At 39.7% G+C, this 72,089-nt stretch overlaps 2 protein-coding genes across 3 annotated transcripts; one reads left to right on the forward strand and one right to left on the reverse strand.

Moving 5' to 3' along the window:
* Nucleotides 1–9,356: 9,356 nt before the first annotated feature.
* Nucleotides 9,357–32,715, reverse strand: MPHOSPH10 (M-phase phosphoprotein 10). Its single transcript, XM_063090575.1, has 11 exons — nt 32,582–32,715; nt 30,319–31,000; nt 29,300–29,448; nt 28,632–28,797; nt 26,298–26,439; nt 25,341–25,408; nt 24,304–24,441; nt 21,149–21,259; nt 17,687–17,794; nt 9,910–10,140; nt 9,357–9,518 (listed from the first exon to the last, which is right to left on the reverse strand). The coding sequence occupies exons 1-11, from the start codon at nt 32,668–32,670 to the stop codon at nt 9,369–9,371; spliced, it is 2,034 nt and encodes a 677-aa protein (XP_062946645.1). The 5' UTR covers nt 32,671–32,715; the 3' UTR covers nt 9,357–9,368.
* A 380-nt stretch (nt 32,716–33,095) lies between these two features.
* MCEE (methylmalonyl-CoA epimerase) lies at nt 33,096–50,653 on the forward strand. Of its 2 annotated transcripts, none has more exons than XM_063091716.1 (3): nt 33,096–33,162; nt 37,967–38,304; nt 50,160–50,653. In XM_063091716.1, the coding sequence occupies exons 1-3, from the start codon at nt 33,117–33,119 to the stop codon at nt 50,310–50,312; spliced, it is 537 nt and encodes a 178-aa protein (XP_062947786.1). In that variant the 5' UTR covers nt 33,096–33,116; the 3' UTR covers nt 50,313–50,653. The 2 variants fall into 2 exon arrangements, with proteins under 2 accessions (XP_062947786.1, XP_062947787.1); XM_063091717.1 differs by having other exon boundaries at nt 37,967–38,142.
* Nucleotides 50,654–72,089: the final 21,436 nt, after the last annotated feature.

The raw sequence follows: 72,089 nt of genomic DNA on the forward strand, positions 1-72,089 counted from the left end.
ACAAGCTTCCTCTATTCCACATTCAGTTCTGGGCTAACGAGGATTTCTCCTGCTAGTGCAGCCTCCATAGACATGGAGGGGTCAGGCAGCTCCACACCCACCTCCACAAGAGAAAACAGCGGTTGCTGGCTTTTTCCCTGGCACTCAAGGTAACACAGCACTTTTTCAGTTTAAGGCAGTAAAAGCAGTATGTCATGTTTCCACATTCCATGGTCAATTTTTTCCATCCCTACATCACCCTGACTCAGTGTGCCACTGGAAAAGACAAAATCTCGCATAGGCACAGTTCCCTCATTCAATGCCAGGCTGGAATGGAGATGGGAGGGAGGGGACCCAAGGCAGCCACACAAGGAGCCACTGTTGCCACCAGCTCAAGAGCAGCAGCCTCTGAGCTCCCATCCTGCCTGGCTGTTGCTTTGTTACCCCTCTTCCACTGGGTGATGGAGCCGCAAAAGATTACTAAAAAGCCCATCTCTTCTGAGCAGTGAGAAGCCCTGAAGGGGTTAATCTCCCGGAATCCTCAAGAGAGAGGCATTCCTTCCATTTGGGAAATTAACCACGAATTGGGGGTTTCTTCCTGCATTTGTTCTCCAGACCAGGAAGTTACAGAAAGAGAACATAGGTGGGGTTATAGTTTAACAATATAGGCTGGTATCATTCAGTAAAACAAGCAAGATGACATTCCATACTGCAAATTGCAAGAAGTTAAGTTGATCCACCAACAAACAGCTTGTCCTTAGTAAATATTTTCTTTTCTACATACTTCCTACAGTGATTTCTTTAGCATATTTAAACAGCATTCAAGCAGTTTTCTTAACATATCTAAAGAGCAATCAGTAGGTTAGTCAATAGTCATTCAAGCTGGAATCAAACCAGCAACCTAAAACAGTCAAAGTACACAATTCCATCCCTAAATGGTGATTAGAACTGATTAGATGGCTTTTGCCAAACTTATCTGTGGACTTTCGTCCCCTACTCAAGAGACTTTTTGGCTCATTCATGCATTACCTAAAAATCCTATTCTAAGATCAAAGGAGAATCAAGATTTCTTACCCACTACACCTGGCTGCATAGACGATAGAATCCCTCTACTTCCAAGTCTGCCAAGGTCCACAGGAAACACGGGGACCCGTGACAGAAGGTGGCCTGCTTGGGACTAGTCACACAAGACAATACATGTCCCAACAGCAGACAGAGCAAAATGCCTCCGAGAGCACAGAGTTACTCCCAAGTGCCTGCAGTAAGAGAAGGAAGGGAATGTTTTTTCATCACTCTTTCCACCTGGAGGCCCTGTGCAACAAAGAAAGAAAATCACCATTTCCAAAATAAAAAACACTTTCCTTGAGGCATTTGCTGAGGGCTGAGACGTCTCACTCTCCCTCTCCTTTAACTCCTAGATGCTAATTCCTAAATCCCAACAGAGTCCACTGCCATCCCATCTCCCAAACCAGTGAAGAGAAGACAAAAGCCTCCTGTCTTTATTGTAAAGCTTGTGTCAGCCTCCCTAGCATTTCTTCTAGGGTTGGAAGAACATGGACAAAAGAAGTATGTTAACAGAAGAAATAAATGTTCTAATTACATTTAGATTTTTAAGGCATTTAAAAGATTGCCATATTTTAAAAATTCATTTAAACATGAAAAGAGTTCCAGGTATGTTTCATTACTGAGTACCAGTTCCAGGCGCTTCAAGTGCTGGTGTAAGTTAAGAGCCAGTCAATCCCACCATCGGATTCTGTTGTCAGGACAATAAATTCTCTGAGACAAAAGGCTTTCCAGTTCCTTGACGGCTTCCTATTGCAACAATAACAAGGAAAACTCATTAGATTCACACACAGAGAGAATCAAATGTAATTATATTTAGAAGCCAAAAGGATTGGTAAAGTATATTTGTAACAATCTTTCCACTTTCTAAAATAAGGCCGAGGACCCTGGACTGCCAGGGCAGAGACTCTGAGATGCTCTGTGGAGTGGGAGTGAGTTCCCTGATGTATCCCTACTTGTCACCTGGGTCCTCTGCCTATTGGTGCTGAGCTTATGGAGGCCTGTGAGGACTGCACGACATCCTCTGCAAACCAAGTCAGCCACTGCAGAGTCACACAAGATCAAGCCCCAGGCAGCTGAGCACTGCTCAGGGCTGACGAGCCCCCAAGCTTCTGGGAACCCAGCAGGTCACAGGACCTGCAAGAGGGATTTGGGACAGGCAGGACAGTAATGAGGGGTATCCTCATTCAAACACCCTACTCAACAGGAAGCCCTCTAGATTCATGTAAATACTGCTCAGTCATTCATGTTAATCTTTTGTGCTTCATGGATCTCTTTGAAACATGTAATGGTCTACCCCAGAAAAATGCATAACCCCCCCCACACACACACACAATGTTAGGGTTCAGATTCCCCAAAGCCCATCCACAGATCCTCCTGGGATTCACAGACCCAAAAACCCAGCTTTAGCATATCCTCACTGTAAAATAACATTTTTCAATATGGAAATATCAAACACGACAAAAGTGAACTCTAGCAACTTCACAATGTTTAAATGAGGATATGGCCATATTTATAATTTCTGATTATAAATTACTTCCAGACAACCCATGACAGCTGGGAGGGAAGCATAAGGAGATATGAGACTTCCACCTTAGAAATTTTGGGGGCCCTCCCAAGTCTCCCACCTAGTTCTGAAAGAGACTCAGGCTCAGGCTGCAAAGAACTGGCCGGCTCTCCCCACAGGGCTCTATCGTGACCCTCAGGCCACCCGGGTAGAGACACACCAACTCATGAGCAAGCAAAACAGCTGTTCACCTTCAGCCATCTTCTCTCCACTAACCTGAGAGCCAGCAGGTCGCCTACACTAGACACCCTTCTGTATATCACTGTGTGCTGACCCAATACGCAGGGAACGCTGGGACCCCAGGGGTTTCCCTCACAGGTTTGCTGCAGCCACATCCTACAAGGTGGGCAGGGCCATGTGCTCTAATCTCATACAGGTGAAGTCTCTGCAATATTTCAACATTCCGAGACAGAATCGTTGTATAAATCCATCCAACAGTGAAACACTGCAGAAACAGTGGTAATTGCTCGTGGTATCTAAAACGAAGATATACAACAATAGTTTAATTATCTGGTTATTTGTTGTAAGACAATTGTAAGTAAGAAATGACAAAGCAGACTGAACTCCTAGCTTTCAAAATATATACTCTAAATACTTTCTGTTGTGGACAGTTTCCTATACCACAAACCTACACTCTCCCCATCAGCCACCATGTCTCGGGTCACCCAGTAAAGTGGGATGACAACAACTGGTAATGCTCCAACCAGGTCAGTAGACTCTGGCCCACAGCACACCAGGGCCCACTGCCTGATTTCCTAAATCCTGCAAACTAAGAATGCTTTTTACACTTTTAAGTGGTTAAAATAAACCAAAAGGAGACTACTACTCTGCAGGATGTGAAAATTACATGAAACTCAAATTTCAGTGTCCATAAACAAGGGTTACTGGAGCACAGTCAAGCTCATTCATTTACGTGCTGCCCGTGGATGCATGTGCACTAACAACAAGGACAGAGTGACGTTGCTGCCACAGAGACCATGTGGCCTGCAAAGCCTAAATAAAGACTAATTGTCCCTGGGCCAGAGAAGCTTATCAACCTCTGCTCTCCAATAATCTAATTTCCTGGCTATGATTTTAAGTCAATTATATTTCTTTATAAAAAATATAACCTCAATGTTTTTCTTGAAAGAGGCATTTGATAACACTAATTTTTTTCTCATCACTATGTAATAACAAAGGAAAAGAATTTCTTAACAAATACTAAAGGTGTTTAGCATTCGTCACACAGAAGAGTAAGAGATCATGTGCCACGTACTTGGAACTGTTCAAGTGATGTCGCTCGGGTTGTCTTTTCCAGAGTAACTCCTACTGAGTTTCCATCAGAAGGACACGCCCAGTACGCTTCCCACGTCTGTCCTGCTGCTGGGTCTCCCCGCATTAAATTCAGCTCACCAGGGCTCAGGGAAGCCAGCCCAGCAGACGGCAAACTGAAAGCCGGGCACTGCTCATTTGAAGGACTGCTGTGCAGGAATCCGAGTTCCAAAAAACTCACTCTAAACTTGCAGACATTTCCTTCTATTGCACACAGCACTTGACTCTATGAAAAGAGAGTAAAAAATTCTGTTCCACAGCTAGTTTGACCACAGAGCAAATGTAGTATGTTCTTCATGAAGAAAATTGCCGTAAGCGGTTGGAGTAACTTGGTAAATAAGTTAATTTTGGCAGATATCTAAGAAAAAAATCTCACCTCAAGGAAGGGTGGTTTTTCAGTTTGTTCCAGTCCCTTTTTGCACATTGAGAGAGCTCCTTAGCTTCTTCCCAGTTCCCACTGGCCATCGCAGTGGAAATGTCACTCAGCGAGTGCACGGCCGCTGCATACCTGTGGGAAAATGCTATCCAATTTTCACACATGAATGAGTGTTTCCACAAAAATTACCACATCCCACCTCGAGATCTAATCCTAAACAGTAAAAGTGTGTTTTTGAAAATATGAGGGTTCTTTAAGTTTTAATCTAGCAAGAACATAGCATAACTAACCCAATAGAGTAGCCCAGAAAACTGATACAGGCCATCCGACTAGAAAGACAAACACATTTACACTGTATTACTACATAACGTGTTCCATTATATAAACCTGACAGTGATCGGCTCATCACTCTCAATTTCTAGCACTTGTTCATCATTTATTCATTCAACCACCTGGCAGCAACCATGTAAACATGTAACTGACTTCAGAATTGGAGTAAGATGTAGACTTTGATAGTTTAACAACTTATAGTCAGAGGTAGCCAGAGGGGTACTGCCCAAGCAAAGAGGATTACTTGGAATATTTCAAAAATGACTTCAGGAACACTGGGAGATAGCAATGCTGAAATGTTGACACCACTTAGCTGAAGAAAGACGTCTTCTCATTGCTGCTGCTTCTTTTGTTTTGTTTTGTTTTTTAGAGGCTGGTCTTTACAGGGATCTGAACCCTTGACCTTGATGTTATCACACTGAGCTCTAACCAACTGGACTAATCATCCAGCCCCTCATTGCTTCTGTATACCAAAAACAAAAACATTTGACCAACGGATGCTGGATGCTGTTACACTCTGAGTACATATTCACTGTATTTTGGACTTATATCTACAAGAAAGCATGTAATATCAGTATATACAAACACTGTAAAATAAAAACAAAAGAAATTATCTCCAATTGTAAAAATTTGTTCACAAATTCTTAGGTCTCATTCTTTTCACGGTATGCTACTGGACAATTTGAAGGTCACTAAGAAAAGACAGTGCACAGAGAATAGCCTACAGGCTAGTACAGCCTGGCAGGAGCACTCTCCCCACCCCAGCACGGCAGGTGGTCAGGAGAGGCACCCAGCACCCAGCATCACAGCTTGATCCGAGTCTCACCTCAAAGAGACCATCTAAAACCAACCCTATTGTGCCCCACCTCCTGTCTCTCTTCACCACCTCCAAGCCAGCCCCCATCACCACCTGGACTCATGCGGGCAGTGCCCACCCCTCCCCTCAGGGGTGCCTGGCACTGCTGAACGGGGAAAGCATCCTCTCCCAGCGCCACCCCCTCGCCCCGCCCTCTGCATCCCACCTTCTCTAACCCTGGCTAAGCACAGCCCCCCCACCCCCCGCAGCCTCCCTTCTTGCAGCCCTCCCACCCTGGGAGCAGCCGTCCTTTCTGCCCCCTGCTGCCCCCAAGTCCCAAATCATCCTCCTTCCGCTTTGGAAGCCCCCGTTCCTGGGAAGCCCTGTGTGAAACTACTCCACGATGACTACGCTAGTTGTCGGGCTCTTTTACCTGCTGGTAATCCTGCACCAACTGGGCCAACTGTTGAGCTAAGGCTTGGTCTGGAGCCCACAGACCCCTCAAGCCTGTTCACAGACTGGGTCACAAACCCTTCATACACCAGGCTGGGTCCCCAGACCTGCAGTCTATGAGCTAGGTAACCGGCCAAAAGGTCCTTGGAGCCAAAGTTTGGAAAGCATGGCTGCGCAGGGCGGACGCTGGAGGCCGACGCCTGCCCACCTGCTTCACCAAACTCTTCTCTCTCTCTCTCTCCCTCCGTCCCTCCCTCCCTCCCTCTCTCTCTCCACCCTCCCCACCCTCCCTCCTCCCCGTCCCTCCCCCTCTCTGAAGAACACAGGAATAGCAACAAAACTAAAAAGATACATTGGCGTGCATGAGCACTAACTCGACACACACACACACACACACACACACACACACACACACACACACACTTTGCTTACAAATGATGTGCTAAAACCACACCCAGCTGGACCCGAGGTGAGGGCCCTGACCAAACTATTCTATTTTCCCAACACCCTGCGTTCCTGGGAAGCGCACGTCTCTCCTTGAGGGCATCTGCTGATCTCCCGGCACCAGCCAGTGGCTTCTGTCACCTTCTGAAACCGTCACCGTCACCTCATCCTTGCTCCACCTCCCATCACCCCGGCCCGTGACTTTGACATCTGTGAGGGCAGAGCACTCGCTCAGTTCCCAGAACCCCTCCGATTACCCCCTTCTCCGCTCCTCTTCTGCCAACCACGTGCCCAGGCCACTCAGAACCTTCTCGCCACTGCCCCCGCCCCAGCTCCGGGGCTGCCGAGGCCACTGCTCCAGCTCCGCACACTCCCCACCCCCACCGAGCGCGTCCCCTCCAGCCCCAGGCGGGCGCCTCCTGTAGCCGCAGCCTCTCCCGGGCCCAGCCACCCCAGCACGTGCGCACACGGACGCCTGCTCTCGCTGTCCCCAGGGCCCTGATCTCCTGCAGGCGGTCACAGGACCAGGCTGACCGCTGTCACCTCACCGCAGACCCCAGGCTGAGGACGGGCACGTGCTCTTGCCGCTCAGCGCAAGGAGAGGTCTGTCCCCCCTGTGCGGGACCGCGCCCCCTCCGCTGCCTCCCGCAGCCCCCACCACGCAGCCTGCGCTGCGACTCCTGCCCAGGACAGGGCAGGGTCAGGAGAAGCAGCTCGGGCTCGCCCTTTTCTCCTCCTTCCTCCCTCTGCGCTCGCACCCCAGCGCCGCCGGCTTTCCAAGGGTCTGTCCTGGGGTTGTCCCCTTCTCCTTCACCATCAACCCCTCCTTTCCACGCTCATCAGCGCGTGCACACACACACGTGCACACGCACCAGCACGTCCTGTCTCTGAGAATCCACGAAAGGACACTGCCTCGCCCTCACGTGCACCACAGCAGTGGAGCCACACCTGCCCCAGCTGTGTTACCACCTCCCCTTCCTCCCCACCGGCTTCGGTTCCCCCCACGTGTCCCTCTGCAGCTCTCTTGCCCGGGTCACCAACAGCGCACCTCTCGCTAAACCCAATGGGCACTTTTCTGACCCCACGTTCACTCCACCTCCTCACTACTTCACACAAGTGACTATTCATCCTTGCGACGCTGTCTTCTCTAGGCTTCTAAGTGACACCTGCTCGGATTCTCCTGCTTTCCTGGCTGCTCCCCGTCTCTGCCCATCTCTGAATGCCGCTGCCACCCCGCCTTCCTCCTCTTCTCCCTCGGGACCTCGTTCAGGTCCCTGGCTTCAAACACCACACGCATGCCAGTGGCTCTCAAAATTCTCTCCAGGCTGGACCTGTTCCCTGAGCTCCTGACAGCACGTCCCACGCCACACGACAGCTTCACCTGAGCGCTGATGGCACCCCACACGCCGACTCTGCAGCATCACGCCCCCAACACCGTAGCACTCCACGGCCCCCATCGCACTGGATGGCACCCCCCACCCCAAGGCTGGACACCAGAGCCACCCTGGATCCACTCCTCCCTTCTCCACCTCCACCTAGTGGTGGTCAAGTCTCATCTGTTCCATTTCCAGACCATCTCATGTGGACTGTCCTCTCCACTGCTGCCACCACCAGCCCCAGGCAGCCCTCCTTCCCCTAGACCACCACCAAGGTCAACCTAGCTTCCCTGAGGCTTCTCCTGCTACCCTGTAACCCCTGTCCACAGGATGCTTTTGTAACAACATGGAACAGATCACGCACCTGCCTAAACCTCTTATGTGGCTTCCGTTACTCAGGGAACAGATTCAGCCTGCTCGCCAGAGATCCGAGGCCGAGCACCTCTGGCTGCTGCAGTCCTGGCTAGCTGGCCACTACTGCCCCTGGAGCTTTAGCACAGAGTTCTCCCAAGTTTTTCCAACTCAGCCAGCTCCTTCCTGCCTCAGGCCTGTGCAGACCTCCATGTGGGGATGCAGGCTCCCAGACCCCTATACAGCTACCTCCTCCTCATTCTAAGTCCCACTTCAGATGCCACCTCTCTAGGGACACCCTCCCCAACACTCTGCCTATAAAGTAGAACTGCTCCAGCCCACCCCTCAATTACCAACCACTTTTTACATGCTGTTATTATTCTGTTTATTTTCTGTCTCCCCACTGAAACGTACCTGCAACAAGGTGCCATCTTGAACCAGACAGCAGCCCTCCCCAGACACCAAATTTGCTAGTGCCATGATTGTGGACTTCCCAGCCTCCAGAACTATAAGTAATAAACTCTGTTGTTTAGAATTACCCAATCTCAGATATTTTTTTATAGCAGCACAAACGGACTAAAACAGACTAAAACAACCAGTGCTTAATCCAGCCCCGTGCACCTAGTTCTACCGGCCACAGCCATCTTCTTCATTAATAAACAAGAACACAGAGCACAGGCTCTTCCTGACCACTGGTCCCTGTTGATGAAAACCCAGAGGGCTTTTCCTGTCACTTTGGTTAAGTCTTGTCCTCATCCTCTACCCATTGGGAATAAGGCTTAATGTGTTTCTATCACATCATAATAGATCCTGTTAGACAAAAGGAAATTTTCCCTGCATGAGAAAATTGAAGCAATGAGCACCTGGTGGTCAAAGAAGACTCTGTAGACTGCTGATCTACCTTCCCAGCTATACTGATCTTCTGTCACTTCTAGATCAGACCTGTCCTCTGCATCTCATGATACAGTAAGCCTTTGCTCAGGTGATATGAGATCATTTTCCTAAAAGGAAATACGTAAGGCATATGCTTGCAAATTCAAGAAGGGTGGGGACCTCAGCTGCAGACCACTAGTGGCAAGATGGGTGGCTGGCTCTGCCCTTCTCAGCCTGCCGGCCAGCTCTTGCTCACCAGCTGGTGTGCTTTACAACCAGGAAAGACTGAAGGGCTTCGCAGACACAGCTTAGAGTCTGTAGTCACACACCACGGAATTCTCAAGTACCTGCTACTGATGCAAATAAAAGTTCTTAAAAATTTTATTGTAAAACAGAACAGTGACAAAATGTAAGCTTATATATTAATATTTGGATTATATTCAAAATATATTACAGCTTTAATTTGTGAATAGAAATATCCTGTCTTTTCTTCTTTTTCTTTTCTGTTCTCTTTACATCGTTGATTTGCATTTTTACTTGATCTTGTAATTTAGAAAAGAATGCTTGAGACGACTTTAAGGCCTTGTCTTTACCTTTGCCCTGCAAAAAAAAACAATACATGCTCGTGCTATAAAACGGGCTTGAAAGTGAAAAAAGCCAAAAATAGTACAGTATGATTACAACAATGTATAAAAGTATAAATATGAAAAAGAACTAGCTTTACAAAAACCAAATCAGTTAGCACGCTTCTATGCTGCTACAATGTTTCTGTAATTTAAGGGAGAAGGGGTAGAAGAAAAACTGCTGCCAGAACCCAGGTTACACTGACATCCTCACATGAAAAACTGAGTGCAGCTCAGGCTGCAGTTCTAGATGTTTGGCTGCGTGCCCCTCGACCCTACCGGGGCTGCATCAGCCAACAGCGCCTAAGCCCTGCCATCCACTTTCCCACGGAAGTCCCCTTCAGCAGCCTTTCTTCCCTCGTCCTTACCTTTAGCAAGGACACCTTGCCTGTTTTAGTCAGCTCTTTTAACTTCTCCGAAGCTGCTGCTTTGCTGTGTTTCCCTGCCTGATCTGGGTTGCTCTTTTCCAGCAGTTTTCTCTGCTTCTCCTTCTGTTTTATTTTCATACGCTTTTGATGTTTCTTTTTCCTCCTTTCTCGTTTCTTGTCTGTAGCTGTTTTCTCACCAGCTGTTTTTACATCTCCAGCTTTATTTTTCTCCTGTGAAAAAAGAACCACTGACCTATTAGTTAATCCAGCCCATTGCAATTCAGGACACTGGGACAGAAGAGATCGTGCGGCGCACCAGTGGGCTGAATGTAATGGTGGGGGTGGGCTGCAGAGCCACCCCCTCCCCAACCCCACGTTCCAAAAATCTTTGGAAACTGAGCTTTTCAAAACCTGGAACGCACTCTTTGACAGAACACACTTATGGGGATGGTTCAGTTCCCGTACGAAATCACAAAGGCAGCATGATGGGCTGGGTTCTCAAGCTGACAGCACAGAGATGCAAATCCTCTACAGCATTCAGACTCCAGCCTGGATATCAGGGACACACCTGAAGCAGCCTCATCTCTAAGGTGCTAATGACAGCCACTGGGATGAGGACAGGGATTCTCAGACCTCGAGGAACAGACAGAGGGAAGGGAAGCATCCCTCCAGTAGGATCCATTTTCTCTCTGTTCTCCTCAACTGCCAGCCTATCTTGCCAGGGCTGTCACCTGTACTGAGGTGGCAGGAGAGTGAAAGAAGGGCTGGGGTGGGTGTAGCAAAACAAGTGAGGAAGGAAGAGGGCCCTGCTGCCAAGGCAGCAGGAAGACGAGGAAGACGGCCAGTAACCACTATTACTCTGTAAGGCACAAGCCCCAACGACACAGGCAGGAGCTGCCTGCATTTGTCATATCCACCTTCTTCCAATATCCAAATGCTGTATTCCAGATCCAAACTCCACCACTGAAATGCATCACACGGGTGACATATGGTGGAACATAATGATGTTAAAGGATCACTAGCATATAACCAATTTATTTTATTTTTATTTTATCAATATACAATGTAGTTGATTTTCATGTCCCTTTACCAATTCCTCTTTCTCCCCTCCCTCTCCCATATTCCCCTCCATCAACATCATATCTGTTCACTTGTCTTAACAACTACAAAGAATTGTTGTGATTGCTGTGTTTTCTTCCCCACCCCTACCCCCCACTGGGGCATTGAGGCCACACACCTCCTCCTGGGGCAGAGAACTAGCCATGACCCCAACCACATACGCATATGTAATCTGTTGAAAACATTCGCCTGGACAGGAGAGATAAAGATGGTGCCTGATGGAAGCCACTGGGGAGTGGCCAAGGAAAGACATAGTTTAAAATTATTGGATAAAAGATATTTCCACGCTCGTGCTCACCGCATGATTGCAATAGCAAAGCATTAGAGCAAGATGCATGCTCACATAACCTTTAAGATGATAGGTTGAAGTTAGGAAATCCCCTTGCCATATGCTTATAAAAGCAGGTGCTTGTGTGTAAATAAACAGAACTGCTTGACAGAACCCCTGCCGTGTCTGAGTGTCTCTGTGGGCTGAATAGGCGGGCAGCATACTCACCTTCTTCCCAGGCTCTCCTGGCCACTAGGATGGCAGGAGTAATCCTACCGGTTCCCTCTCTTGCTCATCCCGTGGTGGGGGGATAAAAGGGGCTACTGGGAGGTTCAGGGCCTGCCGCCCCTGAGCCCCTGCACCCCTCCCCACCGTTTGTTTGTACACTTATTTATCTATTTTTAGCTCCCACAAATAAGTGAGAACATGTGGCATTTCTCTTTCTGTGCCTGACATTCCATTTAATATAATTTTGTCTAGGTCCATCCATGTTGCTGTGAACAGTAGTATTTTATTCTTTTTTATACCAGAGTAGTATTCCATTGTGTTGATATACCACACTTACCTTATCCACTCATCAGATGATGGACACCTGGGCAGGTTCCAACTCTTGGCTATTTGTAAACAGTGCTGCAATAAACACTAGAGTACAGGTATCCCTTTCACATGATGATTTCCATTCCTCTGGGTATATTCCCAGCAGTGGAATAGCTGGTTCACATGGCAGATCTATCTGTAACTGTTTGAGGAACCTCCACACCATTTTCCATAAAACCTGCACCATTTTGCAGTCCACCAACATTGTATGAGATTCCTTTTGCTCTTTAACCTCGCCAGCATTTATCACTCTCAGTCTTTTGGATATTAGCCATCCTAACTGGAGTGAGATGGTATCTGAAAGTGCTTTTGATTTGCATTTCCCAAATGCTAAGTGATGTTGAGCATTTTTTCATGTGTCTGTTGGCCATTTGTATATCTTCCTTTGAGAAATGCCTATTCAGCTCCTTTGCCCATTTTTTAGGTGTGTTACTTGTTTTTTAGCTATAAAGGTATTTGAGTTCCTTGTATATTCTGGATATTAATCCTTTGTCACACGTATATTTTGCAAATATTTTCTCCCACAGTTTGCTGTCTTTTCACTCTGTTAATTGTTTCTTTTGCTGTGCAGCTTTTTAGTTTGATATAATCCCATTTATTTATTTATCCCTTGGTTGCCTGTGCTTTTGGGGTTGTATTCATGAAGTCTGTACCCAATCCTACTTCCTGGAGTGTTTCCTGTATGTTTTCTTTAAGAAGTTTTATTGTTTCAGGATGTATAATTCTTTAATCCATTTTGAGTTGATTTTGGTATACAGTGAGAAGTACAGGTCTAGTTTCATTCTCCTACATATGAATATCCAGTTTTCCCAGCAACATTTGATGAAGAGGTATTCTCTTCCCCATTATGTAGACTTGGTGCCTTCGTCAAAGATCAGATGGTGGGCTGACCGCGTGGCGCACTCGGGAGAGTGCAGCGCTGGGAGCACAGCAGCGCTCCCGCCGTGCAGGTTCGGATCCTACATAGGGATGGCCAGTGCGCTTACTGGCTGTGCATGGTGCGGGCGACACCAAGCCAAGGGTTGCGATCCCCTTACCAGTCACAAAAAGGACAAAAAAAAAAAAAAAAAAAAAAATCAGATGGCTGTAGGTGTATGGGTTGATTTCTGGATTCTCTAGTCTACTGCACTGATCCATGTGTGTTTTTATACCAGTACCATGCTGTTTTGGTTATTATAGCTTTGTAGTATACTTCAAAGTTATGTAGTGTTATGCCTCCAGCTTTATTTTTTTCTCTCAGAATTGCTTTGGCTATTTGTGGTCTTTTGTTATTCCATATAAATGTCTGGATAATTTTTTCCATTTCTGAGAAAAATGTCATTGGAATTTTGATGGGGATTGCATTAAGTCTGTAGATCACTTTGGGTCATATGGATGTTTTCACAATGTTAATTCTTCCAATCCAAGAGCGTGGGATAGCTTTCCATCTTCCTGGGTCATCTTTAATTTCACTCAACAGTGGTCTGTAGTTCTCATTGTAGAGATTTTTCACATATTTGGTTAACTTTATTCCTAAGTATTTTATTTTTTTGGTGGCTACTGTAAATGGGATACCTTTCTCGATTTCTTTTTCTGCATGTTCACTGTTGGAGTATAGAAATGCTACTGATTTTTGTGTGTTGATTTTGTATCCTACAACTTTGCAGAAATCATTTATCAACTCCAAGAGGTTTTTTTTGTAGAGGCTTTAGGCTGTTCAATATATAAGATCATATCATCTGCAAACAGGGACATTTTGACTTCATCTTTTCCAATCTGGATTCCCTTTATTTCCTTCTCTTCCCTGATTGCTCTGGCTAGTATTTCCAACACTATGTTGAATAGGAGTGGTGAGAGTGGGCATCCTTGTCTTTTTCCTGTTCTTAAGGGAAACGCCCATTCAGGATGATATTGGCAGTGGGCTTATCATATTATGTTGAGATACTTTCCATCTATATTAACTTGTAAAGAATCTTTAACATGAACGAATGTTGAATTTTGTCAAATGCTTTTTCAGCATCTATAGAGATGACCATATGGTCTTTGTCTCTGATTTTATTGATATGGTGTATCACATTTATTGATTTACATATATTGAACCAACCCTGCATCCCTGGGATGAGTCCCAATTGATCATGATGCATACTTTCATGTATGTGTTGCTGTATTGTTAGTTAGTATTTTACTGAGGATTTCTGCATCTGTGTTCATCAAGGATATTGGCCTGTAGTTTTCTTTTGTTGTTGTATCATTGTCAGGTTTTGGTATCAGGTTGATGTTTGCCTCATAGAATGAGTTTGGGAGAATGGCCTCTGTTTCAATCTTTTAGAAGAGTTTGTAGAGAATTGGTGTCAATTCCTCTTTGAAGGTTTGGTAGAATTCTGCAGTGAACCCATCCAGTCCTGGGCTTTTCTATGTTGGGAGACTTCTGATAACAGCTTTGATCTCTTTTACTGTTTTTGGTCTGTTCAGATTTTCTATATCATCTTGGCTCAGTTTTGGTAGTTTGTGTCTAGAAATTTATCCATTTCCTCCAGATTTTCAAATCTGTTGGCATACAATTATCTATAGTAGTCTCTAATGATTCTTTTTATTTGTTATTGGTTGTAATATCACTTTTTTCATTTCTAATTTTTGTTATTTGGGTCTTCTCTCTTTTTTTAGTTAGCCTTGCTAATGCTTTGTCCATTTTATTTGTCTTTTCAAAACACAAGCTTTTTGTTTCATTGATCTTTTGTATTTTTTTTGGGTTTCTATTTCATTTAGTTCTGTTCTGATCTTAATTATTTCTTTCCATCTGCTAACTTTGGGTTTGGATTGTTCTTGTTTTTATAGTTCTTTAAGGTGAAGTGTTAGGTTGTTTACTTGTCATCTTTCCATTCTTCTGAAGTATGCCTTTAATGCAATAAATTTCCCCATTAGTACTGCTTTTGCAGTATCCCACATGTTTCCGTATGATGTGACATTATTTTCAATAGTTTCAGTATATTTTTTGATTTCCTGTTTAATTTTTTCTTGGACTCATATTTCATTAAGTAGAAAGTTGTTTAATTTCCATGTGTCTGTACAGTTTCCAGAGCTTCATTTGTTATTGATTTCTAATTTTAATCCATTGTGATCTGTAAAAATACATGGAATAACTCCAATTTTTTTCAATTTGTTGAGACTTGATCTGTAACCTAATACAGGTCTATCCTGGAGAATGTTCCAAGTGCTGATGACAAGAATGAATATTCTGAGGTTGTAGGATGGAAAGTTCTGTAAATATCTGCCAAGTCCAATTGGTCTAAATTGTTGTTTAGATTTTGTGTTTCTCTGTTGATTTTTTGCCTAGATGATCTGTCCAATATTAAGAGTGGGGTGTTCAGGTCCCCTGTTGTTATGGTATTAGTGTCTATCTCATTCTGTAGGTCTAATAGTGCTTGTTTTGTAAATCTGGCTGCTCCAACATTGGCTGTGTATATATTTATGATTGTTATGTACTCTTGATGGATAGATCATTTTATCATTATATAGTGGACTTCTTTATCTCTTTTTATGGTTTTTGATTTAAAGTCTATTTTATCTGATACAAGAATAGCTACTCCAGCTCATTTTTCATTTCTATTTGCATGGTATATCTTTTTCCATCCTTTCACTCTTAGTCTATGTGTGTCTTTACACATGAGGTGAGTCTCTTGAAGGCAGCATATTGTTGGGTCCATCTTTTTAACCCAGCCAGTCAGTCTGTGTCTTATGAGTGGGGAATTTAATCCTTTTACATTAAGGGTTGTTATTGAAAGGTGTTGATTTACTCCTAGCATTTCGATTTTTGTTTGGATGTCTTAAATATCTTTTGCTCCTTTTCTTCTGATTTACTGTTTGTCTTCTGTGTTTGCTGGTTTCTTGGGGTGCTAGATAAACTTTTTTTTTCTCTTTATTGTTAGCATTTATATTTTACTAGTGGGTTTTGTTCTTTCTCGAGTATTTATGGCAGTGGTGGTTGTTTTCAGGTACCAAACCCTTGAGAATTTCTTGTAAGGCTGGTTGTGTGGTAGTGAACTCTTCCAGCTTTTGTCTGTCTGAGAAATATACTATTTGTCCTTCATTTCAGAAGGACAGCCTTGCTGAGTACAGTATTCTTGGCTGGCAATTTTTGTCTTAGTATTTTGAATGTATCATCCCCTTCTTTCCTGGCTTTTAGGGTTTCCAATGAAAAATCTGATGTTAGTCTAGTTGGGGCTCCCTTATAGTGACTTGATGTTTCTCTCTTGCAGCTTTTAAGATTCTCTGTCTTTGAGTTTTCCCAGTTTGACTATAAGATGTCTTGGAGAGGACCTTTTTGGGTTGATTATGTTTGGCAATCTTTAAGCCTCCTAAATCTGAAGATCTGTGTCTTTCCCTATACCTGGGAAGATTTCTGCTATTATTTCACTGAATATGTTTTCAATGCCATTTCCTTTTTCCTCCTCTTCTGAATATTTAAGCACTTCAGGTTGTCATCTCTCTTAGATTTTCTTCAATTTTTAAATTCTCTTTTCTTCTTTTTTATCTGCCTGTGTTATTTCAAACAGCCCTTCTTCAAGGTCAGAAATTCTCTCTTCTGCTTCTTCTAGCCTGCTGGTTAAACACTCTGTTGTGTTTTTTATTTCACTGAACGAATCCTTCACCTTCACAAGCTCTGCTACGTTCTTTTTCAGGGCACTGACTTCTTTGTACATTTCTTCTTTCAGGTCCTGTATACTTTTTCTCACTTCCTTCTGTTGTCTGAGTTTTCTTGTATCTCATTTAGTTTCCTTAGAATTGCTGCTGGAAATTCCTTGTCAGTCATTTCAAGATCCTATAAAACTTCCTGTTTTATAGGATCTAGGGCTTGAGAGTTACTATTTTCCATTGGTGGTGTTGTACTTACTTGATATTTCGTATTCCTGGTATCTTTCCTTTGGTGTTTAGTCATTGTGGCAGAGGATTTCATGGTCCACTCGTTCGACCCTAGTGTCTGGCTTGGATCCTGCAGGGACTACCAATTTGGTGCAGCTGCCTCAGGGCCAGTGAGCTAGTGGCTCAGGCCCCTCTGGGCTGCAGGGACTGGCCTGCACTGGGAGTCCTGCCTGTTTTGGTGCAGGTGGCTTGGCGTCCTGTAGGCCTGGAGGCTCTCGGGCCTCTCTGAGCTACGGGGACTAGCCTTGGCTGGGGTTACCATGGCACAGTACCTGCCTGTTCTGGCGCAGCTGGCTCAGGGCCCTGTGGGCTGGGTGACTCTCAGGCCTCTCTGGGTGGTGCAGACTGGCCTGGGCCGGGATTCCTGCAGCACGGTACCTGCCTGTTCCAGCGCAGGTGGCTCAGAGACCAGTGGACCTGATGGCTCTTGGGCCTGTCTGGGTGGCGCAGTCTGGCCTGAGCTGGGATTCCCATGGCACGGCACCTGCCTGTTCCAGCACTGATGACTTGGGGCCCTGTGGGCCCAGCAGCTCTCGGGCCTCTCTGGGCAGCACAGTCTGGCCTGGGCTGGGGTTCCCACAGCATGGCCCAAGCAATTTATTTTAAATCTAACGTTAACTGCTAGAATTCAGATTGGATTACAACAAGAAAATGATACCGAGTATTTAAAAACTGCTTTTATAATGATTCTTAAACCCAAACCTCATAATAATACCTGATTATAGGAGACTCGTGTTTGAATATTCTAACATTATTAGTTTGATTATATCCAGAAACTGCTGAGATACATTAGAATAAAAGCTACAAAGTCAAGAAAAGTGACATGAATTCGAGATCTGGCTATAATAACTAACTTGTGAACAGATATTTAACATTTCAATGCCAGCATCTTACCTTGATTTCCTCTGGAGCCAGGAGTGCTGCATCGCTAACACTCATGGGGGCTACGTCCTCCATGGTGATGGCTGGGAGATTTGACACCACTTTAATCTCTGGTACAGGCTGGAAAAGAGACAACTTATTTAATGGGAAGTCAGAAGTGGCCCCAACATAAAATAAGTGAATCGTGAACCTATTAGAGTATAAAATAAGTGAATTGTGAACCTATTAGAGTATAATATATAAAACACTTTGTGGAGACCATTTAAGTGTTAGGTGTGTTGGTAGCCCAAGTCTGAAGCTGTCTGGAACTACGGCTGAACTGGGGGACACAGAAGCCGCCTATGGATTGTCACGAGACCCGGGTACGTTAGGGTCTTCACTCTCAAAACTCTTCCTACAGCACTTATTTCTACACTTTTGTGTGACACTTCTGCCATATTCAAACACCAGTTCTTTCACCTGTTACTAAACTACTCCCAGCTGCCACATATATGGGTATTCTCAAGCAATCCTCTCTACTGTTTAATACAATTTATTGATTTCTATTAACAATATCTTGCCTTTGGCTATGGAAAAGAAGCTCTGAGAAATATATGGAAAAAGATGCAAGGAATCATGCTCATGGAAACAAGAGTCAAAATACAGACTGCTTGCTAAACAGATTCTCTTATCTTCCAGCTAGTGAAAACACTGTTTTATAAATAAAAATATGAAATGGTATTGAACTGTTTTGAAAAACTAAAAGTATCAAAAAAGTTAAACCTATCAATTATAAAAAAAAGAAAGAATGCAATGCTAACTGAAGGGTCATTTGCTTTTCATATACTTGAAAGAACTATTCAAGAAATTCAGAAGTTAAAAAAAGTTTCACACTGATCATGGCAAATAAAAGGCCAATGGTGATTACTTATCACACACTTAACTAGTGTTCTTCACATCTGCTTCTCACATCTCTATGAGAGAGGGACAGGGAGAGCAGAGGAGAATGGCTTCAAACCCCTCTGTCAGCCAGAGTGGGGTAAAGGCTGAAGCGTGGGAAGGAGGAGGACTGAGCTTCAGGCAGCTGGGCTCTACTGCAAAGCACAATACTGATTCCTCTGCCCACTCACTGTTCTTATCACAGTCCTGTCCATATTCCAGGTAACTACGTAGATATTTGCCCCTTGAAACTTCACAAATAAAAACAAGCCATAAACACAACAGGACCCTAGATCTGAAGCAAGAGAAAAACGTCAGAGTGTGAAAAAAAATTATTTCTTCCACTGGATCACTGTTCAATTGTTTATTAGGAACACTGTGTTCCATTCTACAATTTAAAGAGAAATATGAAGAAAATGGAGACGGTCCAAAAACATCAAAAAATGATGGCTGATGATTGGTAAACAAAGTCTACAGAGATGGCATATGAAATATTGACCTCAATACAAAAAAAGTAACATCGAGGGGAACCTATACTAGCAATTCAACATTTCTGAAGAGGAAAAATGTAAGACATGCTTTCAAGTTGGGGCATGTAGACATAAACATACTCCTTCAAGTCCCAAGATTGCAAGGATCTAAGGACTTCCCTGTGTCAGGCTCCAAGCTAGTGTGAGGACAGGACGGTGAGAAAGCAGACACATCTTGTGCCAGCTTGAAGAAGAGCAGAGAACTGCGAACATGCTGTGGAGATACGAGGGACAGGAGCCCAGGAGTGACAGATGCAGGGGCAGAGGCATGGGGCGGTCTGCTCTTCCTGAGACCGGAGAGATGAGGAGACAGCTATAGTGGACTGAATGTCCCCTCAACTCACTGAAGCGTGACTCTTGTCCCCTAAGTTTTATGTATTAGAAACCTGACCCCCACTGTGACTATTGGGAGGGTGGGAAATCCTATATGGTAACTGAAAGGTGGGCCCTTGAAGAGGTGATTGGATTGTAGGACCATGCAGTAGTGAATGGATGAATATTGATGATTAGGGGCGTGGTTCTGAGGGCTTTATAAGAAGAGCATGAGAGATTAGTCTCTCTCTGCTCTGCCACTTTCTGCCATGTGAGACCTGTGGGTCACTGTGGCCACCATCAAGACCTTCACCAGCTGTGTTCTCCAGACTTCCGACTTCCCAGCCTCCAAAACTGTAATCAATAAATTTTGTTTTTTTAATAAATCACCCAGTTATAGGTAATTTGTTATAAGCAACAGAAACAGACTGATACACCAGCCATGCAAAGAAGGAAGAGTAGCCCATTGGGCCAAGGGAAGAGCAAGCCAAGAAGGTACAAGAAAGGGAGGGACTCAGCCCAATGAAGGAAACAAAAAGCCAGCATGGTCAGAGGCAGCAAGCCAGGGAGACCAGAGGAGTGGGAAGGAGCCAGATCCCACAGGGCCTGGTAAGACCCAGGGAAGGGCCCATGTCTTCACATCAATAAGACTTAAGACTTTTTCACAATAATACATTCTGGCCAAGAGGGATTCAGAATTTCACTTATCTCTTCATCTGTTTATTTTACACAGCCCACACTAGGCATTCTGGGAATCCAAAGATGGTTCTTGCCATCAAAAACTTATTCTCATGTAAATTACACCTTCATTAAAAAAAAAAAAAAAAAACAGAAACAAAAATTCCGAAGACAAATTACTTGAATAGGAAAAATCAACTAACCATAATTGAATCAAAAAAGACCTTGGAGTCTACCTCGTCTGTACAGATGAATGGTGAAGTGATTTGCCTAAATCATGCAGCTAGTTAGCAGAATGAGACTCAGGTTTCTGACTTCTAGACTAGTCCTTCATTCATGACATTCCATTTCAGACTACAACACAGACAACCAAAGGGCAACAGGAGAGCAAGTACCAAATGAACAAGCATGTTTCATGGGTTCACAGAAGGTGGTGAGTAAGAGACGAAGCTCTAAGGTATAGGCAGGTCCTGAGCTAAGTCTGGGTGAGAGTCAGATACACAGAGAGCATTGGAGAGGTCTGGGCCTGGCCAAGGGAGCAACATGCAGTGGGGAGAGCGTGGGCCCAGGGTCAGTTCTGATTCTCCTACCTCCTAAGCCTGTTTCCTCATCTGCAAAGTGGAAGTAGTAGTATTTATCTGCCTTAGTGTTTTGTCAACTGAGAGCTAATATGTACATAAAGGACCATATGGCATGGAGTAGGTACTCAATAAAAGCCAGGTATAGACATGGCATGTCTCCAAATGTGTGTTTCATCACACAATGGAAATGCAGCAGAAGACCGAGGGGGTAGAGTCCCTGTGGCTAAGGCTGAGGGTCTGGAAGGGGCCCATTGGAGATCAGGTTAGACCAAAAGGGGGGAGCCAGAATTACCATGGGACCAGAAGTGAGTTTTCCCCATGAAGGCTCTGTCTGTAATTTATGGGGAATTATTGCAGGTTTGCGCCATGAAACTAAATAAAGAACTAGTCTCACAAAAGCTCAAAGGTAAAGTCTTACCTCCCGTATTTGCACAGTGAACTGTTAACATACTTACTGGTTTAGGGATGAAGTGAAAGTTTGAAAGGGCATCTAATTTTAAGAAGAGGGAATCCATCATCTTCTGAATTTCTACATGCTCTGGATTTTCTTCTTCCGCTGCTTTTTGCTTAGAAAAAAAGTTTAACACTGTCAGACTAAGTAGCAAAATATATATCACAGGACAAAACACTAAAGGCCCATGAGAGTATTCCCAATTTCTTACCACCAAGGCTTTGGCTACAAAATAAAACCAGCCCAAAGGCAAAACTAAAGGTACCACAATGGTGCCAGCACCTGGTAAAGAAGAAATGTGATGTGCATTTGAGGAGCTACAGTAACCATTAGTCTAACATCCATAACTTACAATTTAATATCCTTGGTATTTACTTCTGTCTAGAACTAAGCTATTCCTGCTAAGAATAAAAGGGGTGAGGGGGTGGGGATAACAAGTGTTGATAAGCATGTAGAGAAACTGGAGCCCCATGCATCGTTGGTGGGAAAGTGAAATGGTGCCGCGGTGGTGGCAATGAGTTTGACAGTTCCTCAAAAACCTAAACAGGGCTAGCCGGTTAGCTCAGTTGGTTAGAGCGTGGCGTTGTAACACCAAAGTCAAAGGTTCGGGTCCCTATACCAGCCAGCTACTCCCCCCACCCTTAAAAAAAGGTAAATAGAGAATTACCATATGATGCAGCAATTCTACTATGTATACACCCAAGACAATTAAAAACAGGTATTCAAATAAATACATGTACATAGCACTGTGTGCAACAGCCAAAGGGTGGCACTGCTCAATGCCCACCAATAGACAAATAAACACACTGTGGTGTACGTGAGTGTGTATGTGCAATGGAATAGGATTTAGCAAAAAAAGAAGTGAAGTACTGACACATGCCACGATCTTCAAAACACTATGCTAAGTGAAAGAAGTCAGACACAGAAGATACACATTGTATGATTCCATTTATATGAAATACCCAGAATAGTTAAACCACAGAGGGAGAACATAGATCAGCAGCTGGCAGGGGCTGGGGTAAGGAAGGACCAGGCAGCTATTGCAGTGGGTGGGGGTGAGAACATGTTTTGGAACTAGATATAGGTAGTGGTTGTGTAAAACTGCCCTAAACCTCACATAACATAAAATCTGAATTTCACATAACATAAAATTTGAAAGAAAAAAAAGAAAGCACTGAAGTGTTAATGTAGACTTCACAAAATCATCCAAATATTTATTTGGATTTTAAAGACTTTTTTTTCTTTTATTCTGATAAATCACACTAGAAAAACTGACAACAATTTTAATTCTACTCAGGAGAAAAGGTAATTTTTGTTCTCTTTTTCTCTGGTCCCAAAGGATTATTCTAAAAGGCTAAGAGTTTTTTGTTTGTTTATTCATTTATTAAGTTATTAAGTTATGGGAAAGAAAACCCACCAGAACTAGAAGTGAGTGGCTCTCTGCCTCTGTGCCCCTGATGCCAGAGATGCATCTAGGTCTGTTTCCAGTGCCTCCCATCAGCACCTACCTTCCCACCATGGCCAGGCACCACTCTCTCTCTTTTTTTTTTTTTGCAACTGGCCAGCACGGGGATATGAAATCTTGCCCTTGGTGTTATCAGCACCACATTCTACTGAGTGAGCTAACTGACCAGCCCTATTAATTCTTACTATTTTAACTTTACTCACATTTTTAAAATCCCCAACATGCCCTTTCACCTCATCATAGGTAACAATATCTGTGAAATCAAATATTCGACATACAGGGCCGAGCCCATGGCGCACTCGGGAGAGTGCAGCGCTGGGAGCGGCAGCGATGCTCCCATGCGGGTTCGGATCCTATATAGGAATGGCCGGTGCACTCACTGGCTGAGTACCAGTCACGAAAAAGACAAAAAAATATTCGACATACAGTTGACAAATGAACAACATGGGTTTGAACTGCACGGGTCCACTACTATTTGGATTTTTCTTTCAAAAACACAGTGTTCTTGGGATGTGGAACTTGCGTATATGGAGGGCTGACCTTTTACACACATGGGTTCTGTAAAGCTGACTGCAGGTATTGGCATATGAGAGCGGTCCCGGAACCAATCCCCCACATATATCCAGGGACAACTGTTTAGCATTTTCCTGATCCCCATCACAGACACAACTGCGAGTTAAAGGCTCTCTTGTGTGCTGTCTACCACTATCTCACTTGTTACCACTAGAATGGACAATGAGCTGTGGGAAACAGTGATCATTTTCCCCAGACTCTGCCTCCTCATGGAATGGGTCTTGAATTAGCCTTGCTAATTATTTACTAGAACTCCAAGTCCATACTCAAAAACTGACAGAGAAATAAAACTAACATTTGCACAGGTGGCACAAGTTGTTATATTACATACCCAATTTAATTTTTAACTCTCAGAGATACCAAATACTTTCTGTATTTACTGAATCTCTTCAAAGTAACCAGGAGATGTTCAATAAGCATTGTCTAAAGCTGTACACATCTCCCTCCAGCTACCATCTTGTGTTGCAAAGCAGCCAGGAAGAATCTTAATTCAAGTCTTTCCAATTCTTCAACTTCACAGTGGCATCAGGGCACTGTTTGCTGTTGCTGCCTGAGTAGTATTAAATAAGGAAATCTGGTAGGAATCTTAAATTGCTTTAGCGGAATAAAGATGCCACCTCATCCCTAAGCACATGTTGATCACATTCCCAATAAATCAAATAGGAATAATCCAGTTATTATACAGGAACATACTGTTCTTAGGAATATGACTTTGTCCTGCTGTTTAACCACAGATTTCTTTTAGAATTTAAGTACAAAAAAAATAGACCTAAACTTCAGGATGAAGTCATAGATAATCCTAAAACGTATATCAGTAACTTTAAAATATCAATGAGAAATTATTTTAAAATTGTAGCACTATCATAAAGATTGCTAGAAAGTTAATAACTAGCTGTAAAAGTACCAGGTGACCAATGTCTAATTGCAAAGCAAAACTCCCCCGACCCCTCACATTCAGAGGGGATACTATATCCCCTCTATTCCGAGCATGCTCTGTCTCACACTTAAACAAGGTGACTGAGCGCTCAAGATTTCTGTTTCATGATTTTGCCAGTCACGAAAAGCCTGGTTCTACTTCTATTCCTTTGATAACAATGGCTGTGCCTTACAGGCTTCCTTACCTGGTTGAGTTTGATATATTCCTGTTCATAAATTTCAGCCAGGCTCAATTTACTCTTCTCATGGTCTAAGGTTATACGCTTTTTATATTCATACACATCCTCTTTAGGTTTTTCTTTACGTACTACATCATCCCAAGCCTGAAATATAAAGAGCAGGTGGAACGTAAGTTAACAAAAATCTATAATTTATTTCTAGGCTCACTTGAGAATCTTCCTCTGGAATATTTATTATTCCACAGTAATCATATTGTAGCAAAAAGTAATTTTCAACCTCTGAAATGAGTATTTAAGTAACAAAGAATAAGCACTATGAAAAGCAAAGAGGGCATAACTCAAGTATCTTTTTCTGTTTTTGTTTTAAATAACACTTTCTCATGGTTACCAACTTTAACTCCACATTTCCCCATCACGGTTTGTCTAAAAGTCAAGGCTTGAGTTTATCTTGTTTCATTTCAAATTTCAAGTTCTCTGCATATGGTACCCACCCTTCCAAAGCTTTCTACTTTAGACACAGAAGTGTAGGCAAACATTCTACATGTTATAAAGCCATCTTTTACCATACATGCCATATACCTAAGTTCTACTGTAAGCTTACAAAATCAGATCAATTCTTAAACAAAAATTCTTTGCTAGGTTTTTAACATTTGAAAAGATACACCCTCGATTTGTCATATCAGATAGTGTGCTTAAACCAAGGTGTGATCACAGCAAGTCAGACACCAGTCACCACCCCCACTACTCTCCACCAGCTTCATCCACACCACCCAAAAGGTCAGCAAGACATAAAAGGGAGGACACTGGCAACGGCTATCCCTCTCTCCTCTGGCATGACACCTGTCCTTCCCGGATGCTAGTGGAAAGCAGCACCTCACACAACAGAAGCTGGAGACACCCTTAGTCTAGAGGTAAGACTTGGAAGTGAAGAACATTATTAAGTGAAAATAAAGACAGCATTATTCCTACTCCCAACATACTCTCATATCATTTCTAAAAATTTCAGTAAAATTTATATTAAGTTAAATTTAGTTCTTACTGACCTGATCTCTTATCCTCTGTTTAATGATATCTTCTAGTTGAAGGGTGGTTTCCTCTGTGATCACAGGTGCTAAAGGAAATATAACATGTATTCATTAGGTAGATATTTACTAGATCACTGATTCTCGACCTGCAGTTCTTGGACCTGCAGCATCAGCAACACATGGAAACTTGTTAGAAATGCAAATTCTTGGGCCAACCCCACACCTCCTAAATCAGAAAGTGGGGAAGGGGAACAGGTCTTTTCATTTTAATAGCCTCTGACACTCCCTCAAGTTTGAGAGCCACAATACTAGAACATACATGGTAATAAGTGCAGACACTTTTATCCCATGCACCTGGAGATTCTCCCCTCTTTTCCATTCTCTCTTCCACTGAAATAAAATGGAAACTCACTTTGACTTAATGGATACAAGAAAGAATTCAATGAGATGAGCAGAGTTCCAGGCTGGCATTCACAATTTAATTAGTGGACAGTGACAAGATGGAAGCCTTGTACACAGATCACTACAAGAAATCTGACTATGAACAATACATTAGGTATCATTAACGTATTGATGTTAAATTTCTTGAGTGGACTAACGGCATTGTGGTTATTTATATAGGTGGAATGTCCTAGTTCTTAGAAGATACATGTAAAAGTCCTTTGGAGTGAAGGATCACGATATTGGCAACTTAGTTTCAAATGCTTCAGGGAAAAAAGGGGCACATACACAATCCCACACATTCATTGGGGAGAGAAAGCAAATACGGCAAAATGTTAACAATTGGTAAATCCAGCTGAATGGCATACAGATGTTCATTGTACTGTTTTTTTCAACTTTCCAGTATGTTTGCAGGTTTTTAAAATAAAAAGTGGTGGGAAAAGAAACATCATCCCCCCAAATCTTTCTATGAAATGGAACCTCAGAAAAAGCACAGAAGCAATGAACACTTGCAGACGCCCAGCAGGCACATACCCATCCTGACGGCATGGTCAAAGTGCAGGGTCTCCTCCAGAAGGCTGTTCTCTGGTCGCTTCTGTGCAGTCACTTCCCCTTGAAGCTGCCAGGGCTTTTTGTCCAACAACTCTTTTTCTAAAGATGCGATTTTTTCATTCATCTAAGAAACAGACAAAAGTTATTATACATTTAGGAAATAAAATTAGACTTAAACTTGTGTAAAAGCAAATAATATTTTGATAAATGGAAAAGCAGGAAATGGACTATTTCTCAATATAATTCTTTTTCATTCCTGTCACCTTTTTATTATGCCAATGATTTCCTATTCCTGTTGCCTGAGGTGGGGGGAGCTGCAGATTATCTCTTTTCCCCACTGATTTGAAATGCCGCGTATATAATACACTAAAGTCCCCCCGAAGCATTTGGTTATATATTTCTGGGCTCTATTCTATTCAGATGATGTATCTATTCACAAGCCACTATCAATTTTAATTATTACAGCATTCTAAAGTTAAGTAATTTTTTAATTAGAATATTAGTGTCTGATGAAGCCTGACCCTTCTGACTCCACACCCAAACCCTAATTATCTCTAACTTCTAAAAAATAACAACTATGACTTTAAGTGTATAAAATGCCAGCTTGTTCAGCTACCTTACAGAATTCTCTTATTTTTACTGATAGCATTTCAGTTTATCCATTTGGATTTTCTAATATCCTCTGCAAATATTAATGCTTACATTTTAGCTTCCCTCACCTCATCTTTTTCTTTTGTAGGTGCACTGGCTAACATTTCTAAAAGAACGTTAAATCACACTGTGATTGAAATAGTGGACATTTTGTCTTATTCCTGAAGGGATGTTTCTACAAGTTCACCACTAAGCATGATGGCAGCTTTTGGCTTGATGCACTTGTACTTCCTTCTTTTTGTGGGGGGTGGGAGGGTCTGTCCAGTGCAGGAATCTGAACCCTTGACCTTGTTGTTTAAATGCATTTGTATTTCACTACTAGTAAGAACAAAATCAGGAATGGGTATTTAATTTTAACAAATGTCTTTCTAACTTATATGGAGGTGACATATGGTTTTTCTCCTTAACCTCTTATAACCAAAACTTATATTTGATTTCCTAACTCTGAATCAAAAGAATGAGGCCAACTTGGTTGTGGGGCATTACTTTTTCATTAGGCTACCTTGGATTTTTGTATCACTATTAAAAAAATGAGATATTGTGTGTGTGTGTATTTAAATGCTATTTTTGTCAGGTTTCAGTTTTTTTTTTTTTTTTTTTTTTTTTTAAAAGATGACCGGTAAAGGGGATCTTAACCCTTGACTTGGTGTTGTCAGCACCACGCTCAGCCAGTGAGCGAACCGGCCATCAGTATATGGGATCCGAACCCAGGGCCTTGGTGTTATCAGCATCGCACTCTCCCGAGTGAGCCACAGGCCGGCCCAGGTTTCAGTTTTTATGTTATAACAGCTTCACGAGAAAAAAGGTTGGAAGTTTTACTTTTTCTGTGGGAATTGATTAAATAGCATAAAATCATCTATTTCTTGAAGGTTTGATATAATTCCACAGTAAAACCAAACCTCCTTTCTTTTTTGTTGAGGGGAGGGCAGGAGGAGTGAGGTGGGAGGATACAATTACCTTCTTTTATGGTGCTTTTTTTTCTTTAGACTTTCTCTTCTAGGGGCAATCTGACAATCATGAATTTAACTCAGATTCTCTTATTTATAAATCTTTTCTGTTCTTTTGATATCCTTGGTATCTTTTGTTATCTGCCTTTTTCAATCCAAATAGTATGAAATAATTTTAAGGTGAATAAATAAATGATAGAGCCAAATGACTGGAGCCAGATTACATGTATTAAAATGAAATGACATTTCATTTGTTTGAAATCATGTCATAAGAAAACAATTTTTGTCAACTCTAGAAGATGTGTTTGAGATGAGATTAATTAAAATTCACTCACAAAAATTATTTGCAGAGAACCTTAAAAGGATAGGCAGTATCCTCCAGCTGAAACAGTTACAAGGAGAGGCTCTTAGGACAGCTAATCAGGAAAAATGTGTCAAAGGTATGAAGACACCAAGGACAGAGAAAAGAAACAAAGGTTTTACACATGGGCCCCAAAGTGAAAGCCACAGGATGCTAACTGTAGGCACTAATTTTTGCAAATTAGATACTTTCCATATGGCATCTATATACAGCGTGCTTTAAAGAGTGACAACAAAAAAAAATTTTTTTAAGGATGGTTAATACTTCCAACAAGAAAAACATGGTAGATTAGTTAATATTCTTTGAGTTCCAGTCATGTTAAGCATATAGAAAATTCCTTAAATTCCTAATAATTACCTTTTCCTGCTTTTTTTCAAAAGAGGATTTCACTTCATTAGAAACTCTCTTTATATGTAAAACATCTTTATCTTCAGTTTCCTCATCTACTGAAGCAAAGGTCACTCTTTTCAAGGTTTCCTTATGTTGTTTACTGTCTCTTTCTTCAAGGTCACTATCTTCATCCCTATAATATGGAAATGCTTATGCAAGGAAATATACCACTTTTCACTAAGAAAACAAAAATAAATTTTCCAATAACAAAGTTCTTTTTTATACCTAAAGCAACCAAATATTCAGAACTTCTGAAGTCATTCAGTTATTAAGGAACAACAGAAAAAATTATTTAGGTGAAATGCTATGTAAAAAAATACAATAAAAAGTGTCCAATATATAGAAATTATTCATCAATCTATAAGACAAATTTCTTATCTCACAAAAATAACAGAGGATTTCACTGGCACAAAAACCAAATCAAAGCTCCTTACAATAAAGGTTTGCTTGAGACTGCCAGCAATATTTTTCTTCATTAAATGATCTCTAATGAAGATCTTTAAATTCAGAGACGTTCTGGCTTTCTTGAGACTTATATTAGAGACTCTACTATTTGATCTTAGAGAATCTAATTGAACACTAACACGATTGGGCAATTCTAGCTTACGATGTAAAGAATGGTTTAAAATACTTACGTTTCAGAAATGCTGTCTTCTTCTTCAGCAATTTCTTCCTCTTCTTTGTTTGAACCCAGCTCATCATCATGAACACTTGTTATGTCATTATCACTTTCAACTGGATCAAAGAAATCTTTGTATTTCAAGTTTCTGGAACTTTTACCTGACTAAAATGAAAAGACTTTAAAACTTTTAATTAAGGATAGAAAAATATCTTAAAACATGCATACATGAATTTGTGTATTGTATTTATACATTGCTTTCTAGCTTTAACACTATAAGCCAAAAACAGTTACTAGGGGAAGTAGGCAACCAATAGCACTACCATAAAACAATAAGAACTGGAACATCATAACTGAATAGAAGTAAAGATTCATTTATAACTGATCCGTTAGGGCACAATATTCCACATCTCTAAATCTTCCGACTATAATTACAAGGGTACTTTAAAAAGTTCACGGAAATACAGAATTAACAGATGATATGAATCTTTCCATGAACTTTTTGGAGTACATGCGTATTTCTAATATATCCCTGTCTACATAAAGTATATAAATGCCTTCCTTTCATAATTATTTTTAGCGCTGGGTGAAAATATGTTTGAGGGAAAATTCCGAATATCTCTAACATGTGTGATTATTGTTCTTAAGCTACTTAACAAGAGAAGTGTTTTGTGATAAGGCAATGATGGCTTTGGTTTAATTTTTCCAGTGAATTTTTTAACTGATCTAAATATTTCACTTATACCCTGGTGAATTTTGAGGGGCTTTAAATCTCTCCCACAGAAACAGAACAAAACCTAATTTGAGGAGGAAGAAAGTTTGTTTACTGTCTTCACTTTCTTCAAGGTCATTATCTTCATCCCCATAATATGAAAACACTTATACAAGGAAATACAGCCCTTTTCATTAGGAAAACAAAAACATATTTTCCAGTAATAAAGTTCTTTTGTATATCTAATGCAACCAAATAGTCAGAATTTCTGAAGTCATTCAGTTATTAAGGAATAACTCTCCTCTGCTCTCTCAAAACTTTACCTTAAGTTTTTGACTTCCAAACAGCTCTCCCTCATCTTCATCAGAATCAATATCTTCAAAAAAATCAAAATCTTCCTCTTCATTATCATCTTTTTGTTCCTCTTCTTTTTCTATGGTTTCTAAAAAGGTCTCCATTTCAGATAGTTTGAAGAATTTATCATCTACTATGGACTTTTCTCTTGGTTTCCCAGGCACTTTGTTTTGCACCTTGCTCTGCTGTTCCAACTTGCTGATATCAAAGTCACGGTCAGAATCCTCATCACTGAAGACCGGCATTTTCCTCAGATCAAATTTGCTTGAGTTTTTAGCTCTCTCACTTCCTTTAGGACCATCATCACCCATGTCTGATACTTCCCTCTCCTCCTCCTCCAAATCTTGTTCTAGATCCTCTTGGCCATCAGTCTCCATCTCTGAGCTATCCTCTTCACACTCCTGTTCTTCACTCTCTGGGAGAAGACTGATGTCTTTGTCTTTAATTGTTTCGCTAACTGCATTCTGGAAGTATTGTAAAACTGGTTCATTCTGCAATTCCAGTTGTTGCCAAATCTGTTCATCATCAAAGTTATCTATCATAAGTTTTTGTAAAGGACTCCCATGGATCCTACCATTCTCTAGTATTTTATTAAAGTCATAAAGTATTTTTGTTAAAGAAGTGAAGTTTGATGCCAATCTCTCTTGAATCCTATTGGGGGGATGGAATTACATGAGATTTAGAATTATAGGTAATAATGTCACAGCACCCTGAATTAAAAGAAAAACAAAAAGCCCAACTTTTATGCAAAATCAAATTTGAATGAATCCGCTGTATAGATGTTAGGCAGAAAAACGATTAAAGATCTATTTGCCCAGAGATATATAGCAAGTCAGCCTTAAATTCTTAACTCTGCTACATTTTGTACCACTCTATTCATTCAGTCAGTCAATGGTCAATACTTGCTTTGGCTAGAGTAGTCAAGTAAGATCTCTGAAGATGTGATATGTGAGATGAGACCTACAGATAAGGAGACAGTCTTACAAAGATCTGGAAACACATATTCTGGGCAGAAGAAACAGCAAGAACAAATTCCCTAAGACGGAAGTTAGCCTTAGGAACAGAAAGGCCAGCATGGCTGCAGTGTGGCGAAGGAGGCAGAAAGGGAGGTTGGAGAAGCTTTAGGGAGCCAAATTGTGCTGGGCTCAAAGACAGCCATTTTAAGTGTAATGAGAAGACATCAGAAGGTTTTTGCAGAGGAATGAAATAATGATTTACACTTTGGAAAGATGGCCTATAGAGGAAAAAAGATTGAAGTTAGAGTATTAGAAGGCTGATACAGCATTCCAAGCAAAGGATGATGGAGATTTATGCTGGAGTTAGAGCAGTGAATATGGCGAGTAGTAGCAGATTCAGAATATAGCTTGGAGCTAGAACTGACAGGATTGCTAAGGAATTAGACGTAGGATAGAGAAAAATGAAGACATTAAGAAAGCAGCCTAGTTGTATGTTTGAGCAACTGGAAAGACAGAAGTGCCACCGGTGAAATAGGTAAGTCTCGGGTGGTGGAGCATGGGGAGTTGACTTCAGGGGAGGGCAGAGTTTAACTGGGTAAACAGAAATAACAGTTCTATTTTGCACACAGTGAATTTGAGATGCTGAGTATCAAAATTTTAAAGATTGTTAAAAGTTGTACAGTGCAGACCTCTCAGCAGTGTGCTACTGAAATAAAACTCAGCTGTCGTCGCCGTGAGCCTGGAGCTCAAGGGAGAGGTCGGGGTTTGAAATATAAACCTGAGTCATAATTTCATAGATCATATTTGAAGTTCTTCAACAAAATACCTTCAAAACGCTTGTGTTGGAAAGATGAGACAGTCCTAACTCTCAATAAGTACAGTCGAGGTAGCCAGGTAAGCAACAAGTTCATACTTTCAATGAAGTATTATGATAGGTAAGTACTGGGTGCTTTGGGGGCACATGGGAGGAAATAGCAACCAACGGCGTGTGTGTGTAAAGGAATGGGGCGGCGTAACCTTGAAGGGAGGCCTCTGGGTGTTAATAATTGAGCTTAGTTTGAGTCAACAGCACACAACTGAGAGATCCACACTGTACAGATTTTAACAATTTTTAAGACTTTGATAGTCTAGAGGAGCATAAACTGTGGACAACTTGGAGAAAAGTGATCTACACTTCCCCCTACCTTCACCCAGCTCCGGGATTTGCCGGGGGCCTAAAACCTGCGCCCAAGAGAGACCCGCGCCGCACTTTCTTGCTCTGGCTCTGCGCACTTACGTGAGGAAGCACTCGGGCCGACCGGTAGCCTTACCGACTTCCTTCAAACACCGCTCCAGGGTCCGCCGACGCCAAAACCGCGGGGCCATCGCTGTCTCCAACTGCACATACAGCGCCGCATGCAGAGAACAGAGAAGGGAGCCCGGAAACTGCGCCGTAAAGACTTGCCTCGTGCAACCCAGAGCTACGAGCCGAAGGTTCCGAGGCGCCCAGGTTCCGCACCCACCCCTTGCCGGAGCCAATGGCAGCGCGGGAGGGGGAGGGGCGGGAAATCGAAATCAGCCATGGGCACCCCAAGCGACTTCAAACTTTTTCCGAACTTTCTGTTTTGTATCCCTGGGGGGTCCATAACGCGCCCTGGCTTTAACTTTCTGCTTCAGATGCAGTAGGTGGCTTCAACAACGTCGTATCGTAACAGAAGAAGGATAACTTTCAGCCCCTGCGGGAACGTAGCCACGCCCCCTGGCTAGCTTGCCCCGCCCCTCGGCCGCTCCCGGTCTGCGGCGCGTCGGGATCAAGCGGGTCGCTTCCCAAGATGGCGCGCGTGCTGAGGATGGCGGCGGCGGCTGCGAGCGCCGTAGGTGACTAGCGGGAGCCGTGGGGATCGCCGTGGGGCGGGGCGCGCGGCAAGGGAGGCCAGGGGGCGCAGGAGGCCTTGGGTGGCCAAGGCAATTGGGTCTAATGAGCTCTGCCCCTCCGAGGCGCGTTTCGAGGCCGCTGTCAACACTTTAGGCAGAAGGCACCTGCCAGTAACTCCTCAGTTTAGTTTAGCACGGGGATTTCTTTATTGTCTGGGAGCCTCCCTATCACCATGGGAGCTGCGGGCAGTTGGTGTTGCCCCTTATCAATGCGGGCCAGAAAGGCAAGGGAAGCTGCCCATGGGGACAAGCAAGGCTGGGACAGAAGTAAATGCAGTCAATGGCAGAGGGACGGTGCGTGTTACTTTACCGCGTACCGTAAGAGACGGGGGAGAAACTAGAAAGGAGGGCAAGTCCTGTAAAAAAGTTAAGTTGGACTCCAAGCGTGTCAGTATCCTGCTGGGAATGCTTGAAGGTCAGTGATGTAAAGAAAACAAGAGGAGTGTTTTTTTCCACGTGCCATAATATATTTATCACCTTGTGCATAAACAGGAAAGGTAAAAACAGATTTGGAAGGTTCCTTGTGTTCTCTCCACATTTTTTTTTTCTTTTTTAAGTGGCTGGATAGAATCAGTGATGACAGAAACTCAGTTCCACTTGCTCCTCTTTTGGTCTTTTTCTTCTCTTTTCTTCGTGAGAGGACAAGTACTTCCCTTAATCTGCGATTAGGAAGAAAGAAAGTTAGGAAGTTAGTAAGAAAGTGCCAAGTTAGGAAGAAAGTGCCAAGTGCTAACAGCTAGCACCTTTAAAAAGTGTTCAAGATTCAACCACAATGTATATCGACCAAAAAATAAATAAATAAATAAATAAATAAATAAATAAATAAATTTTTTTTTAAAGTGTTCAAGACAATGAAATTTTATTAATGTTGAATTTCTCTCCAAAACAGTGTTTTTTCTATTCTTTCTCCTAATAATTAGTGTTGTTGAATATCTTATGTATTTGTTGGCCATTTTTTATATCCTTATCCTTTCATTTTGAAGAAGCTGAATTATTGAATTCTTACTGGTATCACTGTATTTTTTTTTCCATTCTATTCCTAGAATATATGCTTTAGGGACCAAATAAAACTATAAAAAGCAATGGTTCATTTCTCAAACCAATTCATATCTCTGGGAACAAGATAAACCTATTTAGCCTCAAAGTCTTAATTTTTATAATGTATACAGATACTGTTACTTTCTAATATGTAAAGGAGATTTTGTTTTCTATTAAAAGTAAAAAGAACCAATCATTCTAGTAAACTGTTTTCTCTTCTCACACTTAGAATCAAATGATAAGGAAGTTTTGGAGAAGGATAGACCATAGTGAGGCTTCCAATAACATGAGTTGCTTGGCCTTCCTTTTCAGTGCCAGAGCTTTCCATATATCCCTGAAGCTAACTAGTGTAGGATATAACACTTCACCTTCACTTGGACACCCTGTAATTTGTTCCTTTGACATTTCTACGTATTCCATTGCTGATAATAGGATGCCTGTCAAGGAACCTCCAGCTGCCCTATCTCTTGTAGAAGTAACCCTGGAACAGAGATTTAAAAAAGACATGAACTCAATATTTGACATAACCTTAAAATTTCAGAGATAAAACAACTTTTTAATGTACATATTATCCTAAAGCCCACAGACCCTATCTACAGGGTTTTTTTTTTTTTTTAATATAAATACATTCTATATTGAACTTACACTGCAAATCGCACATGTAGTAGAGATGCAGAGAAAGAATGGAAGAGCAGCCGCTTGACCAGTGATTTTGTTGGTTGTTAGTATTTTTTAAATTAGTCACCATGTCCTCACGAGATAGTTCCTTGGTTTCCAAAGATGATCCTGCATGCCATTCATCTAGCAAACAATCATTGTATGTCATTAAAAAGGGCTGAATTTATTGTGTACCTACTGTATATGTCTGGCACTGTGTTACATTTTTGCACCAACTATCTACACAACAAACCAGCAAATTAGATTAGTGGGTAGTATGAGGGGACTTCAAAAAGTTTGTGGAAAAATGGAATTAAAAGATAAAAATAAAAAATATGAACTTTATTTCTCAACATAAGCTCCATCGAATTCAAGACACTTTTGTAAGTGATGATACCAGGCACTTAGTCCACCCCCCCCCATGGAAATTTAACCATGTCAGTGCAGTCTTTTGCATTATTAACAGAAGAAAAATGGGTTCTCTTTACAATTCCTTGAAGTTGTTATGAGAAGCAAACAGAAAGGACATTGTTGGGATGGAGGGGGGAGAGGGAGGAGGGAGGGAGGTTTTGGTAATTGGCCACAATAATCAACCACATTGTATATTGACAAAATAAAATAAAATTTGGAAGAAAAAAAAAAAGGAACTAAATCAGGACTGTAAGGTGGATGTCTAATGATTTTCCATTAAAACTCTAGCAAAACTGCCCTTGTTTGATGAGAGGAATGAGCTTGATCATTGTTGTGGTGGGGAAGGACTCTCTGGTGAAGCCTTCCCAGGCAGTTTTCTGCTAAAGCTTTGGCTTGCTTTCTCCAAACACTCTCCTAATAGGCAGATGATGTCATTCTGTGGCTGTCCAGAAAGTTGACAAGCAAAATGCCTTGAGCATCCCAAAAAACCATTGCCGTGACCTTTGCTCTTGACTGGTCCACTTTTGCTTTGACTGGACCACTTCCACCTCTTGGTATCCATGGCTTTGATTGTGCTTTGTCTACAGAATTGTGCTGGTAAAGCCATGTTTCATCTCCTGTTAGAATTTTCTGAAGACATGCTTCAGGATCTTGATTCCACTTGTTTAAAATTTCTGTCTAAAGCTTTGCTCTTGTCTGCAACTGATCTGGGTGTAACAGTTTTGGTAGTTTTGAGCAGAAAGTTTGCTCAACTGTAATTTGTCTGTCAGAATTGTGTAAGCTGAACCAATTGAGATGTCTGTGATGGTGTTTCTGCTGTTAATCATTGGTCCTCTTCAGTTAGGGTACAAACAAGATTAATTTTTTCCTCACAAATTTATGTGAATGGTCTGCTGCTGTGGGCTTCATCTTCAACATTGTTTTGTCCCATCTCAAAATGAGTTATCCATTTGTATCCTGCTGATTTCTTTGGGGCATTGTCCTCATAAACTTTTCACAAAGCAGCAATGATGTCACCATTTTATCACCCAAGCTTCACCATCAATCTGATGTTTGTTCTTGCTTCAATTTTAGTAGAGTTCATGTTTAGTAGAGTTCATGTTTAGTAGAGTTCATTTAGTAGAGTTCATGTTGCTCTGACAGGGGCTCTTTTCAAACTGATGTCTGAACCTTCTTAGTGCCTCAGACTAGATCCTGTTCAGACATGTTATAACAAGTTTGTACAAGTTTGTTTTGGTGCAAAAAAATTTTGAAATCGTGCATTATTTTTTCACAATACACATTTTCCTTGAACTTTTTGAAGACCCCTCATACCAGTATTTTTAAAAAACTGAAATAAAATACAATAGAATAGAAAATATCAGAGCACATCATCTCTCAAGGATTAGGTATTCTTTTTATGGAAAGTAATTTTAATTATATATTTCTGGATGTGTGTACTGGGTTGAAATATGCTTGGATTTGATGATAATGTGATGAGTCCGTAGAACCCAGCCTACTAACATAGTGGTGATGAGAATGTTTGATATTTCAGTAATCAATGGTATAGACTGGGGCATAGCAGAAGACCATCTTAGGCTGAATTTTGCCTTCTACTGATTTATGATGCATCAGGTTTATGTTCTTAATGTAAATAAAATAAAATAGTGTCGCGTTAATTTCATCGTTATAAAAAATTTTAGTAAAGGGTAATTATTTTTTGTTAGCTGAAGCTCTGTGATACTAGGTACTATTTATTTAAAGTGGTTTTCATTAAGAGGTAACTAACCTATTGTTTAAAATGTGTTCTTCATTTTGCTATTTCATACTTTTTTTTATTAAGTGGTGTAGTTTTACAAGATTATATTCAGACCTCATACATGCATAGAATTTTCATTCTGTGGGGAATCTAGTTCTTAAGGCTCAGTGTTTGGGGCAATGGGGAAGCAGAGTAACACGTGAGGAGAACACCTTGCAGCTCTCTTCTGTTACTGAGTGAAAGGGGCTTTCTTCACTTTCAGAAGCAGTTCTACTTCTAAACCTTTGAAGTTATAAAAAGAAACAAAAAAAAATCTGTCCTCAGAGGAAATCCTAATAAGTTAAATACCCTTTGTATCTTTACTTGTTTCCCCCCCCCGATTAGATATTTTCCTTAGTTAATAATCATTGAAATAAAGAACACACTAAAAAGTACTTATGGTTATGCCATTAATGAATTTATTACAAAATATAAGATTAAAAAATGGGTATAGGTAGGGAAGAGAATTGCTTGCTCTTATCATTAAATGTATGTTGTTTAATTATTACATTCAAACTTACCCCTTGTGAAATGCAGAGAAAAGCAAGTAATTCTTAATATGCAGCTATCCTTTGCGTTACCAGTAAATATGTTATTATGAAAAATGTGATGCTTTGTTCTGAATCTAGTTGAAGCTCAGAATTTGCTTTTTAATTCCAGACAGTTATTTAGATGGGCAGAACAGAGGGGGTAATTTTGACATAAGTTTTCCATTTATCTCCTGTGATCTAATGTTATAATTAAAAAGAATAGGTATATAAATAATGAATTTTTATATGTATTATTTGTTTAGTTTTTAAAATTAAATTTAGAAGTGCATTAATTCTCAAAAGGAGGATATCAATGGCTGTTCCATTTTTACAGGGCTTTCTTCCAGACTCCAAACTCCAGTTCCAACAGTAAGGGCTTTTTCCACATCACAGTCCTCGCATCAGGTGGCAGGTCCTGTATGGAACCTGGGCCGACTCAATCATGTAGCCATAGCAGTGCCCGATTTGGAAAAGGCCATGGCATTTTATAAGAATATTCTGGGGGCCCAGGTAAGTAAGGTGGTCCCTCTTCCTGAACATGGAGTATCTGTTGTTTTCGTCAACCTGGGAAATACCAAGATAGAATTGCTTCATCCATTGGGAAATGACAGTCCAGTTGCAGGTTTTCTGCAGAAAAAAAAGGCTGGAGGAATGCATCACATCTGTGTTGAGGTATTTTAATTATTTTAATGCCTCGTGTTTTAATTTTCTCTTTTACAAAATGTCTTTTGCTTTTTAAGACTGTGTATGGTATTTTCATTAGAAACTTTAAGTTCTTTAAGGGGAATGATAATATTAGTCCTGCTCAAAGATGTATCTATAGATATATTCTCTTTCCCTCTAGAAAACTGTCACCAAAGTTGGTCAAAACATAGATTAGAATCTTTGCTATAGGGTTTATTGATTATATGTGCCCTCCCATGTAATTGGAATACAACTACAGTCACTATCACAAGACAATTAGGAGAAGCAAGTGAAAAGACTATAAAGTAAGAATTTCCATACACATATTAAGTATTCTTATAATTATTTTCTGTCTTTAAAATTCTAATAACTTGTTCCTTATTACAAAAGCAATTTTCAATTACTGACTGTAATTTTTAAGATCTTCCCAATTATATCTGCTAACAATTCCTGGAAAAACATGAAGCAGTGTTAGACAAGAACATTCTCATTAGAGAACATTTATCTGTAGATGTTCATGTTCAGATAACCACCTTTTAGAATATCAGCAATCCCAATTATGCTTCAATTTAAATTAATTTGATAGGACAATTCTTTTCATAGAAAGAATGACGTAATACTTAGGCCTCAGTTCTAATCCAGAGGAGAGGTGGGTCAATTCTAGAATGAATTCAAGGATGTATTTAGTTTGTTATTGCAAACATATGTGAGAACCTACAATGTGTACTCTACTGAGTACTTGGGATTCAGCAGTGAATAAGACATGAACCATGTCCACCGTGAGGAGGGGCAGATATTGAAACAATCAAATACAGTGTACTTTGTGATAGGTAGAATTAATATACATGTCTTCTCGGTAGGACAGGTGAGGGAGAGGTTGATTTCTCCGACAGATCAGGCAGCTGGGAAGGCCTCACAGAGCATGCGTTATAATGAATGTGCAGGAATTTCTCAGGTGAACAAGAGGAGAATGGTATTCTAGGCAGAGGGAACAGCATGTGGAAAGGTACAGAGGTGTCATAACAGCTAATACTTATTGAGTCCCCTGGCAGTGTGTATGAAGTACTTGACACCATTATTTTCTTTCTTCTCCCTGTGAGGGCACTATTAACCCCATTTGATAGGTGAGGAACTGAGATTTAGAGTAGGTAGCTTGCCCAGAGTCACATTCATTGTAGGTGCAGGCTGGGATTCAAACCCAGATTTGTTCCGATTCTAGGGTCTGCACCCTTAGCCTTGAGACTGATTGCTTTCATTGGATTAACTGAATTTAAAGTTTGTGGTGGGGGAACTACAAGACAGACCAGGGAATTAAGCAAAACCTAAAATTCAGCCTTTATTTCATTTTCAGGAGATTACTTTTGGCTGTGGGTCTGTATCAATGGACTTGAGGGTTGGTCTAAGGCCCCCCAGGATGAGAAGCAGGACCATATGCCTTTGAATTCACTCTTGTCTCTCCCACACTGCACTGTGTTCGCATCAAGAGAGCCCATGCCTTCAGAGGAAGCTGGCTACATGAATTAGAAGTTTAGTTAAGTAATGAATAGTAATGTAGGAAGTTCAGTAGTGTAACAGCAAATTCAAAAGTAGAGATGAAACGGGGGAAATGAAAATGTACATGAGTGTAAAATGAAGGTAGGTAATAGCAGAAGGTGTGAAAAGTGATTAGTTGCTACTTTAGTCTTATACCCCTCTATCATCATTCCCTGTCCTCCACAAAACATAAAGTGGTTAACTGGATGGATTGTATTTTTCTGTTCTCAGTCTAAAAGGGAGCTGTCCCGGGCTGATGGGGTGGCTCTACCATCCATCATACATGACTTACAGGGTTGCTGCAGACATCAACACTTACCAGCCAGAGGGAAGGGAAAGCAGAGAGAGAATACAGAGCAAGTGCCTCTATGAAGATGATCTAGACTGAATATGTATCACTTCTGTTTCTATCCTGAGCTTAGTCACATGGCACACTTGGCTGCAAGGGAGCCTGGGGAATGTAGTCTGTAGCTAGGCAGTTAAGTGCCCTGCTAAGACTTGGGAATTGCTATAATTAAAAGGGAGAAAGGAGAATGGTATTGGAGGCCATAAATTGATGCCATTGTAGGGGCCAAAGGAAAACTTCATCCCTAAAGGTAAAAATCACTGACAGATTTAGACAAATATAAAGAAAAGGCATAACAGATTTTATTATTTAAAGTTCTGGGAGAGGGCAAAACACGGGGGGAATCACAAGAGAGTAATGTCCCAATTTTCCACAGAGGTACAGAGGTTATACACCCATCTCCATAAGGAAGGGGAAATGGGGGTGTAGGAATAAATGGTTCTTAGGGGGACACAGCGGGCCTGGAGAACATACAGCTGCCTGGGACAAAGTCCCACAGAGCAAACAATGACTGATAAATGATTTTCTTTAAAATACCAAATGGGACTGAAATATAAGACAGTGGTCAGTGAGAAAAGTTAGTCCAGGCGTGTTGACAGACTCCAGTCTCCTGTGATAGGAGTTAATGAAAATTCGGGGAAAGGACCAGAGGCCATTGTCTTCTTCTTTGGTGGGTCCAGACGTTAGGCAGAGCAGGGAAGAGCTTCATCCTGTGCTTTGGAGAGCGACAGAGGATTGAGAGATGGGGTGGGGCAGGGGAGGTCTGAGACATCTTGAGGCTGATGCTTTATTCCAGCATGTCAAAGCACCATACTTTGGGGTAACAGCTTTCTGCGCCCCAACACCACACTCAGTAATTTCTGAAAAGTGGTGTTGCCAGAATCGTATGACACTCTCTCTGAATGGAGATATGCTGCAGATGGAGACATTTGAGAGTTACTGTTCTTTCTCCCCTTGCTGTGGCATCTGTGAGATGATGGTGTCACAAGGTGGAGGGGGCGCGGTTCCTCGATTCAGATGAGCAAAATTCCTTGTCCATTGTTGAATGGGAAATACATTTTTGTTGAGTGAAGCTGCTGAGATTTCAGGTTTAATTATTTTACCACAGTATAATCTAGTCTATTCTGGCCAATACAACTTGGATCTGGAATTGTCTTTTAAAAGTGCGAAAAGTGATACAGCTGGCCAGAAAATGTTTTTTTGGTCATTATTGCAATTACTGTTGCCACATAATACTGTGGCATTAAACAACAATCATTTTATTTGCTCAGGATTTTGTGGATCAGGAATTTGGTGAGGGCTGTGCTGGGCTGTTCTTGCCTGGAGTCTCTCAGGCGGTTGTAGGTAGAGGTGGCTACGACTGCAGTCACCTAAAGGCTTGGCTGGGCTGGGTGTCCCAGATGCCTCACTCATGTGGCTGGCCATTGATGCTAGCTTGGCACCTGCAGGTGACCTCTTCAGCTTCACAAGCTAAGGGTAGTTCTAAGGATGGTCGGACTTCTTACTTGTCAGTTGGCTTTCCCCAGAGTGAGTGTCCCAATAGAACAAGGTCTATTATAAAACCAGGATCTCATATAAAACCTCTGATTTAGCAGTGTGTCTGTCTGGGCATGCTCCAAAGCTTTTCACTGACTCAGTACAGATTCTTGAAAAAATATCCTTTTTTCTTGTGCATGTATTAGTATCTCACCATTTATCAACATTTTCCGGTCAGGGATGGATTTTGGTTTCCATTTTCTCTTGTGAGGTTTGCCCACATTTCTTATGCTGTGTCTTTGCCTTTCACTAGAGGAAGTTTAAAAGTCATCTTGTTCAGTCCCATCTCTTGCTTATGTATCGACTGAGTCACCTACTCCATTTCAGCACAGCTTGTACGTATTTGTACTAGTAATGCCTTCTTTCTGAGATGGCAAAACTGGATGGATGTCTTTCCCTGCGTTCTCATGCCTCTGCCTGAGGAGACGAGTTTTGGTATGGAGTAGAACTGGCCATGTTTTCACCGGATAACTTAACCAGACACCAAAGTGTGTCACAGTGAAAACCTTAAGGGCTGCTGGAAGTATTTACTTATTCAAGACATTTGTATTGAGTTTATAAAAATATTTAGATGCTTCCATGCTGGTTGGTAAACAGCTGATGCTCTAAAACTCCTGAGTAACTTTCCTCTTCCTGAAGTACCCTTCCCTGGCCACTCAGCCACTCCCCTCGCCTCCACAATTCTATTTGGTTGGTATCTTTAACTATATTTTCCTGATTGAGTATTTTCAGTAACACGCTGCCCTTTACAGCACAAGGTGCTGGGGATATGTAGCTGGACAAAGTGCAAAGTCCCTGCCCTTCTGGGCTTGCCTGCTTGCTTATTTATTCACACATACCCTGCCTTTTCCGTAGAGGATTGGAGGTGATTGACTAAAACACAGCCTATAAAACACAAAGGATAAACATAAGCCATACTGCAAATTGGAAAAAAGAGCAAACACAAGGAAGATTAGCACACCTTCTGCTTCTGCCAAATACTGCTTTCTGCTTATCAAAACAGTGAACAGTGTTAAGACTCGTCACGGCCCCTTCCCCCTTCCTTCCCTTTCCTTCCTGAAGACTCTAGGTACAGAAGAGCGAAATAGTTGTCCACGTTGGTGGGGAAGCTGGAGCAGCCCAAAGCAGGGTGTTGGGGCCTGAGTGGGCTAAGGAGTGAATCCAGGAGTGAGAGCTGCCTGCCACGGGAAAGCCAGACACAGAGTAGGGTGCCCGTAGGGGGGGGGTTCAGTGCAGGGCATCAGAGGCTGGTGGGGGGTTATACCAAGAGCAGCTTGGCTTGAGGTGTCAGTGCGGAGGGCATCAGCATGGGAGGCCAGTCTGGGACTGAATGTTATGTTCCCCCCAAATTCACATGTTGAAATCCTAACCCCCAAAGTGATGGTTTTAGGAGGTGAGGACTTTAAGAGGTGATTAGGTTGTAAGGGTAGAGCCCTCATGAATGGGATTAGTGCCCTTATTGAGAGACCCCAGAGAGCTAGCTATCCCTTTCCACCATGTGAGGACCCAGTGAGAAGGTGCTGTGAACCAGGAACGCCTCACTAGATGCCAAATCTTCCAGCGCCTTGATCTTGGACCTCCATCCTCCAGAGCTGTGAGAAATAAATGTCTGTTGTTTATGAGACACCCAGTTATGGTATTTTGTTATAGCAGCCCAAAGTGACTAAGACACAGACCAATGCAGGGAGTAAGAGACCAAGCATGTTGAGGGGTATCCACGTGCGAGCAGGGGAAGCATGGAGTGTACAAGCCCTAGCAGGGGGAAGGAGGCATCGACCCTGTGTGTGGGCGTGTGTAGGGGGCACCCAGCATTGAGAGTCAGGGCTGGGCATGTAAAGAGTGCATTAGTGCAGGGGGAGATGGTGACTGATGAGGGGAGTTGAAGCCCAAGTGGGATAAGTTGGGTGTCCTCACATGGGGTGGTCTGGTGTGGGGAGCCAGGGCCTGAGCAGAGTGAGGCAGACATCCACACGGGGTAGGGGCAGGTATAGGGAATCAGAGCCCCAACAGGATGAGGAGGGTATGTGCCCACTGGGATAGTTCTCTGCTGGATGTTGGGGTCCAAGTAAGATGGGGAGGTATAGGGAGTGGCTCCACCCAAGTGGGGGAAGGAGGCCTCTCTGAGGGACTGGCACAGGCTGGCATAGTCCATGGGATCTCTGCTGGGGTTAGGGGGGCAGCCCTGCATACTGGAGCACAAGTGGGTAGGGGCAGCAGAATGGCAGGGACTGGTTACAGAGGCGCTTTAATCAGATGAGCAAGGGTAGTAACAATGATGGGAGCCAGGCTGCCCAGTGGCAGACAGAGGCATTACAAGTAAGAAAGGACACTAGAATTGATTTAGAGGTCGTCCTTACTGTTACAGTCTGGTGGGGAATAGTACATGAGAAAAATAGTATTTAAAGAGCAGGACAGAAAAAAATGAAGCAATTGTAGCAGTGTCGTTTTCTGAGTGGTCAGATAATAGGTTATTATTACTTATGCTTTTGCATGTTTTGCACATCTTTTTTCATTGAGTGTATATTCCTTGTGAAAGAAAACTGATATAACTTTAAAGTAAAAAGTTAGTGAGGTAACTTATTTCCTGCATGCTGAGGAATGTCTCTTCTTCTATCAAGAGGGGAGAAAATGCTCCTTTTTAAAAACTTCATTCTGATTTTGGTTTTACAATAAGCCCTAGGGAATTGCTAAGCTCTCTCTATCACTGGTTCCAAGATGTGGATTTCATAGAATAGATTTCCAGAGAGCAAAACAAAACAATAAAAGTAGGCAGCTTGATGAGGTTTTTAACTTTCTGTATTATTAAATAAGAACATATTTTAAAACTACCATCCAGCATTAACATCATTTTGTAAAAGAAAGGGCATTTTATTAGGGAAGGAAGGAAGGAAAGAGAAAGAAGAAAAGGAAGAGAAAGAAAGGAAGGGGGAGGGAGGAGAATGCTCTTGGAATAAGAGTCCTGCCAATAAAACAAACTTAGTTTTTTTATTTGTTTTGTTTTGGGGTTTTTGTTTGGTTTTTCTGTTTGTTTGTTTTACTATCAACTGATAAAAATTTCAGTAGAGACCAGCATTTGGGAAACGCTCTACATAGCCACCACTAGACCGAATAGCAAATATGGAAATTTAGGTAATGTATGTCCTTCTGATATAATTCCCAAGAATATATAGGAACTCTCTGAACCCCACATCAAATGACAACAGTTAGGTTTGTGTAATTCACTTAGTTTTTGCATAGAGGAAGAGAGACAATTGAAACATAAATATTTAATCCAGACTTTTTAGCTTTCATGGATTTACACCAGTTTGGGGATTGAATTCATTCGTTATTGATGTCAATTAACACCATTACAGTTTCATATAAAATAAAAGCCTATGTTTGCTATATTAGTCATAATGCCATGTGCTATTAAGAGTGGCACATTATTAATTGTTCATAAAATCTGGTCACTGAGAATTACATACCTTAAGATTAAAATAAGTTGTTTAGCCTAACCCTGTGCCTTCAAGCCAACAAGACTGCAGTGCCATTTTCAGATGGGATGGTTGGGTACCAGAGAGGATGTAAGATTTACCTAAAGATTCTGAATTCTTATTGTGACAATCCAAGCATTGTTTATTGGATTACTGTCACTCTTCATTTACAGATGACAGGGGAAAATCATCATAAACTCCCAGACACAGATACACGCCAAAAAAAAAAAAAAAAGCTAGTAAGTTGAAGTGAAGGTGAACAGCCTAGATTTTCTCTGATGGCATTCCAGATCTTACGAGAGCTATATGGTGCACAAGTGTGATTGTTCGGAGGACCATAAAAGCTGTTTTAAAAAACTATAAAAACCCATTTTTAAAAGAGATGGGTTATTTTTGACTGTTATTTTTATTACTTAGGGGGACAGACTTAATTTCCCAAAGCAAATTGCTTTGCATTTCTTATAACTATTCTATCTACTTTCCGTTTGGGAAATTAAGACACATTTATTTTATTCTTTTTATTAATGCCAAACAAAATATTAGGAGTACTCTTAAAGAATTGTAAATTTTATTGCAACACTAACAGAATATGGTACAAGATCTTTAAAGTCAGTGATAGAAATAGTAACAGAAATAGAAATAGATGCTAATACAATGTCAATTAGGCATTTTTCAAAAATAAATCTAATTTATTAAATCTTAGAAGTGTTTCTTGGCTTAGAAGTATTTCCTGAATTAAAAGATATTGAAGAAGCAGTATACTAAAGATTGGGATACAGTATCAGAATTGTAGATATTTGTACTTGGGTAGAATGTTCTATAAATGAAAAATTCATGATCATATATGGAATGGGTGTTATCAAAAGGGCACAGTGGAAAAAAATCATAATTATATTATGAAGACTGTTAAACATATGGGAAGTAGGAAAAAATCATGTCATGAACTCCCACACTCCCGTCACTCAGATTCAACAGTTTTTAAGATGTCTATTTTTTTCTTTCTCTTTTTCTTTTGTTAAACCATTTTGAAGTAATTCACAACATGTCATTTTTCCCTTATTCAGTTTGTGTCTCTAAGAAATAATCACAGTGACATTATCATATTGATCAAAATTAAAGGTAAATCTTTTGGCACCATCGATGTACAGTTTATATCTCAAATTTCCAAGAATGATTTAAAGTATCTTTTTATAGTGAATTTGTATCAAAACAAAGTCCACTCATTACAAATGTAGTTAATCTCTTTAGACTCTTTTTTAAAAAAAATTATTATTAGCATTTTACATTAGTATGGTACGTTTGTCACAGTTAATGAATTAATATTGATACATTATTACTAACTAAAATGTATACTTTACTCAGATTTCCTTAGTTTTTATCCCATGTCCTGTTTTGGTTCCATGACCCCACCCAGAACACCACATTACATTTAGCCATCATGTCTCCTTAGGCTCCTCTTGCCTGTGACAGTCTCTCAGACTTTCCTTGTTTTTGATGACCTTGACACTTCTGAGGATTACTGATCAGTTATTTTGTAGACTGTCCTTCAGTTGAGATTTGTCTGATGCTTTTCTCATGATTAAACTATGATTATTGATTTGGGGGTAAATTGCCACAAAGGCTATGAACATGACTTATTACTGTTGATGTTAACCTTGATCCCCCAATTGAGGAGGTGAGGTCAGGTTTCCCCACTGTGAAGTGACTTTTTTTCTTCTTCTTCTTCATCATCATACTATTCTTTTTGGAAGGAAGTTATTATGCAAGGCCCACACTTAAGAAATGGGGAGTCATAGCAGTATAAACTTGTGTTTATTTTATACCTTGGGTTATGATCTAATTGTACTTTATTTTATTCCTCAAATTGCTCCAGCTTTGGCCATTGAGAGCTCTTTCAGTTGGCTCTTGTGTCCCTTCGCTATACCCCCATCATTTTTGTTTTTGTTTTTCATTGTTTTTTCTTTGAGCTCTTCCTTGTTTTCTGGCACTGCAAGCTGCTCCAAACTCATTTATATTCCTTGCCCTAACTCTAGTACCAATCATTTCTCCAAGGATCCCTCGTTGCTATTACTGGAAAATGGTGTTAGAAACCAAGATCTGAGCTCTAGGTTATTGCTGCTGGGGTGTCATTAGTTTAAGGCCTACTAAGCTAACACAGCAAGGAAATACATGTGTGTATACTAACTGTGTATATATCTATAAATATATATGTAATCACAGAGTTCATGAGATGTCATACTCAGAAGCTTATGAGTTCATTCTGATGTCCCCAACTCTAATCCATTACCACATGGACCACTCTAGCCTTCGCCCTTCCTTGTCTATACCTCCTTAGTCCAACTATGAAACCTTGGCTCCCACTATTTGCCATCCATTTACCTAATTGTTCAGTTTCAGTATGCATATATAGTAGTTATATTAGTTTCTTAGGGCTGCTGTAATAAATTGCCATAAACTTGGTGGCTTAAAAGAATAGAAATGTATCCTCTCACAATTCTAGAAGCTAGAAGTCCAAAATGAAAAGGTAAAAAGTATGGAAGAAAAAGAAAACAGAATAGAGAATGAGAGATGTAGGACATGGTCAAAAGTTGTAGCTCAGGGCCGAGCCTGTGGCGCACTCGGTAGAGTGCGGCGCTGGGAGTGCCGCGACGCTCCCGCCGCGGGTTCGGCTCCTATATAGGAATGACCGGTGCACTCACTGGCTGAGTGCCTGTCACGAAAAACCAACAACAACAACAAAAAAATAAATAAATAAAAAATAAATAAATAAATAAATAAAAAGTTGTAGCTCAGTATAGTTGGAGTCCCAGAAAGGGAGGCGAGACAAAATAGAACATAAGCAATAATTGAAAAAATAATAGACAACAACATCACCAATCTGATGTTAGACATCAATCCACAGATTCAAGAAGCTCAACAACCCCAAGTAGAGCGAATAACAAATAAAACCACACCTAAGCACACCATAATCAAGCTGACACCCAAGGATGGTGAGAAAATCTTCAAAGCAATCAGAAAAAAAAGAACAGAAATTATAGAATGACATAATATGTAAGGACATTTTTTAGGTGCTGGCAAGAAACCCTGCCAATTTCTAATTCCAGCAAAGAGGTGTAACAGACCAATTTATCCTCCTGCCTGAAACAAACAAACAGTCCAGACAAGCTATATGAAATAATGGTTTTCTGGCATTGGACCTCAGGCAGTACAGGTCATTGATCCCTGAGAGAAGGGAAACAAACAAGATAAACCCTATAATTTCCTAGTGAACTGGCTGGAGAGAGTGTCCAGGCTTTAGTGTAGGAAGGAAGAATCCAAGTGGAGCTTAGCAGTCTCCCTGAGTTGAAGAGATAGGAGTTGAGAATCTGAGGAGGCCATGGTGATTAGAGTTCACAGTGTAGTGTACTGGAAAGGAGAGAGCTACACAGAGTGTGTTCCAGAGATCTGCAATACCTTTCATGTCTTCATCTGAGTATTGAGTGGTGCATGCATGTTAGGAAGCTATCAGAGGCTGGGAATAGAAAACCCTTTGAAGGGGTTAGAGGAAACAGTTCTCACACGAAGATGGGAATAGTTTATTCTTACCAGTCAGGGCGGAAAAACCTTTAATACATGGGACATTGAGTACCGAGAAGGGCTTTGCCTTAGTAGTGAGGAAAATTAGTCCTAGACTAAAGGCTGCTCCAATCCCACATAACAAAGCAGAACAATGCCCAAGAATATTGGTAGGAGAAAAAAGAGAGATAAAATTGACAATATCTGACATTCATGAGGACTAGTTTTCCTCACTAAGGATGATCCAGTAGGCAGGGCCACTCTGGCAGCGAGCTTGTGGTACATATTTTGTTCGGAAAAAAGATGAGAATAGACCAGCTATAGTACAAGACAGCATGAAATGAGCCCTGGTTATAATCTGGGCATGACTTTGTTATACCTATGAGATTTAAAAAGAAATAATAGCAGGAATACAAGTAGAATGTACACCATATGAAGAAATCATAGTTTATTTATGGTAACATTTAGTATCCTCATCAGTTGTTGGAACAGTTTCAGCATCCAATATACAATCCTTGGTTCTTTGGAAATAAGATTTGTATAAATATTAACATCGATTAGATCTATATGGTGGGTATGTGGATGTTTCTCTCCGCGCTTTTCTTTATGTTTGGAATGCTATTAGATTATTAAACTCTGGGGTGATTTATGACTGCCTAAGAATGTGGCATTCATATCATACCTTTTTATCCATTTACCAGGTTCCCAGTCTAAGAGGGTGACTTTCCAGGATGGAGGAGGAGCATTTCTCTAGCAAGTCTATAGAGACACATTTGCTCCTTTCCTACTGCCAATAAATATGAAGAAAATAGAAATGATTTAGAAGAGAGTTGGAAAATTATAAAAGTTTGGATTTTTTCAGATGGAGAGTAACATTTTGATGGCAGTTTAATAGAGATTTTAATGTGTATCAAGCTTTAATCTCAAAGATAATAATGAGATGGTTTGGCAAGGGGAAGTTTGGGAATCAGTGAAACACGCATATATGCTGAATACCTGCTATGTGCCATAAATTGTGCTAAGATCTCATTTTAATCTATAAACAATTTATGTGGTGCAGACCTCACTTCCCTATTATAGATGAGGAACCCAAGACTCTCAGAAAAAAGCAATTTGTCCAGTATTATCAATAGTACTGCCAGAAAAAACTAATATAAAGTGTAGTATAGATGATTTAGGTTATAAGGGGAAACATTTACTAGTGGTGGAAACTGTGATTGCTCACCTAGGAAAATTTAACAACTTCTTTTACTTCTCTAGAAATTTTAGGCTTATTTTTTATGATGGTTTAAGAATGGTTCTGTCCAAAGGCAGAGGAGAAAGTTTCTTCCAAGTCTTAAGATACTATAATTTGGTATTTCTATGATTACAAATGTGTTCTTTATTTCCTTTTTCTCAAGGTGGATAATATAAATGCAGTTGTGATGGATTTGAAAAAAAAGAAGATCCGGAGTCTAAGTGAAGAGGCCAAAGTAGGAGCACATGGAAAACCAGTGATTTTTCTTCATCCTAAAGACTGTGGTGGAGTCCTTATAGAACTAGAGCAAGCTTGATTTATATTTGCAAGGAACTAATTTAGTTGGCTTGGAAAAGCCTTATCAAATACTGTCAAAAGGTACTATGACATTGAGTTCTTCAGTGCTTCCATCACTTAAAAGTTCAAAGTTAAAAACTAATTACAGATTAAAATATATGAGTAGATACATATACATATATTCATACATACATACATACATACATATATAAATACATACATATATATTTGTTTTTTGGATTAACGAATATATATATATTTTTGTTGTTAATTTGGATTTGGAGAAAACCTTTATTACTAAATACTTAGGGAACATTATTAAAATTATAGTCATGGAAATAAATTATTCCAGATCTAAAATGGGGTAATCGAGTACAGTATGTTAGCTGTATAAAAGGGGGTGTGTGTGTGTGTGTGTGTGTGGTGAATACAATTGTTTAAGGTTGGGAAGTTTTGATCTCAAAATTTTTGCTCTTTGGGAACAACTCGGGTCACAATTTCCTTAAGGGTGAGGTGTTTTGGGTGCTAGTGCTAGGTGTATGAATAGGAAGTTTTTTGGAAGACTTGGTGCATGATTTAGTGGGTACATAAATAGCTGAATTGTTTTTTTAATCAGTATTAATTTATATAGTTATCTATCACTTAGGTGCTAGAGCACCACAACAGGGCCCAAGGGAGTACACAAAATAAATAGACACCCACTGCCAAGAAGCAGTACAATGTACAATGGTACAATTGGGAAAAGTACTACATGAAATAACAGAAAACACTGACAAAATAACATATGAATGAGTTAAAAAAGGGAAAGAAAGGTAAAGGAATATAGGTCTCAGAGTGAGTTTAGAGGCATATTAGGTTTTTGGTCAGACTCTCAAATACTTTAGAAACAAGTATCTCTCTCTCTCTGTCTGTCTGTCTGTATGTCTGTCTGTCTGTTTATTTTGTCAATGTACAATGTAGTTGATTATTGTGGCCCATTACTGAAACCTACCTCCCTCCTCCCTCTCCCCCTCCCACCCAACAATGTCCTTTCTGTTTGCTTGTTGTATCAACTTCAAGAAATTGTAGTCGTCTTCTTCCCCCCGCCCCCCGTTTTGTGTGTGTGTGTGTGTGAATTTATTTATTTATTTTTCGCTCCCACCAATAAGTGAGAACATGTGGTATTTCTCTTTCTGTGCCTGACTTGTTTCACTTAATATAATTCTCTCAAGGTCCATCCATGTTGTTGCAAATGGCAGTATTTCATTCGTTTTTATAGCTGAGTAGTATTCCATTGTGTAGATGTACCACATTTTCCGTATCCACTCATCTGATGATGGACATTTGGGCTGGTTCCAACTCTTGGTTATGGTAAAGAGTGCTGCAGTGAACACTGGAGAACAGGTATACCTTCGACTTGATGATTTCCATTCCTCTGGGTATATTCCCAACAGTGGGATAGCTGGGTCATATGGTAGATCTATCTGCAATTGTTTGAGGAACCTCCATACCATTTTCCATAGAGGCTGCACCATCTTGCAGTCCCACCAACAATGTATGAGAGTTCCTTTTTCTCTGCAACCTCGCCAGCATTTATCGTTCAGAGTCTTTTGAATTTTAGCCATCCTAACTGGGGTGAGATGGTATCTCAGTGTAGTTTTGTTTGCATTTCCCATATGCTGAGTGATGTTGAGCATTTTTTCATATGTCAGTTGGCCATTTGTATATCTTCCTTACAGAAATGCCTACTTAGCTCTTTTGCCCATTTTTTATTGGGTTGCTTGTTTTTTTCTTGTAAAGTTGTTTGAGTTCCTTGTATATTCTGGATATTAATCCTTTGTCAGATGTATATTTTGCAAATATTTTCTCCCACTCTGTTGGTTGTCTTTTCACTCTGTTAATTGTTTCTTTTGCTGTGCAGAAGCTCTTTAGTTTGATATAATCCCATTTGTTTATTTTTCCTTTGGTTGCCTGTGCTTTTGGGGTCGTATTCATGAAGTCTGTGCCCAGTCCTATTTCCTGAAGTGTTTCTCTTATGTTTTCTTTAAGAGGTTTTATTGTTTCAGGGTGTATATTTAATTCTTTAGTCCATTTTGAGTTGACTTTAGTGTATGGTGAAAGGTATGGGTCTAGTTTCATTCTCCTGCATATTGATATCCAGTTCTCCCAGCACCATTTGCTAAAGAGGCAGTCTCTTCCCCAGTGTATAGGCTTGGTGCCTTTGTCAAAGATCAGATGGCTGTAGGTGTGTGGGTTGTTTTCTGAATTCTCTATTCTATTCCATTGATCAATGTGTTTGTTTTTATGCCAGTACCATACTGTTTTGGTTATTATAGCTTTGTAGTATAGTTTAAAGTCAGGTAGTGTTATGCCTCCAGCTTAATTTTTTTGCTCAGCATTGCTTTGGCTATGCATGGTCTTTTGTTATTCCATATAAATGTCTGGGTAGTTTTTTCCATTTCTGAGAAAAAAGTCATTGGAATTTTGATGGGGATTGCATTGAATTTATATATCACTTTGGGTAGTATGGACGTTTTCACTATGTTGATTCTTCCAATCCAAGAGCATGAGATATCTTTCCATCTTCTTGTATCCTCTCTAATTTCTCTCAGCAGTGGTTTGTAGTTCTCATTATAGAGATTTTTCACCTCCTTGGTTAACTCAATTCCTAAGTATTTTATTTTTTTGGTGGCTATTGTAAATGGGCAGGCTTTCTTGATTTCTCATTCTGCATGTTCACTATTGGAGAAAAGAAATGCTACTGATTTTTGTGCATTGATTTTGTATCCTGCTACTGTGCTGAAATCATTTATCAACTCCAAGAGTTTTTTTGTAGAGGCTTTAGGCTGTTCAATTTATAGGATCATGTCATCTGCAAACAGGGACAGTTTGACTTTATCTTTTCCAATCTGGATGCCCTTTATTTCCTTCTCTTCTCTGATTGCTCTGGCTAGTACTTCCAACACTATGTTGAATAGGAGTGGTGAGAGTGGGCATCCTTGTCTAGTTCCTGTTCTTAAAGGAAAAGCTTTCAGCTTTTCCCCATTCAGGATGATATTGGCAGTGGGTTTATCATATATGGCTTCAATTACGTTGAGATACTTTCCATCTATACCTAACTTATATAGAGTCTTTGTCATGAATGAGTGTTCAATTTTATCAAATGCTTTTTCAGCATCTATAGAGATGACCATATGGTCCTTATGTTTGATTTTATTAATATGGTGTATCATATTTATTGATTTGTGTATGTTGAACCAACCTTGGTCTGTCTGTCTCTCTATCTATCTATCTTTATCTCTATCTCTATCTCTCTATCTCTTGATACAACAAGACAGACATCTGTAAACCAGGAAAAGGTCTTTCACCAAGAACCTGACCAGGTTGGCACCCTGATCTCAGACTTAAAACCTCCATACCTTCTTTCATGTTGTGAACTGACCTGTGAAGAGGCAAGGAAATAAGAGGATCCTCAGCCCAACCTCCCACCTGGAACTCAATCATGCTACCATGAGTGAGCTTGAAAGCAAATTCTTCCCCAGTCAAACCTTAAGATGACTGAAGCACTACAATACCTTGATTGTAGGCTTGTGAGAGACCCTGACTGAGCCAGAGAACCCAGCCAAGCTGTCTACAAATTCCTGACCCACAAGAACTTTTGCTATTTAATAATTGTTGTTTAAGCCATTAAAAAAAGAAAAAGAAAGTATGAGATGAATTTCAAGGATGACAGATGGATAGATGCATGAAATGCATAGTGTGTAGGAAAGTGGTTAACTTAAATTCATGGATGATTGGATGTTGAGTAAATGAATAGGTGTGTAGGCATTGAGCTTGTTATTATGGCGAGTTATGAAAAGTATAACATCCAGTTATACTTGTCATTTGAAATTTCAAAGCAAAAATTACAACATTGTCTATGTGGTTCTCAATGTATATAGAGGTAATATTTAAGACAACTGTATCGTGGTGGGAGGGACAGTAAAAGGGACTTAAATGGTGGCTAAATGTCCACATTCCACTTGAAGTGGTAAATATTGATACTAGTAGACTGCAATAAACTGCATATGTGTATTGCAGTCCCCAAAGTAACAACTGAAAAAATTGTACAAAAATTGTACTAAAAAATGTAGATAATTCAAGATACAATAGTAAAGAATGCCCAAATAACCCACCTGAAGACAGGTAAGGAAAAACAGGAAAATAAAATTAAAAAATGACAGACCTACATCCTAACATATCAATAATTACATTCAATGTAAATGATCCAAACACACCAGTTAAAAGACAGATTGAGAGAATGGATTAAAAAAACAACCCAACAAAATGCTATCTACAAGAAACTTGCTTGAAATATAATGGTATTGGTAAGTTGACAGTAAAAGGAAGGGAAAAGATATATATTGCAAACACTAACAAAGAAAGCTGGAGTGGCTGTATTAATATCAGACAAGGTAGACTTCAGAACAAAAGAAAATTGCGAGGGATAAAGAGATACATTATATAATGATAAAACAAGAAGACAACAACAGCTGTATATGTGCCAAACGACACAGCTGCAAAATAAATGAACCAAGAATTGCTATAACTAAAAGAAAAAAAAAAGACAAATTCAGTTATAGCTGAATAGTCAACAACTATATAGAAGAACTGAACAGTACCATCAGCTGGTACAGAATATAAGTTATTTTTGAGCATGTATGGGACGTTCACCAAGATAGACCATATCTGGGTGATTAAAGCAAATCTTAACACATTTAAAGTAAGTAAAACCATATAAAATATGGTCTGTGATCATAATTGAGTCAAACTAACAATAACAGATAGCAGGAAAATCTCCAAAAATTTGTAAATTATCAAAGAGGAAGTCTCAAGGGAAGTAAAAAACATTGAGCTGAGCAAAAATGGAAATACAACATAATCATTTTTCATACAACTTATCAATTTAATTCACAAATTGATAGTAAAATTCTGCTTTCATAAGAAGAATGAAATTTGGCAGCAATATATACAAAACAGTATGTATTAGAGAGTGTTGTTAGCCTCCTAGCATCCATCTACTGTTTCTTCCCTAATAGAATTCTGACTTTGTTAAATATTCACCCTTATCCCTTCCCACACAGGTAAAGCCTCAGGTAAAGCCCCAAGGTTGGGCTTAAATTCTGTCACCATTGCCAATGATTGGTTCAAGGTCATGTAATCCATATCTGGACAACAAGTATGAAGTAAAGTTTCCTAGAGACTTCTGGAAATGTTATTTGCCACTTTAGGTGAGAGCTATGAGAAGACAGCCTTTTTCCCACCAGAGGTGAACAAGGAAACAGTTCTGGTTGCTACTAGCAACCAACCACCAATCATTAAAAACAAACAAAAACACACAGGATAATGATGATCCTGATTGGCAGAATAGAGAGAGAACTGTTTTCAATGACATTTTTTAAAAATGCATTTATTATTGAATAACAAGTTGGTTTTCTTATATTGGTGGGATTTTTTAAATTAAGAAAAACTTTTCACTAATAAAATTTTTTTTAAAAAATAAAAACAACCAGTTGGTTAGAGCACAAACTTATAACACCAAGGTCACAGGTTCAGATCCCCATACTAGCCAGCCACGAAAATAAATAAAAATAAACAAAAATAACAATTTTCCAGTACATTTACATAATTTTTTTAAAAGTTTGATATGGATTATTCGAACATTAAAAACAAAATATACAAAATAATTATTCTTGTTAATTTGTATACTTTAATCAGTACCTTACCCGTATCTGTCTGTAACACTAAATTATTGTATTTATCTGAAAAATTCATTTTTCAATGTTATTTTTCTTAAATAAAATTATAGTTTTCTTCAAAATTACAGTTTATAGTGTATATGGGGGTACTTCAAAAAGTTCACAGAAAAATAGAATTGAAAGATAATATGAATCTTTTCATGAATTTTTTGAAATACCCTCAAATATTGGAAACTGTTGACATATCTAATTAGATTCTTCTCTGTAGATCATATATAGTTTTTCTTTCTTAAATAAACTATTTTCTAGAGCAGTTTTAGGCTTATAGCCAAACTGAGCAGAAAGAACACAATTTCCATATAGCCCTGGCCCCATACATGCACAGCCTCCCCACTATCAACATTACACATAAGAGTGGTATATTTGTTACAATCAATGAGCCTACACTGATATACACCAAAGTCCATAGTTTACATTAGAGTTCACTTTTTGTGTTTACATTCCATGGGTTTTTAACAAATATGTGATGGCATGTATCTATTATTAATAGTATCCTACAGAATAGTTTCACTGCCCTAAAAAACCTCTGTGCTCCACCTAGTTATCTGTCCCTCCCCCTGAAACCCTGGCAACCACTGATATTTTTCCCGTCTCCATGGTTTTGCCTTTTCCAGAATGTCATACAGTTGGAATCATACAGTGTGTAGTTTCTTCAGATTGTCATCTTTTGGGCTGGCCCGTGGCTCACTCGGGAGAGTATGGTGCTGATAACACCAAGGCCACGGGTTCGGATCCCATATAGGGATGGCCGGTTAGCTCACTGGGTAAGCATGGTGCTGACAACACCAAGCCAAGGGTTAAGATCCCCTTACCGGTCATCTTTTAAAAATAAAAAAATAAAAAAATTGTCATCTTTCACATAGTAATATTCATTTAAGGTTCTTCCATGTCTTTTGATGACTTGATAACTCATTACTCTTTAGGTTAAGTAATATTCCATTGCCTGAATATACTACAGTTTATCCATTCACCTGCTGAAGGCCATCTTGGTTGCTTCCAAGTTCTGTCAATTTTGAATAAAGCTCCTATAAACACCCATGTACAGCTTTTGTGTGGACACAGTTTTCAGCTCATTTGGGTAAATATGAAGGAGTGTAATTGCTAGGTCATATGGTAAGAGCATGTTTAGTTTTGTCAAACTGTCTTACAAAGTGGCTGTGCCATTTTCCATTCCCATTAGCAATGAACGTAAGTTCCTTTTGCTCCATATCCTTGTCAGCATTTGATGTTGTCAGTGTTCTGAATTTTGGCCATTCTAATAGGTGTGTAGATGTATAGCACTGTTGTTTTAATTTGCATTTCCCTATTGACATATGATGTGGCACATCTTTCCATATGCTTATTTGCCATTTGTATATCTTCTTTGGTGAGGTGTCTGTTCAGATATTTTGCTCATTTTTGGCATGGTCAGAATTGTTCTCACCATGATCAGATTGTTCATTTTCTTACTGTTGAGTTTTAAGTGTTCTTTGTATATTTTGAATAATGGTTCTTTATGAGATGTGCCTTTTGAAAATATTTTCTCCCAGTCTTTGGGTTGTCTTCTCATTCTTTTGACATTGTCTTTCACAGAGCAGAAGTTTTTAATTTTCTTGAAGTCTGGCTTATCATCAATTCTTTATTCATCTTATTCATTCCTTCATGGGTCATGACTCTGGTGTTATATCTGAAGAGTCATTGTAGATTTTCTCCTGTTTTCTTCTAGGAGTTTCATAGTTTCATGTTTTACATTTAGGCCTATGATCATTTTGAGTTAATTTTTGTGAAGAGAACAAGGTCTAGTTCTATATTTATTTTTGCATGTGAATATCCAGTTGTTCCAGCAATATTTGTTGAAAAGATTATCTTTTCTTCATTGTATTGCTCCTTTGTCAAAGATCAGTTGACTGTATTTGTGTGGGTCTATTTCTGGGCTCTTTATTTTGTGCAATTGGTCTACTTGTCTGTTCTTTCACCAATACCACACTGTCTTGATTTCTGTGGCTTTATAGTCAGTCTTGAAGTCTGGTAGTGTCAGTCCTCTCACTTTGTTCTTCTCTTTCAATACTGAGTGGCTATTCTGGGTCTTTTGCCTCCTCATATAAGTTTTTTGGGGTTTGGTTTTGATTTGCTTTTGGCTGTCTGGTAAGGGGATTTTGAACCCTTGACCCTGGTGTTACAACACCACAACTCTAACTGGCCAGCCCAATATAAACATTAGAATTGGTTTGTCAGTATCCACAAAATAACATGTTGGGATTTTGATTGCGATTACATTGAATCTATAGATCAGGTTAGGAAGGACTGAAATCTTGACAATATCCAGTCTTCTTATCCATGAGCATAGATTATCTTTCCATTTATTTTGTTCTTTGATGACTTTGGGTATGGTTCTTTTAGAGCTAGAGCTGGGGTCTGGAGCTCACAGACCCCTCGATCCTGTTTACAAACCCTTCACACGCAGGTCTATGAGCTAGGTAACTGGCAAAAAGGTCCTTGGAGCCTTGGTTAAAGTAGAAATAGTCTTTATTCAACACACACCCGTCTAGGGGCTAGGCAGTACAAAGAGAAACTCCAAAACTCAACTGCTACTGGCAAAATCCAAAGAAAAACAGCAGCTGCCAGCAGAGTAAACGTGCTCTTTTAGACTCGAGCTCTGCTGGCCAGCTTTGCTTCACAAACTCAAGAACACACAATAGCAACAAAACTAAAAAGATACATTGGTACACATGCATACTAATTCCACCCACACAGAACTTGTTTACAAGAAATGTGCTGCTCGACCCCCAACCAGACCTGAGCCAAGGGAGCCTGACTAAATTATTCTACTTTCCCCACAGTTCTGTTTCCTTTATCTGAGCTTTTTAATTTTCCTCATATAGATTGTGTAATATTTTATTAGATTTATATCTAAGTACTTTATTTTGGGGGAATGTTAATGTAAATGGTACTGTGGATTTCTGATTCCACTTGTTCATTGCTGGTATAAAGTAAAATGATCAAATTTTTATATTAGCCAGGCATCCTACAACCTTGCTGTAATAGTTAATTAGTTCCAGAAGTTCCTTTATGTTGTTTTTTTGTTGTTGTTAATTTGTTTGGATTTTCTATATACATATAACATGTGTGAACGGTTTCATTTCTTTCTTCTCCATCTGCATACCTTTTATTTCCTTTCCTTGTCTTATAACATTAGCTAGGACTTCCATTACAATGTTGGAAAGGTGAGAGGAGACATCTTTGCCTTGTTCCTTGTCCTAGCAAAAAAGCTTCTAGTTTCTTATTAAATTGATGTTAGCTGTAGGGTTTTTGTAAATGTTCTTTGTCAAGTTGAGGAAGTTGTCCTCTCTTCCTACTTTGCTGAGAGTTTTTTTGTTGCTGTTATCATGAACGAGTAGGATTTTGTCAAATGTTTTTTCTGCATCTATTGGTAAGATTGTGTGATTTTTCTTCTTTAGCCTGTCAATATGGTGAATTACATTAATTGATTTTTGAATGTTGAGCCAGCCTTGCATACCTGGAATAAATTCTACTTGGCCATGGTGTGTAATACTCTTTATACACTGTTGAATTCAATTTGCTAGTATTTTTTTTATTCGTAATGTCTCCATTTTATTTATTTATATGTTTGTTTATTTTTATTCAAACAGATGATTGTACATACCTGTTGGGTACAGAGTTGAATATCAATACCTGTTTGCAATAAGTGAGGCTCAAATCAAGATAATTAGTATATACAACATAATACAATGTAATCATTTTCCATGGCCCTTTACCAATTCCTTCCTTATCCCCTCCCCCTCACCCTTTCCCACCTCTGGTAACCTCAATTCTGTTCTCTCCTTTTGAAAGTTCCATGTATCACTGTGATTGCTGTTTCTTTCTTTCTTTGTTTATTTTTTTAGTTCCCACTTATGAGTGAGGACATGTGTTATTTCTGTTTCTGTGCCTGGCTTATTTCACTTAACATAATTTCCTCTAAGTTCATCCATGTTGCTGCAAATGGCAGTATTTCATTCTTTTTATGGCAGAGTAATATTCCATTGTGTAAATATACCACATTTGCTTTATCTAGTCATCCAATGATGGACATTTAGGTTTGTTCCAACTCTTAGCTATTGTAAATAGAGCTACAATAAACATGGGAGTGCAGGTATCCTTTCGACATGATGATTTCCATTCCTTTGGATATACACCCAGCAGTGGAATTGCTGCATTGTATGGCAGTTCTATCTGTTTGAGGAGCCTCCATACTGTTTTCCATAATGGCTGCAATTTGCTAGTATTTTGTTGATTTTTACATGAGAGATATTAGTATGTAGTTTTATTATAATGTTTTTGTCTGGCTTTGACATTAGGGTAATTCCAGCCTCATAGAATGAGTTAGGAATATTCCCTCAGTATCTATCTTTTGGAAGAGATTGTAAAGAATTGGTATAATTTCTTTCTTAAGTGTTTGGTAGAATTTGCCAGTGAACCCATCTGGGCCTGGTGCTTTATGTTTTGGAAAGTTGTTAATTATTGATTCAATTTTTTTTAACAGATATGGGCCTATTCAGATTGTCTCATTTCTTCTTTTGTGAGTTTTAGCAGATTGTGTCTTTCAAAGAATTGGTTCATTTCATCTAGGTTACCAAATTTGTAGGCATCAAGTTATTAATAATATTGCTTTGCTGTCCTTTCATGCTCATCACATCTGTAGTGATGTTTCCTCTTTCGTTTCTGATATTATTTGTCATCTATCTTTTTTTTAAATTAGCCTGAGTAGAGGCTTATCAGTTTTGCTGATCTTTTCAAAGAACCAGCTTTTAGTTTTATTGGTTTTCTCTGTTGATTTCCTGTTTTCAATTTCATTGATTTCTGCTCTAATTTTTATTATTTCTTTCCTTCTACTTTGTATTTAATTCATTCTTCTTTTTCTACTTTTATAAGGTAGAGGCTTAGACTATTGATTTTAGTCATCTTTTCGAATATATGCATTCAATGCTGTAAATCACTGCTTTTGCTGCATCCCACAAGTTTTGATAAGTTGCACTTCATTTTCATTTAGTTCAGAATATTTTTTAATTTCTCTTGAGATTTCTTCTTTGACCCATGTGCTGTTTAGAAGTATCTTGTTCAATCTCCAAGTATTTTGGGATTTCCCACCTATTTTTCTGTTATTTATTTCTAGTTTAATTCTATTGTTGTCCAAGAGCAATTTCTATTCTTTTAAACTTGTTTAACTGTGTTTTATGAACCGGAATGTGTTCTATTTGGTGTTTGTTCCATGTGAGTTTGAGAAGAATGTGTATTCTGCTGTGGTTGAATGAAGTAGTCTATAGATGTCAATTATATCCAGTTGATTGATGGTACTTTTCAGTTCAGCTATGTTCTTACTGATTTTCCACCTGCTGGATCTATTTTTGATAAAAGGGTGTTCAATTCTCTGACCTTAATAGTGTATTCATATATTTCTTCTTGAAGTTTTACCAATTTTTGTCTCATGCTTTTGACGCTTTTTTGTTAGCTACATACACATTAAGGATTGTTATATATTCGTGGAGAATTGACCCCTTTAACATACTGTAAAGGCCCTCTTTGTCCCTGAAATTTTCCTTGCTCTGTAGTCTTTTCTGTCTGAAATTAATATAGATGCTCCAGCTTTGTTTTGATTAGTGTAAGCATGGTATATCTTCTCAATCCCTTTACTTTTAATCTATGTGTCTTTATATTTAAAGTGTATTTCTAACAGACAACGTATAGTTGTATCTTGTCTTTTGATTCCCTCTTTTTAGATGTCTCTCTTCTAATTGGTATATTTAAAACATTAATATTTTAAATGATTGTTAATATGGTCAGTTTAATACCTACTGTAGTGGATTGAATTGTGTCCCCCCAAAACTCACTGAAGCTTGAATTGTGTCCCCCAAGTTTTATGAATTAGAAACTTAACTTGTGTCCCCCAAATTTCATGTATTAGAAACTTTTATGTATTAGCAACTGTGACTGTTAAGAGGGTGGGAGATCCTATTATGGTAATTGAAAGGTGAAGCCCTGAAGAGGTGATTGGATTATAGGACCATGCTGTCGTGAATGGATTACAAATGGTGGTCAGGAGCATGGTTCTGAGGGCTTTAAAAGAAGAGGAGAGTCTGCCTTTTGCTCTCTCTGCCCTCTTCCTGCTTTCTCTACTTCCACCATCTTGCAATGTGAGACACCTGGGTCACTGTCGCCACCACCAGATGGACTTTGGACTTCCCAGCCTCAGAAACTGTAAGCAGTAAATGTCATTTTTCTTTATAATTACCCAGTTCCGTGTATTGTGTTATAAGCAACACAACATGGACTAATACACCTACAGTACTTTTCTATTTGGTGTTCTTGTTTTTTATTTCTATTTTTATCTTCTACAACTTTTCTGCCATTTGTAGTTTTAATTGAATATCTTATATGATTCCATTTTCTCTCCCTTCTTGCATATCAATTATACTTTTTAAAAACTTTTTTTAGTGACTGTCCTAGAGTTTGTAATACACATTTACAATTTATTCAAGTCTACTCTCTTCCCTCCCTCTTTTTCAACTTTATTGAGGTATAATTGACAAATTAAAATTGCATACATTTATAGTGTACAACATGATGTTTTGGTATATGTATACCTTGTGAAATGATTGAATCAAACTCGTTAACATAAACATTGCCTCATATACTTACTCTTCTGTGTGTGTTTGTGGTGAGAACATTTAAAATTCACTCTCTTAGCTATTTTCAAGTATACAATACATTATTATTATTAACTTTAGCCACCATGCTATACACTAGATCTCTGAAACTTATTTCTCCTATCTAACTGAAACTTTGTATCCTTTGACCAACATCTCCCCATTTTCCTCCACCTACCCCCACCCCCGATAACCCACCACCAGTGTTAGGCCCTGATAAACCACCATTCTACTCTCTGCTTCTTTGAGTTCAACATTATTAAATTCCACATATATGTGAGATCATTTAGTATTTGTCTTTCCTTGCCTGGCTTATTTCACTTAGCCTAATGTCCTCCAGGTTATCCATGTTGTCACAAATGATAGGATTTTCTTCTTATTTAAAGGCTGAATAGCGTGGCTCTGTAGCGCAATGGATAGCGCATTGGACTTCTAAAGGCTGAATAGTGTTCCATTGTTTAAGTATACCACATTTTCTTTATCCACTCATGTGTTGATGGACACTTAGGCTGATTCCAATGCCTTGGCTATTGTGAATAGTGCTGTGATGAACACAGGATTGTAGATATCTCTTTGACAATGATTTCATTTTCTTTGGTTGTATACCCAGCAGTGGAATTGCTGGATCATATGGTAGTTCTATTTTTAAGTTTTTTGAGGACACTCCATCCTGTTTTCCATCATGACTGCACTAATTTACATTCCTTTCAACAGTATACCCTCTTCTCCGCACTCCCCAAGTTTTCTTTTGTCTTTTTGATAATAGACATTTTAACAGGTGTGAGATGATATATCATTATGGTTTTAATTTGCACTTCTCTGATGATTAGTGATGTTGAGCATTTTTTCATATAGATGTTGGTCATTTGTACACATTCTTTATCAGAAATGTCCAGTTTTGGAAAAAATTTCTATTGACATATCTTCAAGCTCAGAGATTATTTCCTCAGCCATGTCCAGTCTCCCAGTGAGCACATCAAAGGCCTTCTTTATTTTTGTTACAGTGATTTTGATCTCCAGAACTTCCTTTTGATTCTTTCTTAGAATTTCCATCTCACTGTTTACATTACCTATCTGAGCCCTTAGCATATTAACCATATTTGTTTTAAGTTCCCAGCCTAATAATTCCAACATCCCTGTCATATCTGAGTCTGGTTCTGATGCTTGCTCTGTCTCTTCAAACTGTGTTTTGCCTTTTAGTGTGCCTTGTCATTTTGTTTTTTGTTTTGTTTTTGTTTTTTTGGTGGTTGGCTGGTATGAGGATCCAATCCCTTGACATTGGTATTAATGGCTTATTATTTTTTGTTGAAAGTCAGACATAGTGGACTGTGTGAAAAGAACTCTGGTTAATAAGCCTTTTATTATTAATGTGGTTATAAGGTGTGGTGGGAGGGGAAGCAGTCTATAGTCCTGTGATTAGGTCGCAGTCTTTTAGTGAGCTGTGCCCCTGAGCTGTGAACTTCAAAGTGCCTCTCAGTTTTTCCCTACCTTAGGTGGGACAGGGGGCCTGGATTTGGGTATCCCTTGCCCTAGGTCAGTTAGACTCTGATAAAACAACAATAGATTAGGCTCTGGTAAACTAATTTCTCTTGGGGGCAGGCCTTTTTAAAAAGAACAGAATGCTCTGGTGTATTTTAAAATGGCTTACTTTCCCTCTCCCTACTGAAAGCCTAAGGGAATTTTTCTTTGATATTCACTGAGAAAACCTGGTAAAGGTCCTGGAGGTAAAAGTCACAAAAGCATGACTGGGTCCCCCTGGAGTTTTTAACTCACAGACTTGTCCACATAGAGCCTCCAGCAATTTGTCAATTACAGTTCAGGCTTCTTACCCTGGTATGGGGTTCTTAAAGAAGTTCTTTCTCCTGGGTTTCTTCTCCAGTAAGTTGTGGTTCTTGATATCCGACTGTGTGTGTCTCCAATTGGGAAAGGGGGGCAGCAATTTGTCCTGTGACCTCACTTCTCTGATGGATCTAAGAAGCATTATTTTTCAGTTTGTTCAGCTTTTTACTAGTTGTTAGGATGGAGTGACAGCTTCAAAGTCCTTACATGTCAGACCAGAAAGTAATCAACTTCTTTATTTTTTGTCAGTTTGCATTGAGTTTTGAGTTATTTGAAACTGAAAGCATACTAATAAAGCACTAGTGACCGTAAAATGAAACAAATGAAAACTCCCACCATATGAAGAAGGTCTAATTAGTATCAAATACAAAACAAAAGTCAAAGTATTTATAGGTGACCAACTCAGCCGTGTACCACTGGGGGAAAAAAGCCAATAAGACTTTTTCAAATAGGTTTTAAAATATTATATATTATCTTTTTAAAGTTTATTTATTTATTTATTTATTTTATTTTTTTTTTTTTGTCTTTTTGTGACCGGCCGCACTGCGCTCAGCCAGCGAGCGAACCGGCCATCCCTATATAGGATCCGAACCCGCAGCGGGAGCACTGCCGCGCTCCCAGCGCCGCACTCTCCCGAGTGCGCCACAGGGTCGGCCCTAAAGTTTATTTTAAAAGGTTAATTAGTAGTGGTTGTGGTTGACATGGCAAGAACATTTTAGGGTAGAAGCTGTTTTGTTCCCTGCTACATTTCTTTGCACCTAGTCGATGCTCAGGAAGATTCTGTTTAATTAAATAATTTTGTTGGTTTAACCCCATTAAAAAGCAGTTCAATAAAATGTGAAATTGTAGTTTCTTAATCTTGATGTTTACTTAAAGCAAGTAAAGCCAACTAAACCATTTCTTTGAAATGTTTGAGCGTCTTATTACTGTAGCAGGTGCACATCTTTATTGATGCAAATGAAGGTGATAACACTAATCTTGGTGTGTTAAGGTTGCTGAATTCAGACCAAATAATTCCCTCCCCCCCAGAAAAAAAACAAATACTTATAAGCAATTCCACTTGATACTTGTTTGACAGGTATCTGAATGTTTCACTCTCTAGGGGAATACATAAAAGCTTCAGGTCTTTGTAATAATTTTTTATAAAGGAGTTTCAAAATATCTTGTCCCTAAATTATTAAAACAATTTCCATATCTTCTTTGCCTTTCTGTGTTGAGACTTCAGAGAAAGCCAGCTAGATTGAAGACTTATAACAACCAAAATTAAGGGATGAATTAACTAAAATGAATCTGGAATAGTGGCACATAAAGAACCACACACTGGAGACTGCATTCACAATAGATATAAACCAATATTGCCAAATCTGGATACACATATATTCAAGTTTTCTAATTGTTGGAGTGCACAGGACTGAAGCCATGTTGGCTTAGCATGCATTTCTCTGAGTTCCCTCTTCTCCCGTTGTTACTTGATATTCTGAACATTGGTTACAGGCAGGATGACATTATTTACATAAATGTAGAGCTGTTTTTCAGACCTTGAGAAACCAAGAAAGACATCAGTAAATCTATGCTGATTCCACCCTAAAGCAAATCGAAATGCTGCAGGACTCTAAGATAACATCAAAGACTAGAACAGAAGCCAGATGGAGCCTTGGCAAAAATTTGCATCTGTCCTTTTACACGTCCCCCTCCCTCCTGCTTTTCCATTCCCTTAACCTTTTCCTTGAAAACCCCTCAGTAAATCTGAGCTGGGGAGATGGGTTAGCTTAACATCTCCTTCAGGTTCCTGGTCCTGAATACAGCTGCCTTCCCTTTTCACCAACATTTGACTTTTGAGTCTTTTGCTTCTGTTTGGCAGCAGGCAGCTGGACTTGGGTTCAGTAACATAATTTTGCTGAGTTTTGACTGCCAAAATCTAATGAAGCTGTGGTAAAGCTGGAGAAGGATTTCAAAGACATGCTCAAATGGCTCTTTGGAAAAAGACTAGACTTGAATTTCAAAGATTGATTCAGGTTTCCTCAGAGTTCCTGTTACTGTGACTTTCTTTAACCCAAGGTTAGAGGGAGGGACCCCAGAGTTTTACATTGTGCATAAGACAATCTGTTGGAATTCAGAAGAAAATATTGCAACTTATATTAACATTTACCTTTTATGTCATCTAAATTTTTCAACTTTATGTTACATAATGTACATAATAATATCAATTATAATACTTAAATAGTTCTGTATGGGGAGATATGCTCAAGATGTTTTTGCTGACATGGGTGCATAATTAGAGAAGTCTGAAGACCACTTCACTTGCTCCTCTCTCTGCTGAGGGCAGAAAAGGAAGGTGAAGGAAGAGGGGTTGTATGGAGTTGGTCTTTTTCCATTGCCCCCTAGCGGACAAGTAGAGGCTCTCCTCACAGGACTCTGAGAGAACTGTCCTGGAATCTGCCCCATCTTGCACTGGCTTGCCTGATGTCTCCGCTCTGTTTAGTGTAGGTATGATAACAGGTAATAGCTTGCACTATCAGTTCCAGCTTTCAGGCCCCTCACTCTGGAAGAAAATCTTGTCCTTCATCTGTCCCATGGAGTTGTCTCACCTACCTTCTCTCTTCTCTGAGTCCCTGCCTCTGTAGATGATTCTCACCTCATCCTTAAGATCATTTTGAGGACAGCACAATCTCCTTCCCCCAATCCATACAAGTTGTTATGTTAACTATTTTTAACTCACGACAGTCCTATGAGATTAGACACTAATATTAACTCCATTTAACAAATGAGGAAACAGCTGGGGTAAAAAACCCACGTCTGCCTGATCTCCCCACACCATGCTACTTCCCTTGTCTCTGCCTCCAAGGAAGAAACAACTAAATGTCTTAGGGGATCTCTACATCTATTTAGAGGCCAGAATCTGGACCTGCTTACTTCTAGCTAGTTCATCTAAATCCACAGTTCTCTGCTGTTTATGTTGGTGTGGGCAGGGTGGCTGCAATTGCCCACATGACAAACATATTCCCAGAAAAGAACAGGACCAGAAGTGATGTTCTAATGAAGGAGGAGGTCTAATCTTGAAAAATTACTCTTGGAGTCTGGGATAGGTTGGTAAAGTTTTTTTCTGTATCTCTGCCAAAATGTTTTCTAAGTTATCTTTCTCAGAGCTGTTGAATCAGTACTAAAATCATCTAGATGAACTGGGAATTTTATGAATGTACATGACCTCTTGGGCCAGATAACCATGTCAGCTAGAAGTGACAGGAACAATGGGTTTCTGTGTCTCCAGGTGACCTGTGAATGTGACGCAGGTGACCCAGCACTATAGGTGTGTGGCTATGGACTACCTGACCCAGCTGAGTTTAAAGCAAGAACAGCTGTTCTGTGCCTTTCACCAGCTGGACAAGTATTTTATTTTTAAATCCTTATTGTGTACAGAAAGTTACCTCTCAGTTTTAATACAAATATTGTTGTGTAAAAGCCAAATATATCCTTCATTTTTATAAATCAAAAGGATTGGTTTTTGTAAGGGAAGAAGGCTGCCATGATTTTATTAGAGATGCCAAGTGCCTCCTGAGAACTTGGGGATGAAGGAAATGAGGTTGCCTTCTGCCAGGTGCACAAGTAAAATCCACAAATCTTTTTCAGGGAATAAAACAAGAGATTGTTTTTAGATGTATGACTAAGTAGTTATCCCCAAACTGCTATCAAGGTGATGAGAATAAAGATTTAAGCTCAAAGCAGGAAACGAGAATGTATGTATAGTTTACTAACTGAAAATGTAGAAGTTTGGAATAAGATAGGGACGTAACAAGGAAGATCCACTGGAAACAGAAGAGGGATGTGCAGAGAGCTGAAGGTTGCCAGGGCCTTTCTAATCACTGTCCCAGAGCATATTAGCCCAGCTGTATGCACTGGGCCCAGGGTTGTCACTCCATGTTCATCAGACACGTCAATGCCAGCATTCAAGATCTATTTGATGGGTGTATTTTTCATCATAAATTAACAATGTGAAAGTCTGGCTTATATATCCATCTCTATGACTTTGGTTAATGAGAATCTACCCCTGTAAGACAAGATCAGTCAGGTTATGCCCAACTTGGTCTTTTGAGCTGGAAGGCTGGAAGACAAACCAAAGTAAATGTCACTTCCAAGCCTACTGGCAGTCAAAGAACTGGCCTCAATCAGTACCAATATTTGCAAAACAGCTTGATATGAACTTTAGCAAAAGACAGTGGAAAATTGAAACTCAACATTTCATTTGCTTTTGGCCTCCAGTGCATTTTATACAACATTGCCTCATTTGAGGGCAACATTATATATGTATTTATGTTACAAAGATACATGTAAAGCAGTAATTAAATAGATTTTAGAAGTCACAGTGTATGGAAATTTACGGTATGATAGTAAAGTAACACTATTCATCAGTGCCTGTGCAATTTCCAGAGGTCATTTATCTCTGATCTTAGTAGCCAAACAACACAGGCGCACAATCAATTACAAATTGCATGGGTTCCAAAAGGTAAAAGCTAGCCTGAAGTATTAGACAAGCCAGCTTTACCTGGCAGTAAGGCCCGAGAGAAAATTTTCCTTAGATTCCCATAAAGAATACACTTGGAGTCTATAGAAAGTGTTCTCAACACGTCCCATGATAAATAAGTAACACATGTCAAACAGTTCTTTCTTGTAGTGTCTCTCAGTGCGGACTAATGGCATGACACTAGAAAGCAGGTCAACAGAAAGCAGATTTATGAGGCACCAAGACTGCTCAATCCACGTGAAATAAAATGAGATACGTACTTCAGGATTTCAGGGGCTACTTCCTGTGAGAGAGAAGCCATCAGAATGGGAGGCCAGGCTTTGCCTCTTGGGGTCTCACAGGCCAGGGGGACAGAAGTCAGAGCAGAGTACAAGAGCGGCACAGGGTGGAGAAGGAGGAAAGAGGGACACTGTGAGCCCAGGGACACAAAGATGAACCCAAAGACAGAGAGATGTTAGAAGAACTGCTGCACAGTAGTCCCCTTTATCCATGGCTTTGCTTTCCACAGTTTCGGCTACCTGCTGTCAACCATGTTCCAAAAATATTACATGTAAAATTCCAGAAATAAACAATTCATAAGTTTTAAATTGCATGCTGTTCTGAGTAGCATGATGAAATCTTCCCCTTTGTTGTAAGTCTTCTTTTAAAATAAGATAATGTAAAGCCTCCAGCTTTCTTCTTCATTTTCAAAGCTGTTTTGGCTATGGTAGTACCTTTTCATAAAATTTCTCATTAGCTTGTGAATTTCTATAAAAAGTATGTTTGTATTGAATCAATTTGTATAGATCAATTTGGGGAGAATTGCCATCTTAACAATATTGACCCATGAACACAGTACATTTACTTAGGTCTTCTTTAATCTCTCTGAACAATGTTTTATACTTGTCAGTAAACAGGTCTTGCACATCTTTTATCAGATTTGTTCCTAAGTATTTCATATTTTTGATGTTATGGTAATGATTTTTTTGTTTTTTAAAATTTGTATCTCAATTTCTAATTTATAGTGGAGTAATGCTTATCTCATAAGATCTGTTAGGAAGCATTGTCTGTTCTTCAATTTTCTGGAAGAGTTCATGTGAAATTTGTATTATTTCTTCCTTAAATCTTTATAGCATATCCCAGTAAAGCCAACTGGACCTGGAGTTTTCTTTGTGGGAAGACTTTTAACTATAGATTCAATTTCTTTAATTGATACAAGGTTACTTCAAAAAGTTCAGGGAAAAAATAGAATTAAAAGTGCAAATCTTTCCATGAACTTTTTGAGTACCCTCATGTGGAGTTACTAATGTTATGTTTTTTCTTCAGTGAGCTTTAGTAGTTTGTGTCTTTAGGGAATTTGTTCATTTCATCTAAGTTGTTGAATGTATTGACATAATGGCTATTTACAGTATTTCTTTATTATCATTTTAATGTCTGTAGGAACTGTGGTGATATCACCTCTTTCATTTCTGATATTTGTGATATCTTCTGTCTTTTCTCCTAATCAGTCTGTTGAGTAATTTATCAATTTTATTGATCTTCTCAAAGTACCAGATTTTGGTTTCATTGATTCTCTATTTTTCTGTTTTCTGCTTCACTGATTTTAATTCTGTTTATTTCCTTCCCTCTTCTTACTTTTCATTTAATTTACTCTTCTTTTTCTAGTTTCTTAACGTGGAAGTTGAAGTCATTTCTTCAACTTTCTCACTTGAGACATTTCTTCCTTCCTAATAAAGGCAGCTAGTAACATAAATTTTCCTCTAAGTACTGCTTTAGTTGCATTTCACAATAGAAAATTATAAGCTATCTAGAAACAATGAAAGGTCAGTCATTCCTTGCCAAAACCTATGGGACATAGAGAAAGGTCTATGTGAAAGAAATATAAACCTAAATATGTCAATAATTAAATGTGCTTAAAAATAAGATATGTGCCATCTCTTAAAATATATAATGCAAAAATGTACATTAATAAAATGAGAAAGAAGGCATAATAAAAATTAGGGAAGATTATTAATTAATTGTACAATAGTACATAGTACTCCATAACAATACATTTGAAAATCAGATAGAAATGGACTATTTCCTAGCAAAGTATGAATTACCAAAATTAACTACAGAAGTTGAAAACATGATTAGATCCATTTTAATAGAAGAGATTGAAATTGCAATTAAAATTCTACCACTGGAAAGTCACCAGGAACAGATGACTTCAGAAATGAGTTTTACATAAGCTTTAAAGAATAGATAATTCATATGAGATTTAAACAATTCCAGGAAAATAGAAAGTAAAAGCTCTCCATTTCAATTTACACTACTCCATAACTTCAATTCAAAAACTGAAAAAAAAAATTTTTTTTAAGAAAATTATAAATGCATAAATTCTAAATAAAATTTAGCAAATAAAATTCAGGAATATATCAAAGAAAAACCAGATGCTCTGTCCATAGAATTAATTACATTCAGCATGAATCAGAATTATATATAAATGTCCCATTAACACATCTCCAAAGCATACTGCAAAATGGAGCTATTAAAACTAAAACTTGATCATTAAGCATTGTCCTTCATTTGTTTTACAGTGTTATCACTTGAGAAACCAGAAACCGAAAATGTTTTCATTGTTACTAGTTGCTTGGTCCTACTTTGGTGTGAAGTGTCAAAAATATTTGTCCCCAAATTAGAGAATGGACAAATGGTTTGATCCTCCAACTTAATTTGCAGGGTGCACATTCACTGTGCAAAGGCAGGTCTCCTCCACACTCTACTTCTGAGATCTGTTCAAGGACCACCCATACTTCCATGTCAATTGGACCATCAGGAGACTGAACCCTTGTTATTCACTCAGTGACCAGTGATGTTGCCTTGTGATCTGTTCTATCTTTTTTGGGCTTTTTGCTCCCAATTTCCTCTCTACAAACATAGTGTTTGTATGACCATATGAAATGAAACTATGTTCTTTATCTAATAAGTTGCTTACTGTTTTAAAATTAGCTGCCTAT

The sequence above is a fragment of the Cynocephalus volans genome, chromosome 3, assembly GCF_027409185.1.
Source record: "Cynocephalus volans isolate mCynVol1 chromosome 3, mCynVol1.pri, whole genome shotgun sequence".
Classification (NCBI taxonomy): Eukaryota; Metazoa; Chordata; class Mammalia; order Dermoptera; family Cynocephalidae; genus Cynocephalus; species Cynocephalus volans.

Excerpts from the sequence above, each read along its gene's own strand:
- MCEE (XM_063091716.1), top strand. The coding sequence starts at position 33,117 with ATGGCGCGCGTGCTGAGGATGGCGGCGGCGGCTGCGAGCGCCGTAG. Across the intron at positions 33,163-37,966 it reads GGCGGCTGCGAGCGCCGTAG|GGCTTTCTTCCAGACTCCAA; the intron begins GTGACTAGCGGG and ends CCATTTTTACAG. Across the intron at positions 38,305-50,159 it reads TGCATCACATCTGTGTTGAG|GTGGATAATATAAATGCAGT; the intron begins GTATTTTAATTA and ends CTTTTTCTCAAG.
- MPHOSPH10 (XM_063090575.1), bottom strand. The coding sequence starts at position 32,670 with ATGGCCCCGCGGTTTTGGCGTCGGCGGACCCTGGAGCGGTGTTTGAAG. Across the intron at positions 28,798-29,299 it reads GAAGACAGCATTTCTGAAAC|GGATGAAGATAGTGACCTTG; the intron begins GTAAGTATTTTA and ends TCCATATTATAG. Across the intron at positions 9,519-9,909 it reads GCAAGGTGTCCTTGCTAAAG|GGCAAAGGTAAAGACAAGGC; the intron begins GTAAGGACGAGG and ends TTTTTTTTGCAG.